The sequence below is a fragment of the Pseudorca crassidens genome, chromosome 6, assembly GCF_039906515.1.
Source record: "Pseudorca crassidens isolate mPseCra1 chromosome 6, mPseCra1.hap1, whole genome shotgun sequence".
NCBI lineage: Eukaryota > Metazoa > Chordata > Mammalia > Artiodactyla > Delphinidae > Pseudorca > Pseudorca crassidens.
The window spans coordinates 104873243-104945331 of record NC_090301.1 but is presented as its reverse complement, the minus strand read 5'-3'; positions in this window follow the sequence as shown (position 1 = coordinate 104945331).

Below are 72089 nucleotides of genomic sequence, written 5' to 3'. Positions count from 1 at the left end.
GAAATGAATTCCAAAACAGAAGAGGGTCTCAAATTTAGAAAACCAACTTATGCTTGCTTAAGGGGAAAGGTGAGTTGGGGTGCTGCATAAAACCAGAGATTGAAATGAGCACAGATAAAGTTCCTTAAGCCAAATATGGAATAGAAAAGAGCTACTCCTTGCTCAACGAAATGGACTCAACACCCCATATTAAACGCCTAAGAATGTACCTGACTAGTAAGTATCTTAAAACCTATGGATTGCTATGTCTCCAAAAGAGAATCAAGTGTGTGTACAGGGGCATAAACGCAGCAGTGATAGGATTGGAGCGGTTCGCTGAGCAAATGAAGACCCTTTGAAGTCATATTGCATGGTACCCATTCAACGGGTCTCAACTCTCCAGGTTTAAGGTATTCTTCCTTCAGCAAAAACATGCATGTGGAACCCAGAGTATGATCAACCGTGTGAACGGGAGACGTGTTCAAATATGTCTCAGTTTATCTCCCCTGGTACTCGGGTGCAACATTCCAGACGCTTTACTAACACTCTCCCCACTTGGAGAGTCAGCGCCTTTAACCTCCTGTTTGGCCCAGTTAGCAATTTCTGCGGAAGATGAACAGGAATTGCGAGAACCAATGAGAGACTAGCTGGAGGTGTCTGGACGGGCAAATTTAACTCTCATTTCCCACCAGGAAGAGGAAATAACCAAGGGCTCAGAGTGCCGTGCCGGAACCAGATTAGGGCCTGAAGCCATCCTGCGGTGTTGCGGCCAGCTCACAAGAAAGCGAGTTGAAGAAAGGAGCTCAGGGGCACTGTAATTCACAAACCTGCAGAGTTATAAATGACAGCTATCGTCCAAAAATATACTGAAGTAAGGCTGCCAAGAGGACTTGAATGCGGGGCAGAATTGCAGGAAACCGATTTCAGGAGGTAGACTGGAATTGCATTGAAAGCATAGGAAAAGAGACAGAACGTCCACAATGATGCACTTGGCCAAAAAGGGCGTATGCGTTTTTTCCTGAATATATTCAGGAAAAAACGCATACGCCCTTTTTGGCCAACCAAGCAAACTTGCAAAGGAAATCTGCACTACAATGAAGTCTCACTTCCCCACGGTCAAAAGGGCCATCTGAAAAAAGTGTAAAATCCAGAAAGGCAGGACAGGCCATGGAGAACTGGGAGCCTTGTTATGCTGATGGGCGGGATGTTAATTGCCAACAGACACTCGGGAGAAGTGTATGGTGTTTCCTGAAACATCTAAAAAACAAAGCAACAGAGCCTAGGGCACTTCCACTTATGGACCTATAGCTTAGGGAAATTAAAATCAAAAAGACACAGCCACCCCAAAGTTTGGGACGCCTCTGTTTACAAGAACCTCGTTTACCGTACAAGTTCAGTATCACAGAAAGTGAAAAATGGATAAAGAACTTGTGGTACTTATGTACAATGCAGTATCACTCAGCAATGAAATCTATGTCATCAGGCCCGTAGCAGCATAATGAGTGGATTCAGGTACGATGATTCTAACTGAAATAAGTCACACAGAAAAAGAAACATCATAAGATATCAGTAATACACGGAATGTAAACTTGGCTACACAGGAACTGAATTCCAAAACAGAAGAGGGTCTCAAATTTAGAAAACCAACTTATGCTTGCTTAAGGGGAAAGGTGAGTTGGGGTGCTGCATAAAACCAGAGATTGAAATGAGCACAGATAAAGTTCCTTAAGCCAAATATGGAATAGACAAGAGCTACTCCTTGCTCAACGAAATGGACTCAACACCGCATATTAAACGCCTAAGAATGTACCTGACTAGTAAGTATCTTAAAACCTATGGATTGCTATGTCTCTGAAAGAGAATCAAGCATGTGTACAGGGGCATAAACGCAGCAGTGATAGGATTGGAGAGGTTCGGTGAGCAAATGAAGACCCTTTGAAGTCATATTGCATGGTACCCATTCCACGGGTCTCAACTCTCCAGGTTTAAGGTATTCTTCCTTCAGCTAAAACATGCATGTGGAACCAAGAGCATGATCAACCATGTGAACGGGAGACGTGTTCAAATATGTCTCAGTTTTCCTCCCCTGGTACTCGGGTGCAACATTCCAGACGCTTTACTAACACTCTCCCCACTTGGAGAGTCAGCGCCTTTAACCTCCTGTTTGGCCCAGTTTGCAATTTCTGCGCAAGATGAACAGGAATAGGGAGAAACAATGAGAGACTAGCTGGAGGTGTCTGGACGGGCAAATTTAACTCTCATTTCCACCAGTAAGAGGAAATAACCAAAGGCTCAGCGTGCCGTGCCGGAATCAGATTAGGGCCTGAAGCCATCCTGCGGTGTTGCGGCCAGCTCACAAGAAAGCGAGTTGAAGAAAAGAGCTCAGGGGCACTGTAATTCACAAACCTGCAGAGTTATAAATGACAGCTATCGTCCAAAAATATACTGAAGTAAGGCTGCCAAGAGGACTTGAAAGCGGGGCAGAATTGCAGGAAACCGATTTCAGGAGGTAGACTGGAATTGCATTGAAAGCATAGGAAAAGAGACAGAACGTCCACAATGATGCACTTGGCCAAAAAGGGCGTATGCGTTTTTTCCTGAATATATTCAGGAAAAAACGCATACGCCCTTTTTGGCCAACCAAGCAAGCTTGCAAAGGAAATCTGCACTACAATGAAGTCTCACTTCCCCCCGGTCAAAAGGGCCATCTGAAAAATGTGTAAAATCCAGAAAGGCAGGACAGGCCATGGAGAACTGGGAGCCTTGTTATGCTGATGGGCGGGATGTAAATTGCCAACAGACACTCGGGAGAAGTGTATGGTGTTTCCTGAAACATCTAAAAAACAAAGCAACAGAGCCTAGGGCACTTCCACTTATGGTCCTATAGCTTAGGGAAATTAAAATCAAAAAGACACAGCGACCCCAAAATTTGGGACGCCTCTGTTTACAAGAACCTCGTTTACCGTACAAGTTCAGTATCACAGAAAGTGAAAAATGGATAAAGAACTTGTGGTACTTATGTACAATGCAGTATCACTCAGCAATGAAATCTATGTCATCAGGCCCGTAGCAGCATAATGAGTGGATTCAGGTACGATGATTCTAACTGAAATAAGTCACACAGAAAAAGAAACATCATAAGATATCAGTAATACACAGAATGTAAACTTGGCTACACAGGAACTGAATTCCAAAACAGAACAGGGTCTCAAATTTAGAAAACCAACTTATGCTTGCTTAAGGGGAAAGGTGAGTTGGGGTGCTGCATAAAAGCAGAGATTGAAATGAGCCAGATAAAGTTCCTTAAGCCAAATATGGAACAGACAAGAGCTACTCCTTGCTCAACGAAATGGACTCAACACCCCATATTAAACGCCTAAGAATGTACCTGACTAGTAAGTATCTTAAAACCTATGGATTGCTATGTCTCCAAAAGAGAATCAAGCGTGTGTACAGGGGCATAAACGCAGCAGTGATAGGATTGGAGAGGTTCGGTGAGCAAATGAAGATCCTTTGAAGTCATATTGCATGGTACCCATTCCACGGATCTCAACTACCCAGGTTTAAGGTATTCTTCCTTCAGCTAAAACATGCATGTGGAACCCAGAGTATGATCAACCGTGTGAACGGGAGACGTGTTCAAATATGTCTCAGTTTTCCTCCCCTGGTACTCGGGTGCAACATTCCAGACGCTTTACTAACACTCTCCCCACTTGGAGAGTCAGCGCCTTTAACCTCCTGTTTGGCCCAGTTTGCAATTTCTGCGGAAGATGAACAGGAATAGGGAGAACCAATGAGAGACTAGCTGGAAGTGTCTGGACGGGCAAATTTAACTCTCATTTCCCACCAGGAAGAGGAATTAACCAAAGGCTCAGCATGCCGTGCCGGAACCAGATTAGGGCCTGAAGCCATCCTGCGGTGTTGCGGCCAGCTCACAAGAAAGCGAGTTGAAGAAAGGAGCTCAGGGGCACTGTAATTCACAAACCTGCAGAGTTATAAATGACAGCTATCGACCAAAAATATACTGAAGTAAGGCTGCCAAGAGGACTTGAAAGTGGGGCAGAATTGCAGGAAACCGATTTCAGGAGGTAGACTGGAATTGCATTGAAAGCATAGGAAAAGAGGCAGAACGTCCACAATGATGCACTTGGCCAAAAAGGGCGTATGCGTTTTTTCCTGAATATATTCAGGAAAAAACGCATACGCCCTTTTTGGCCAACCAAGCAAACTTGCAAAGGAAATCTGCACTACAATGAAGTCTCACTTCCCCATGGTCAAAAGGACCATCTGAAAAAAGTGTAAAATCCAGAAAGGCAGGACAGGCCATGGAGAACTGGGAGCCTTGTTATGCTGATGGGCGGGATGTAAATTGCCAACAGACACTCGGGAGAAGTGTATGTTGTTTCCTGAAACATCTAAAAAAAAAAGCAACAGAGCCTAGGGCACTTCCACTTATGGTCCTATAGCTTAGGGAAATTAAAATCAAAAAGACACAGCCACCCCAAAGTTTGGGACGCCTCTGTTTACAAGAACCTCGTTTACGGTGCAAGTTCAATATCGCAGAAAGTGAAAAATGGATAAAGAAGTTGTGGTACGTACATACAATGCAATATCACTCAGCAATGAAATCTATGTCATCAGGCCCGTAGCAGCATAATGAGTGGATTCAGGTACGATGATTCTAACTGAAATAAGTCACACAGAAAAAGAAACATCATAAGATATCAGTAATACACAGAATGTAAACTTGGCTACACAGGAACTGAATTCCAAAACAGAAGAGGGTCTCAAATTTAGAAAACCAACTTATGCTTGCTTAAGGGGAAAGGTGAGTTGGGGTGCTGCATAAAACCAGAGATTGAAATGAGCACAGATAAAGTTCCTTAAGCCAAATATGGAATAGAAAAGAGCTACTCCTTGCTCAACGAAATGGACTCAACACCCCATATTAAACGCCTAAGAATGTACCTGACTAGTAAGTATCTTAAAACCTATGGATTGCTATGTCTCCAAAAGAGAATCAAGCGTGTGTACGGGGCATAAACGCAGCAGTGATAGGATTGGAGAGGTTCGGTGAGCAAATGAAGACCCTTTGAAGTCATATTGCATGGTACCCATTCCACGGGTCTCAACTCTCCAGGTTTAAGGTATTCTTCCTTCAGCAAAAACATGCATGTGGAACCCAGAGTATGATCAACCGTGTGAACGGGAGACGTGTTCAAATATGTCTCAGTTTTCCTCCCCTGGTACTCGGGTGCAACATTCCAGACGTTTTACTAACACTCTCCCCACTTGGAGAGTCAGCGCCTTTAACCTCCTGTTTGGCTCAGTTTGCAATTTCTGCGGAAGATGAACAGGAATAGGGAGAACCAATGAGAGACTAGCTGGAGGTGTCTGGACGGGCAAATTTAACTCTCATTTCCCACCAGGAAGAGGAATTAACCAAAGGCTCAGCGTGCCGTGCCGGAACCAGATTAGGGCCTGAAGCCATCCTGCGGTGTTGCGGCCAGCTCACAAGAAAGCGAGTTGAAGAAAGGAGCTCAGGGGCACTGTAATTCACAAACCTGCAGAGTTATAAATGACAGCTATCGTCCAAAAATATACTGAAGTAAGGCTGCCAAGAGGACTTGAAAGCGGGGCAGAATTGCAGGAAACCGATTTCAGGAGGTAGACTGGAATTGCATTGAAAGCATAGGAAAAGAGACAGAACGTCCACAATGATGCACTTGGCCAAAAAGGGCGTATGCGTTTTTTCCTGAATATATTCAGGAAAAAACGCATACGCCCTTTTTGGCCAACCAAGCAAGCTTGCAAAGGAAATCTGCACTACAATGAAGTCTCACTTCCCCCCGGTCAAAAGGGCCATCTGAAAAATGTGTAAAATCCAGAAAGGCAGGACAGGCCATGGAGAACTGGGAGCCTTGTTATGCTGATGGGCGGGATGTAAATTGCCAACAGACACTCGGGAGAAGTGTATGGTGTTTCCTGAAACATCTAAAAAACAAAGCAACAGAGCCTAGGGCACTTCCACTTATGGTCCTATAGCTTAGGGAAATTAAAATCAAAAAGACACAGCCACCCCAAAGTTTGGGACGCCACTGTTTACAAGAACCTCGTTTACCGTACAAGTTCAGTATCACAGAAAGTGAAAAATGGATAAAGAACTTGTGGTACTTATGTACAATGCAGTATCACTCAGCAATGAAATCTATGTCATCAGGCCCGTAGCAGCATAATGAGTGGATTCAGGTACGATGATTCTAACTGAAATAAGTCACACAGAAAAAGAAACATCATAAGATATCAGTAATACACAGAATGTAAACTTGGCTACACAGGAACTGAATTCCAAAACAGAAGAGGGTCTCAAATTTAGAAAACCAACTTATGCTTGCTTAAGGGGAAAGGTGAGTTGGGGTGCTGCATAAAACCAGAGATTGAAATGAGCACAGATAAAGTTCCTTAAGCCAAATATGGAATAGACAAGAGCTACTCCTTGCTCAACGAAATGGACTCAACACCCCATATTAAACGCCTAAGAATGTACCTGACTAGTAAGTATCTTAAAACCTATGGATTGCTATGTCTCCAAAAGAGAATCAAGCGTGTGTACAGGGGCATAAACGCAGCAGTGATAGGATTGGAGAGGTTCGGTGAGCAAATGAAGACCCTTTGAAGTCATATTGCATGGTACCCATTCCACGGGTCTCAACTCTGCAGGTTTAAGGTATTCTTCCTTCAGCTAAATCATGCATGTAGAACCCAGAGTATGATCAACTGTGTGAACGGGAGACGTGTTCAAATATGTCTCAGTTTTCCTCCCCTGGTACTCGGGTGCAACATTCCAGACGCTTTACTAACACTCTCCCCACTTGGAGAGTCAGCGCCTTTAACCTCCTGTTTGGCCCAGTTTGCAATTTCTGCGGAAGATGAACAGGAATAGGGAGAACCAATGAGAGACTAGCTGGAGGTGTCTGGACGGGCAAATTTAACTCTCATTTCCCACCAGGAAGACGAAATAACCAAAGGCTCAGCGAGCCGTGCCGGAACCAGATTAGGGCCTGAAGCCATCCTGTGGTGTTGCGGCCAGCTCACAAGAAAGCGAGTTGAAGAAAGGAGCTCAGGGGCACTGTAATTCACAAACCTGCAGAGTTATAAATGACAGCTATCGTCCAAAAATATACTGAAGTAAGGCTGCCAAGAGGACTTGAAAGCGGGGCAGAATTGCAGGAAACCGATTTCAGGAGGTAAACTGGAATTGCATTGAAAGCATAGGAAAAGAGACAGAACGTCCACAATGATGCACTTGGCCAAAAAGGGCGTATGCGTTTTTTCCTGAATATATTCAGGAAAAAACGTATACGCCCTTTTTGGCCAACCAAGCAAGCTTGCAAAGGAAATCTGCACTACAATGAAGTCTCACTTCCCCTCAGTCAAAAGGGCCATCTGAAAAAAGTGTAAAATCCAGAAAGGCAGGACAGGCCATGGAGAACTGGGAGCCTTGTTATGCTGATGGGCGGGATGTAAATTGCCAACAGACACTCGGGAGAAGTGTATGGTGTTTCCTGAAACATCTAAAAAACAAAGCAACAGAGCCTAGGGCACTTCCACTTATGGTCCTATAGCTTAGGGAAATTAAAATCAAAAAGACACAGCCACCCCAAAGTTTGGGACGCCTCTGTTTACAAGAACCTCGTTTACCGTACAAGTTCAGTATCACAGAAAGTGAAAAATGGATAAAGAACTTGTGGTACTTATGTACAATGCAGTATCACTCAGCAATGAAATCTATGTCATCAGGCCCGTAGCAGCATAATGAGTGGATTCAGGTACGATGATTCTAACTGAAATAAGTCACACAGAAAAAGAAACATCATAAGATATCAGTAATACACAGAATGTAAACTTGGCTACACAGGAACTGAATTCCAAAACAGAAGAGGGTCTCAAATTTAGAAAACCAACTTATGCTTGCTTAAGGGGAAAGGTGAGTTGGGGTGCTGCATAAAACCAGAGATTGAAATGAGCACAGATAAAGTTCCTTAAGCCAAATATGGAATAGACAAGAGCTACTCCTTGCTCAACGAAATGGACTCAACACCCCATATTAAACGCCTAAGAATGTACCTGACTAGTAAGTATCTTAAAACCTATGGATTGCTATGTCTCCAAAAGAGAATCAAGCGTGTGTACAGGGGCATAAACGCAGCAGTGATAGGATTGGAGAGGTTCGGTGAGCAAATGAAGATCCTTTGAAGTCATATTGCATGGTACCCATTCCACGGATCTCAACTACCCAGGTTTAAGGTATTCTTCCTTCAGCTAAAACATGCATGTGGAACCCAGAGTATGATTAACCGTGTGAACGGGAGACGTGTTCAAATATGTCTCAGTTTTCGTACCCTGGTACTCGGGTGCAACATTCCAGACGCTTTACTAACACTCTCCCCACTTGGAGAGTCAGCGCCTTTAACCTCCTGTTTGGCCCAGTTTGCAATTTCTGCGGAAGATGAACAGGAATAGGGAGAACCAATGAGAGACTAGCTGGAGGTGTCTGGACGGGCAAATTTAACTCTCATTTCCCACCAGGAAGAGGAATTAACCAAAGGCTCAGCATGCCATGCCGGAACCAGATTAGGGCCTGAAGCCATCCTGCGGTGTTGCGGCCAGCTCACAAGAAAGCGAGTTGAAGAAAGGAGCTCAGGGGCACTGTAATTCACAAACCTGCAGAGTTATAAATGACAGCTATCGTCAAAAGAAATATACTGAAGTAAGGCTGCCAAGAGGACTTGAAAGCGGGGCAGAATTGCAGGAAACCGATTTCAGGAGGTAGACTGGAATTGCATTGAAAGCATAGGAAAAGAGGCAGAACGTCCACAATGATGCACTTGGCCAAAAAGGGCGTATGCGTTTTTTCCTGAATATATTCAGGAAAAAACGCATACGCCCTTTTTGGCCAACCAAGCAAGCTTGCAAAGGAAATCTGCACTACAATGAAGTCTCACTTCCCCCCGGTCAAAAGGGCCATCTGAAAAAAGTGTAAAATCCAGAAAGGCAGGACAGGCCATGGAGAACTGGGAGCCTTGTTATGCTGATGGGCGGGATGTAAATTGCCAACAGACACTCGGGAGAAGTGTATGGTGTTTCCTGAAACATCTAAAAAACAAAGCAACAGAGCCTAGGGCACTTCCACTTATGGTCCTATAGCTTAGGGAAATTAAAATCAAAAAGACACAGCCACCCCAAAGTATGGAACGGCTCTGTTTACAAGAACCTCGTTTACAGTACAAGTTCAACATCACAGAAATTGAAAAATGGATAAAGAAGTTGTGGTATTTACTTACAAAGCAATATCACTCAGCAATGAAATCTATGTCATCAGCCCCTTAGCAGCACAATGAGTGGATTCAGGTATGATGATTCTAACTGAAATAAGTCACACAGAAAAAGAAACATCATAAGATATCAGTAATACACGGAATGTAAACTTGGCTACACAGGAACTGAATTACAGAACAGAACAGGGTCTCAAATTTAGAAAACCAACTTAAGCTTCCTTAAGGGGAAAGGTGAGTTGGGGTGCTGCATAAAACCAGAGATTGAAATGAGCACAGATAAAGTTCCTTAAGCCAAATATGGAATAGACAAGAGCTACTCCTTGCTCAACGAAATGGACTCAACACAGCATATTAAACGCCTAAGAATGTACCTGACTAGTAAGTATCTTAAAACCTATGGATTGCTATGTCTCTGAAAGAGAATCAAGCATGCGCACAGGGGCATAAACGCAGCAGTGATAGGATTGGAGAGGTTCGGTGAGCAAATGAAGACCCTTTGAAGTCATATTGCATGGTACCCATTCCACGGGTCTCAACTCTCCAGGTTTAAGGTATTCTTCCTTCAGCAAAAACATGCATGTGGAACCCAGAGTATGATCAACCGTGTGAACGGGAGACGTGTTCAAATATGTCTCAGTTTTCCTCCCCTGGTACTCGGGTGCAACATTCCAGACGCTTTACTAACACTCTCCCCACTTGGAGAGTCAGCGCCTTTAACCTCCTGTTTGGCCCAGTTTGCAATTTCTGCGGAAGATGAACAGGAATAGCGAGAACCAGTGAGAGACTAGCTGGAGGTGTCTGGACGGGCAAATTTAACTCTCATTTCCCACCAGGAAGAGGAAATAACCAAAGGCTCAGCGTGCCGTGCCGGAATCAGATTAGGGCCTGAAGCCATCCTGCGGTGTTGCGGCCAGCTCACAAGAAAGCGAGTTGAAGAAAGGAGCTCAGGGGCACTGTAATTCACAAACCTGCAGAGTTATAAATGACAGCTATCGTCCAAAAATATACTGAAGTAAGGCTGCCAAGAGGACTTGAAAGCGGGGCAGAATTGCAGGAAACCGATTTCAGGAGGTAGACTGGAATTGCATTGAAAGCATAGAAAAAGAGGCAGAACGTCCACAATGATGCACTTGGCCAAAAAGGGCGTATGCGTTTTTTCCTGAATATATTCAGGAAAAAACGCATACGCCCTTTTTGGCCAACCAAGCAAGCTTGCAAAGGAAATCTTCACTACAATGAAGTCTCACTTCCCCCCGGTCAAAAGGGCCATCTGAAAAAAGTGTAAAATCCAGAAAGGCAGGACAGGCCATGGAGAACTGGGAGCCTTGTTATGCTGATGGGCGGGATGTAAATTGCCAACAGACACTCGGGAGAAGTGTATGGTGTTTCCTGAAACATCTAAAAAACAAAGCAACAGAGCCTAGGGCACTTCCACTTATGGTCCTATAGCTTAGGGAAATTAAAATCAAAAAGACACAGCCACCCCAAAGTATGGAACGGCTCTGTTTACAACAACCTCGTTTACAGTACAAGTTCCACATTGCAGAAAGTGAAAAATGGATAAAGAAGTTGTGGTATTTACTTACAAAGCAATATCACTCAGCAATGAAATCTATGTCATCAGGCCCTTAGCAGCACAATGAGTGGATTCAGGTATGATGATTCTAACTGAAATAAGTCACACAGAAAAAGAAACATCATAAGATATCAGTAATACACGGAATGTAAACTTGGCTACACAGGAACTGAATTACAGAACAGAACAGGGTCTCAAATTTAGAAAACCAACTTATGCTTGCTTAAGGGGAAAGGTGAATTGGGGTGCTGCATAAAACCAGAGATTGAAATGAGCACAGATAAAGTTCCTTAAGCCAAATATGGAATAGACAAGAGCTACTCCTTGCTCAACGAAATGGACTCAACACCGCATATTAAACGCCTAAGAATGTACCTGACTAGTAAGTATCTTAAAACCTATGGATTGCTATGTCTCCGAAAGAGAATCAAGCATGTGCACAGGGGCATAAACGCAGCAGTGATAGGATTGGAGAGGTTCGGTGAGCAAATGAAGACCCTTTGAAGTCATATTGCATGGTACCCATTCCACGGGTCTCAACTCTCCAGGTTTAAGGTATTCTTCCTTCAGCTAAAACATGCATGTGGAACCAAGAGTATGATCAACCGTGTGAACGGGAGACGTGTTCAAATATGTCTCAGTTTTCCTCCCCTGGTACTCGGGTGCAACATTCCAGACGCTTTACTAACACTCTCCCCACTTGGAGAGTCAGCGCCTTTAACCTCCTGTTTGGCCCAGTTTGCAATTTCTGCGGAAGATGAACAGGAATAGGGAGAACCAATGAGAGACTAGCTGGAAGTGTCTGGACGGGCAAATTTAACTCTCATTTCCCACCAGGAAGAGGAAATAACCAAGGGCTCAGCGAGCCGTGCCGGAACCAGATTAGGGCCTGAAGCCATCCTGCGGTGTTGCGGCCAGCTCAAAAGAAAGCGAGTTGAAGAAAGGAGCTCAGGGGCACTGTAATTCACAAACCTGCAGAGTTATAAATGACAGCTATCGTCCAAAAATATACTGAAGTAAGGCTGCCAAGAGGACTTGAAAGCGGGGCAGAATTGCAGGAAACCGATTTCAGGAGGTAGACTGGAATTGCATTGAAAGCATAGGAAAAGAGGCAGAACGTCCACAATGATGCACTTGGCCAAGAAGGGCGTATGCGTTTTTTCCTGAATATATTCAGGAAAAAACGCATACGCCCTTTTTGGCCAACCAAGCAAGCTTGCAAAGGAAATCTGCACTACAATGAAGTCTCACTTCCCCCCGGTCAAAAGGGCCATCTGAAAAAAGTGTAAAATCCAGAAAGGCAGGACAGGCCATGGAGAACTGGGAGCCTTGTTATGCTGATGGGCGGGATGTAAATTGCCAACAGACACTCGGGAGAAGTGTATGGTGTTTCCTGAAACATCTAAAAAACAAAGCAACAGAGCCTAGGGCACTTCCACTTATGGTCCTATAGCTTAGGGAAATTAAAATCAAAAAGACACAGCCACCCCAAAGTTTGGGACGCCTCTGTTTACAAGAACCTCGTTTACCGTACAAGTTCAGTATCACAGAAAGTGAAAAATGGATAAAGAACTTGTGGTACTTATGTACAATGCAGTATCACTCAGCAATGAAATCTATGTCATCAGGCCCGTAGCAGCATAATGAGTGGATTCAGGTACGATGATTCTAACTGAAATAAGTCACACAGAAAAAGAAACATCATAAGATATCACTAATAAATGGAATGTAAACTTGGCTACACAGGAACTGAATTCCAAGACAGAACAGGGTCTCAAATTTAGAAAACCAACTTATGCTTGCTTAAGGGGAAAGGTGAGTTGGGGTGCTGCATAAAACCAGAGATTGAAATGAGCACAGATAAAGTTCCTTAAGCCAAATATGGAATAGACAAGAGCTACTCCTTGCTCAACGAAATGGACTCAACACCCCATATTAAACGCCTAAGAATGTACCTGACTAGTAAGTATCTTAAAACCTATGGATTGCTATGTCTCCAAAAGAGAATCAAGCATGTGTACAGGGGCATAAACGCAGCAGTGATAGGATTGGAGAGGTTCGGTGAGCAAATGAAGACCCTTTGAAGTCATATTGCATGGCACCCATTCCACGGGTCTCAACTCTCCAGGTTTAAGGTATTTTTCCTTCAGCAAAAACATGCATGTGGAACCCAGAGTATGATCAACCGTGTGAACGGGAGACGTGTTCAAATATGTCTCAGTTTTCCTCCCCTGGTACTCGGGTGCAACATTCCAGGCGCTTTACTAACACTCTCCCCACTTGGAGAGTCAGCGCCTTTAACCTCCTGTTTGGCCCAGTTTGCAATTTCTGCGGAAGATGAACAGGAATAGGGAGAACCAATGAGAGACTAGCTGGATGTGTCTGGACGGGCAAATTTAACTCTCATTTCCCACCAGGAAGAGGAAATAACCAAAGGCTCAGCGTGCCGTGCCGGAACCAGATTAGGGCCTGAAGCCATCCTGCGGTGTTGCGGCCAGCTCACAAGAAAGCGAGTTGAAGAAAGGAGCTCAGGGGCACTGTAATTCACAAACCTGCAGAGTTATAAATGACAGCTATCGTCCAAAAATATACTGAAGTAAGGCTGCCAAGAGGACTTGAAAGCGGGGCAGAATTGCAGGAAACCGATTTCAGGAGGTAGACTGGAATTGCATTGAAAGCATAGGAAAAGAGGCAGAACGTCCACAATGATGCACTTGGCCAAGAAGGGCGTATGCGTTTTTTCCTGAATATATTCAGGAAAAAACGCATACGCCCTTTTTGGCCAACCAAGCAAGCTTGCAAAGGAAATCTGCACTACAATGAAGTCTCACTTCCCCCCGGTCAAAAGGGCCATCTGAAAAAAGTGTAAAATCCAGAAAGGCAGGACAGGCCATGGAGAACTGGGAGCCTTGTTATGCTGATGGGCGGGATGTAAATTGCCAACAGACACTCGGGAGAAGTGTATGGTGTTTCCTGAAACATCTAAAAAACAAAGCAACAGAGCCTAGGGCACTTCCACTTATGGTCCTATAGCTTAGGGAAATTAAAATCAAAAAGACACAGCCACCCCAAAGTTTGGGACGCCTCTGTTTACAAGAACCTCGTTTACCGTACAAGTTCAGTATCACAGAAAGTGAAAAATGGATAAAGAACTTGTGGTACTTATGTACAATGCAGTATCACTCAGCAATGAAATCTATGTCATCAGGCCCGTAGCAGCATAATGAGTGGATTCAGGTACGATGATTCTAACTGAAATAAGTCACACAGAAAAAGAAACATCATAAGATATCACTAATACATGGAATGTAAACTTGGCTACACAGGAACTGAATTCCAAGACAGAACAGGGTCTCAAATTTAGAAAACCAACTTATGCTTGCTTAAGGGGAAAGGTGAGTTGGGGTGCTGCATAAAACCAGAGATTGAAATGAGCACAGATAAAGTTCCTTAAGCCAAATATGGAATAGACAAGAGCTACTCCTTGCTCAACGAAATGGACTCAACACCCCATATTAAACGCCTAAGAATGTACCTGACTAGTAAGTATCTTAAAACCTATGGATTGCTATGTCTCCAAAAGAGAATCAAGCATGTGTACAGGGGCATAAACGCAGCAGTGATAGGATTGGAGAGGTTCGGTGAGCAAATGAAGACCCTTTGAAGTCATATTGCATGGCACCCATTCCACGGGTCTCAACTCTCCAGGTTTAAGGTATTTTTCCTTCAGCAAAAACATGCATGTGGAACCCAGAGTATGATCAACCGTGTGAACGGGAGACGTGTTCAAATATGTCTCAGTTTTCCTCCCCTGGTACTCGGGTGCAACATTCCAGGCGCTTTACTAACACTCTCCCCACTTGGAGAGTCAGCGCCTTTAACCTCCTGTTTGGCCCAGTTTGCAATTTCTGCGGAAGATGAACAGGAATAGGGAGAACCAATGAGAGACTAGCTGGATGTGTCTGGACGGGCAAATTTAACTCTCATTTCCCACCAGGAAGAGGAAATAACCAAAGGCTCAGCGTGCCGTGCCGGAACCAGATTAGGGCCTGAAGCCATCCTGCGGTGTTGCGGCCAGCTCACAAGAAAGCGAGTTGAAGAAAGGAGCTCAGGGGCACTGTAATTCACAAACCTGCAGAGTTATAAATGACAGCTATCGTCCAAAAATATACTGAAGTAAGGCTGCCAAGAGGACTTGAAAGCGGGGCAGAATTGCAGGAAACCGATTTCAGGAGGTAGACTGGAATTGCATTGAAAGCATAGGAAAAGAGGCAGAACGTCCACAATGATGCACTTGGCCAAAAAGGGCGTATGCGTTTTTTCCTGAATATATTCAGGAAAAAACGCATACGCCCTTTTTGGCCAACCAAGCAAGCTTGCAAAGGAAATCTTCACTACAATGAAGTCTCACTTCCCCCCGGTCAAAAGGGCCATCTGAAAAAAGTGTAAAATCCAGAAAGGCAGGACAGGCCATGGAGAACTGGGAGCCTTGTTATGCTGATGGGCAGGATGTAAATTGCCAACAGACACTCGGGAGAAGTGTATGGTGTTTCCTGAAACATCTAAAAAACAAAGCAACAGAGCCTAGGGCACTTCCACTTATGGTCTTATAGCTTAGGGAAATTAAAATCAAAAAGACACAGCCACCCCAAAATTTGGAACGGCTCTGTTTACAAGAACCTCATTTACAGTACAAGTTCCACATTGCAGAAAGTGAAAAATGGATAAAGAAGTTGTGGTATTTACTTACAAAGAAATATCACTCAGCAGTGAAATCTATGTCATCAGGCCCTTAACAGCACAATGAGTGGATTCAGGTATGATGATTCTAACTGAAATAAGTCACACAGAAAAAGAAACATCATAAGATATCAGTAATACACGGAATGTAAACTTGGCTACACAGGAACTGAATTACAGAACAGAACAGTGTCTCAAATTTAGAAAACCAACTTATGCTTGCTTAAGGGGAAAGGTGATTTGGGGTGCTGCATGAATCCAGAGATTGAAATGAGCACAGATAAAGTTCCTTAAGCCAAATATGGAATAGACAAGAGCTACTCCTTGCTCAACGAAATGGACTCAACACCCCATATTAAACGCCTAAGAATGTACCTGACTAGTAAGTATCTTAAAACCTATGGATTGCTATGTCTCCGAAAGAGAATCAAGCATGTGTACAGGGGCATAAACGCAGCAGTGATAGGATTGGAGAGGTTCGGTGAGCAAATGAAGACCCTTTGAAGTCATATTGCATGGTACCCATTCCACGGGTTTCAACTACCCAGGTTTAAGGTATTCTTCCTTCAGCTAAAACATGCATGTGGAACCCAGAGTATGAACAACCGTGTGAACGGGAGAAGTGTTCAAATATGTCTCAGTTTTCCTCCCCTGGTACTCGGGTGCAACATTCCACACGCTTTACTAACACTCTCCCGACTTGGAGAGTCAGTCCCTTTAACCTCCTGTTTGGCCCAGTTTGCAATTTCTGCGGAAGATGAACAGGAATAGGGAGAAATAATGAGAGACTAGCTGGAGGTGTCTGGACGGGCAAATTTAACTCTCATTTCCACCAGGAAGAGGAATTAACCAAAGGCTCAGCGTGCCGTGCCGGAACCAGATTAGGGCCTGAAGCCATCCTGCGGTGTTGCGGCCAGCTCACAAGAAAGCGAGTTGAAGAAAGGAGCTCAGGGGCACTGTAATTCACAAACCTGCAGAGTTATAAATGACAGCTATCGTCCAAAAATATACTGAAGTAAGGCTGCCAAGAGGACTTGAATGCGGGGCAGAATTGCAGGAAACCGATTTCAGGAGGTAGACTGGAATTGCATTGAAAGCATAGGAAAAGAGGCAGAACGTCCACAATGATGCACTTGGCCAAAAAGGGCGTATGTGTTTTTTCCTGAATATATTCAGGAAAAAACGCATACGCCCTTTTTGGCCAACCAAGCAAACTTGCAAAGGAAATCTGCACTACAATGAAGTCTCACTTCCCCACGGTCAAAAGGGCCATCTGAAAAAAGTGTAAAATCCAGAAAGGCAGGACAGGCCATGGAGAACTGGGAGCCTTGTTATGCTGATGGGCGGGATGTAAATTGCCAACAGACACTCTGGAGAAGTGTATGGTGTTTCCTGAAACATCTAAAAAACAAAGCAACAGAGCCTAGGGCACTTCCACTTATGGTCCTATAGCTTAGGGAAATTAAAATCAAAAAGACACAGCCACCCCAAAGTTTGGGACGCCTCTGTTTACAAGAACCTCGTTTACCGTACAAGTTCAGTATCACAGAAAGTGAAAAATGGATAAAGAACTTGTGGTACTTATGTACAATGCAGTATCACTCAGCAATGAAATCTATGTCATCAGGCCCGTAGCAGCATAATGAGTGGATTCAGGTACGATGATTCTAACTGAAATAAGTCACACAGAAAAAGAAACATCATAAGATATCAGTAATACACGGAATGTAAACTTGGCTACACAGGAACTGAATTCCAAAACAGAAGAGGGTCTCAAATTTAGAAAACCAACTTATGCTTGCTTAAGGGGAAAGGTGAGTTGGGGTGCTGCATAAAACCAGAGATTGAAATGAGCACAGATAAAGTTCCTTAAGCCAAATATGGAATAGACAAGAGCTACTCCTTGCTCAACGAAATGGACTCAACACCGCTTATTAAACGCCTAAGAATGTACCTGACTAGTAAGTATCTTAAAACCTATGGATTGCTATGTCTCTGAAAGAGAATCAAGCATGTGTACAGGGGCATAAACGCAGCAGTGATAGGATTGGAGAGGTTCGGTGAGCAAATGAAGACCCTTTGAAGTCATATTGCATGGTACCCATTCCACGGGTCTCAACTCTCCAGGTTTAAGGTATTCTTCCTTCAGCTAAAACATGCATGTGGAACCAAGAGTATGATCAACCGTGTGAACGGGAGACGTGTTCAAATATGTCTCAGTTTTCCTCCCCTGGTACTCGGGTGCAACATTCCAGACGGTTTACTAACACTCTCCCCACTTGGAGAGTCAGCGCCTTTAACCTCCTGTTTGGCCCAGTTTGCAATTTCTGCGCAAGATGAACAGGAATAGGGAGAAACAATGAGAGACTAGCTGGAGGTGTCTGGACGGGCAAATTTAACTCTCATTTCCACCAATAAGAGGAAATAACCAAAGGCTCAGCGTGCCGTGCCGGAATCAGATTAGGGCCTGAAGCCATCCTGCGGTGTTGCGGCCAGCTCACAAGAAAGCGAGTTGAAGAAAAGAGCTCAGGGGCACTGTAATTCACAAACCTGCAGAGTTATAAATGACAGCTATCGTCCAAAAATATACTGAAGTAAGGCTGCCAAGAGGACTTGAAAGCGGGGCAGAATTGCAGGAAACCGATTTCAGGAGGTAGACTGGAATTGCATTGAAAGCATAGGAAAAGAGACAGAACGTCCACAATGATGCACTTGGCCAAAAAGGGCGTATGCGTTTTTTCCTGAATATATTCAGGAAAAAACGCATACGCCCTTTTTGGCCAACCAAGCAAGCTTGCAAAGGAAATCTGCACTACAATGAAGTCTCACTTCCCCCCGGTCAAAAGGGCCATCTGAAAAATGTGTAAAATCCAGAAAGGCAGGACAGGCCATGGAGAACTGGGAGCCTTGTTATGCTGATGGGCGGGATGTAAATTGCCAACAGACACTCGGGAGAAGTGTATGGTGTTTCCTGAAACATCTAAAAAACAAAGCAACAGAGCCTAGGGCACTTCCACTTATGGTCCTATAGCTTAGGGAAATTAAAATCAAAAAGACACAGCCACCCCAAAGTTTGGGACGCCTCTGTTTACAAGAACCTCGTTTACCGTACAAGTTCAGTATCACAGAAAGTGAAAAATGGATAAAGAACTTGTGGTACTTATGTACAATGCAGTATCACTCAGCAATGAAATCTATGTCATCAGGCCCGTAGCAGCATAATGAGTGGATTCAGGTACGATGATTCTAACTGAAATAAGTCACACAGAAAAAGAAACATCATAAGATATCAGTAATACACAGAATGTAAACTTGGTTACACAGGAACTGAATTCCAAAACAGAAGAGGGTCTCAAATTTAGAAAACCAACTTATGCTTGCTTAAGGGGAAAGGTGAGTTGGGGTGCTGCATAAAACCAGAGATTGAAATGAGCACAGATAAAGTTCCTTAAGCCAAATATGGAATAGACAAGAGCTACTCCTTGCTCAATGAAATGGACTCAACACCCCATATTAAACGCCTAAGAATGTACCTGACTAGTAAGTATCTTAAAACCTATGGATTGCTATGTCTCCAAAAGAGAATCAAGCGTGTGTACAGGGGCATAAACGCAGCAGTGATAGGATTGGAGAGGTTCGGTGAGCAAATGAAGATCCTTTGAAGTCATATTGCATGGTACCCATTCCACGGATCTCAACTACCCAGGTTTAAGGTATTCTTCCTTCAGCTAAAACATGCATGTGGAACCCAGAGTATGATTAACCGTGTGAACGGGAGACGTGTTCAAATATGTCTCAGTTTTCCTCCCCTGGTACTCGGGTGCAACATTCCAGACGCTTTACTAACACTCTCCCCACTTGGAGAGTCAGCGCCTTTAACCTCCTGTTTGGCCCAGTTTGCAATTTCTGCGGAAGATGAACAGGAATAGGGAGAACCAATGAGAGACTAGCTGGAAGTGTCTGGACGGGCAAATTTAACTCTCATTTCCCACCAGGAAGAGGAATTAACCAAAGGCTCAGCATGCCATGCCGGAACCAGATTAGGGCCTGAAGCCATCCTGCGGTGTTGCGGCCAGCTCACAAGAAAGCGAGTTGAAGAAAGGAGCTCAGGGGCACTGTAATTCACAAACCTGCAGAGTTATAAATGACAGCTATCGTCAAAAGAAATATACTGAAGTAAGGCTGCCAAGAGGACTTGAAAGCGGGGCAGAATTGCAGGAAACCGATTTCAGGAGGTAGACTGGAATTGCATTGAAAGCATAGGAAAAGAGGCAGAACGTCCACAATGATGCACTTGGCCAAAAAGGGCGTATGCGTTTTTTCCTGAATATATTCAGGAAAAAACGCATACGCCCTTTTTGGCCAACCAAGCAAGCTTGCAAAGGAAATCTGCACTACAATGAAGTCTCACTTCCCCCCGGTCAAAAGGGCCATCTGAAAAATGTGTAAAATCCAGAAAGGCAGGACAGGCCATGGAGAACTGGGAGCCTTGTTATGCTGATGGGCGGGATGTAAATTGCCAACAGACACTCGGGAGAAGTGTATGGTGTTTCCTGAAACATCTAAAAAACAAAGCAACAGAGCCTAGGGCACTTCCACTTATGGTCCTATAGCTTAGGGAAATTAAAATCAAAAAGACACAGCCACCCCAAAGTTTGGGACGCCTCTGTTTACAAGAACCTCGTTTACCGTACAAGTTCAGTATCACAGAAAGTGAAAAATGGATAAAGAACTTGTGGTACTTATGTACAATGCAGTATCACTCAGCAATGAAATCTATGTCATCAGGCCCGTAGCAGCATAATGAGTGGATTCAGGTACGATGATTCTAACTGAAATAAGTCACACAGAAAAAGAAACATCATAAGATATCAGTAATACACAGAATGTAAACTTGGCTACACAGGAACTGAATTCCAAAACAGAAGAGGGTCTCAAATTTAGAAAACCAACTTATGCTTGCTTAAGGGGAAAGGTGAGTTGGGGTGCTGCATAAAACCAGAGATTGAAATGAGCACAGATAAAGTTCCTTAAGCCAAATATGGAATAGACAAGAGCTACTCCTTGCTCAATGAAATGGACTCAACACCCCATATTAAACGCCTAAGAATGTACCTGACTAGTAAGTATCTTAAAACCTATGGATTGCTATGTCTCCAAAAGAGAATCAAGCGTGTGTACAGGGGCATAAACGCAGCAGTGATAGGATTGGAGAGGTTCGGTGAGCAAATGAAGATCCTTTGAAGTCATATTGCATGGTACCCATTCCACGGATCTCAACTACCCAGGTTTAAGGTATTCTTCCTTCAGCTAAAACATGCATGTGGAACCCAGAGTATGATTAACCGTGTGAACGGGAGACGTGTTCAAATATGTCTCAGTTTTCCTCCCCTGGTACTCGGGTGCAACATTCCAGACGCTTTACTAACACTCTCCCCACTTGGAGAGTCAGCGCCTTTAACCTCCTGTTTGGCCCAGTTTGCAATTTCTGCGGAAGATGAACAGGAATAGGGAGAACCAATGAGAGACTAGCTGGAGGTGTCTGGACGGGCAAATTTAACTCTCATTTCCCACCAGGAAGAGGAATTAACCAAAGGCTCAGCATGCCATGCCGGAACCAGATTAGGGCCTGAAGCCATCCTGCGGTGTTGCGGCCAGCTCACAAGAAAGCGAGTTGAAGAAAGGAGCTCAGGGGCACTGTAATTCACAAACCTGCAGAGTTATAAATGACAGCTATCGTCAAAAGAAATATACTGAAGTAAGGCTGCCAAGAGGACTTGAAAGCGGGGCAGAATTGCAGGAAACCGATTTCAGGAGGTAGACTGGAATTGCATTGAAAGCATAGGAAAAGAGGCAGAACGTCCACAATGATGCACTTGGCCAAAAAGGGCGTATGCGTTTTTTCCTGAATATATTCAGGAAAAAACGCATACGCCCTTTTTGGCCAACCAAGCAAGCTTGCAAAGGAAATCTGCACTACAATGAAGTCTCACTTCCCCCCGGTCAAAAGGGCCATCTGAAAAAAGTGTAAAATCCAGAAAGGCAGGACAGGCCATGGAGAACTGGGAGCCTTGTTATGCTGATGGGCGGGATGTAAATTGCCAACAGACACTCGGGAGAAGTGTATGGTGTTTCCTGAAACATCTAAAAAACAAAGCAACAGAGCCTAGGGCACTTCCACTTATGGTCCTATAGCTTAGGGAAATTAAAATCAAAAAGACACAGCCACCCCAAAGTTTGGGACGCCTCTGTTTACAAGAACCTCGTTTACCGTACAAGTTCAGTATCACAGAAAGTGAAAAATGGATAAAGAACTTGTGGTACTTATGTACAATGCAGTATCACTCAGCAATGAAATCTATGTCATCAGGCCCGTAGCAGCATAATGAGTTGATTCAGGTACGATGATTCTAAATGAAATAAGTCACACAGAAAAAGAAACATCATAAGATATCAGTAATACACGGAATGTAAACTTGGCTACACAGGAACTGAATTCCAAAACAGAACAGGGTCTCAAATTTAGAAAACCAACTTATGCTTGCTTAAGGGGAAAGGTGAGTTGGGGTGCTGCATAAAACCAGAGATTGAAATGAGCACAGATAAAGTTCCTTAAGCCAAATATGGAATAGAAAAGAGCTACTCCTTGCTCAACGAAATGGACTCAACACCCCATATTAAACGCCTAAGAATGTACCTGACTAGTAAGTATCTTAAAACCTATGGATTGCTATGTCTCCAAAAGAGAATCAAGCGTGTGTACAGGGGCATAAACGCAGCAGTGATAGGATTGGAGCGGTTCGATGAGCAAATGAAGACCCTTTGAAGTCATATTGCATGGTACCCATTCCACGGGTCTCAACTCTCCAGGTTTAAGGTATTCTTCCTTCAGCAAAAACATGCATGTGGAACCCAGAGTATGATCAACCGTGTGAATGGGAGACGTGTTCAAATATGTCTCAGTTTTCCTCCCCTGGTACTCGGGTGCAACATTCCAGACGCTTTACTAACACTCTCCCCACTTGGAGAGTCAGCGCCTTTAACCTCCTGTTTGGCCCAGTTTGCAATTTCTGCGCAAGATGAACAGGAATAGCGAGAACCAATGAGAGACTAGCTGGAGGTGTCTGGACGGGCAAATTTAACTCTCATTTCCCACCAGGAAGAGGAAATAACCAAAGGCTCAGCGTGCCGTGCCGGAACCAGATTAGGGCCTTAAGCCATCCTGCGGTGTTGCGGCCAGCTCACAAGAAAGCGAGTTGAAGAAAGGAGCTCAGGGGCACTGTAATGCACAAACCTGCAGAGTTATAAATGACAGCTATCGTCCAAAAATATACCGAAGTAAGGCTGCCAAGAGGACTTGAAAGCGGGACAGAATTGCAGGAAACCGATTTCAGGAGGTAGACTGGAATTGCATTGAAAGCATAGAAAAAGAGGCAGAACGTCCACAATGATGCACTTGGCCAAAAAGTGCGTATGCGTTTTTTCCTGAATATATTCAGGAAAAAACGCATACGCCCTTTTTGGCCAACCAAGCAAGCTTGCAAAGGAAATCTGCACTACAATGAAGTCTCACTTCCCCCCGGTCAAAAGGGCCATCTGAAAAAAGTGTAAAATCCAGAAAGGCAGGACAGGCCATGGAGAACTGGGAGCCTTGTTATGCTGATGGGCGGGATGTAAATTGCCAACAGACACTTGGGAGAAGTGTATGGTGTTTCCTGAAACATCTAAAAAACAAAGCAACAGAGCCTAGGGCACTTCCACTTATGGTCCTATAGCTTAGGGAAATTAAATTAAAAAAGACACAGCCACCCCAAAGTATGGAACGGCTCTGTTTACAAGAACCTCGTTTACAGTACAAGTTCAACATCACAGAAATTGAAAAATGGATAAAGAAGTTGTGGTATTTACTTACAAAGCAATATCACTCAGCAATGAAATCTATGTCATCAGGCCCTTAGCAGCACAATGAGTGGATTCAGGTATGATGATTCTAACTGAAATAAGTCACACAGAAAAAGAAACATCATAAGATATCAGTAATACACGGAATGTAAACTTGGCTACACAGGAACTGAATTACAGAACAGAACAGGGTCTCAAATTTAGAAAACCAACTTATGCTTCCTTAAGGGGAAAGGTGAGTTGGGGTGCTGCATAAAACCAGAGATTGAAATGAGCACAGATAAAGTTCCTTAAGCCAAATATGGAATAGACAAGAGCTACTCCTTGCTCAACGAAATGGACTCAACACAGCATATTAAACGCCTAAGAATGTACTTGACTAGTAAGTATCTTAAAACCTATGGATTGCTATGTCTCCGAAAGAGAATCAAGCATGTGTACAGGGGCATAAACGCAGCAGTGATAGGATTGGAGAGGTTCGGTGAGCAAATGAAGACCCTTTGAAGTCATATTGCATGGTACCCATTCCACGGGTCTCAACTCTCCAGGTTTAAGGTATTCTTCCTTCAGCTAAAACATGCATGTGGAACCAAGAGTATGATCAACCGTTTGAACGGGAGATGTGTTCAAATATGTCTCAGTTTTCCTCCCCTGGTACTCGGGTGCAACATTCCAGACGCTTTACTAACACTCTCCCGACTTGGAGAGTCAGTCCCTTTAACCTCCTGTTTGGCCCAGTTTGCAATTTCTGCGGAAGATGAACAGGAATAGGGAGAACCAATGAGAGACTAGCTGGAGGTGTCTGGACGGGCAAATTTAACTCTCATTTCCCACCAGGAAGAGGAAATAACCAAAGGCTCAGCGTGCCGTGCCGGAACCATATTAGGGCCTGAAGCCATCCTGCAGTGTAGCGGCCAGATCACAAGAAAGCGAGTTGAAGAAAGGAGCTCAGGGGCACTGTAATTCACAAAACTGCAGAGTTATAAATGACAGCTATCGTCCAAAAATATAGTGAAGTAAGGCTGCCAAGAGGACTTGAAAGCGGGGCAGAATTGCAGGAAACCGATTTCAGGAGGTAGACTGGAATTGCATTGAAAGCATAGGAAAGGAGGCAGAACGTCCACAAAGATGCACTTGGCCAAAAAGGGGGTATGCGTTTTTTCCTGAATATATTCAGGAAAAAACGCATACACACTTTTTGGCCAACCAAGCAAACTTGCAAAGGAAATCTGCACTACAATGAAGTCTCACTTCCCCCCGGTCAAAACGGCCATCTGAAAAAAGTGTAAAATCCAGAAAGGGAGAACAGGCCATGGAGAACTGGGAGCCTTGTTATGCTGATGGGCGGGATGTAAATTGCCAACAGACACTCGGGAGAAGTGTATGGTGTTTCCTGAAACATCTAAAAAACACAGCAACAGAGCCTAGGGCACTTCCACTTATGGTCCTATAGCTTAGGGAAATTAAAATCAAAAAGACACAGCCACCCCAAAGTTTGGGACGCCTTTGTTTACAAGAACCTCGTTTACCGTACAAGTTCAGTATCACAGAAAGTGAAAAATGGATAAAGAACTTGTGGTACTTACGTACAATGCAGTATCACTCAGCAATGAAATCTATGTCATCAGGCCCATAGCAGCATAATGAGTGGATTCAGGTACGATGATTCTAACTGAAATAAGTCACACAGAAAAAGAAACATCATAAGATATCACTAATACATGGAATGTAAACTTGGCTACACAGGAACTGAATTCCAAAACAGAACAGGGTCTCAAATTTAGAAAACCAACTTATGCTTGCTTAAGGGGAAAGGTGAGTTGGGGTGCTGCATAAAACCAGAGATTGAAATGAGCACAGATAAAGTTCCTTAAGCCAAATATGGAATAGACAAGAGCTACTCGTTGCTCAACGAAATGGACTCAACACCCCATATTAAACGCCTAAGAATGTACCTGACTAGTAAGTATCTTAAAACCTATGGATTGCTATGTCTCCAAAAGAGAATCAAGCGTGTGTACAGGGGCATAAACGCAGCAGTGATAGGATTGGAGCGGTTCGCTGAGCAAATGAAGACCCTTTGAAGTCATATTGCATGGTACCCATTCCACGGGTCTCAACTCTCCAGGTTTAAGGTATTCTTCCTTCAGCAAAAACATGCATGTGGAACCCAGAGTATGATCAACCGTGTGAACGGGAGACGTGTTCAAATATGTCTCAGTTTTCCTCCCCTGGTACTCGGGTGCAACATTCCAGACGCTTTACTAACACTCTCCCCACTTGGAGAGTCAGCGCCTTTAACCTCCTGTTTGGCCCAGTTTGCAATTTCTGCGGAAGATGAACAGGAATAGCGAGAACCAGTGAGAGACTAGCTGGAGGTGTCTGGACGGGCAAATTTAACTCTCATTTCCCACCAGGAAGAGGAAATAACCAAAGGCTCAGCGTGCCGTGCCGGAACCAGATTAGGGCCTGAAGCCATCCTGCGGTGTTGCGGCCAGCTCACAAGAAAGCGAGTTGAAGAAAGGAGCTCAGGGGCACTGTAATGCACAAACCTGCAGAGTTATAAATGACAGCTATCGTCCAAAAATATACTGAAGTAAGGCTGCCAAGAGGACTTGAAAGCGGGGCAGAATTGCAGGAAACCGATTTCAGGAGGTAGACTGGAATTGCATTGAAAGCATAGAAAAAGAGGCAGAACGTCCACAATGATGCACTTGGCCAAAAAGGGCGTATGCGTTTTTTCCTGAATATATTCAGGAAAAAACGCATACGCCCTTTTTGGCCAACCAAGCAAGCTTGCAAAGGAAATCTTCACTACAATGAAGTCTCACTTCCCCCCGGTCAAAAGGGCCATCTGAAAAAAGTGTAAAATCCAGAAAGGCAGGACAGGCCATGGAGAACTGGGAGCCTTGTTATGCTGATGGGCGGGATGTAAATTGCCAACAGACACTCGGGAGAAGTGTATGGTGTTTCCTGAAACATCTAAAAAACAAAGCAACAGAGCCTAGGGCACTTCCACTTATGGTCCTATAGCTTAGGGAAATTAAAATCAAAAAGACACAGCCACCCCAAAGTATGGAACGGCTCTGTTTACAACAACCTCGTTTACAGTACAAGTTCCACATTGCAGAAAGTGAAAAATGGATAAAGAAGTTGTGGTATTTACTTACAAAGCAATATCACTCAGCAATGAAATCTATGTCATCAGGCCCTTAGCAGCACAATGAGTGGATTCAGGTATGATGATTCTAACTGAAATAAGTCACACAGAAAAAGAAACATCATAAGATATCAGTAATACACGGAATGTAAACTTGGCTACACAGGAACTGAATTACAGAACAGAACAGGGTCTCAAATTTAGAAAACCAACTTATGCTTGCTTAAGGGGAAAGGTGAGTTGGGGTGCTGCATAAAACCAGAGATTGAAATGAGCACAGATAAAGTTCCTTAAGCCAAATATGGAATAGACAAGAGCTACTCCTTGCTCAACGAAATGGACTCAACACCCCATATTAAACGCCTAAGAATGTACCTGACTAGTAAGTATCTTAAAACCTATGGATTGGTATGTCTCCGAAAGAGAATCAAGCATGTGCACAGGGGCATAAACGCAGCAGTGATAGGATTGGAGAGGTTCGGTGAGCAAATGAAGACCCTTTGAAGTCATATTGCATGGTACCCATTCCACGGATCTCAACTACCCAGGTTTAAGGTATTCTTCCTTCAGCTAAAACATGCATGTGGAACCCAGAGTATGATTAACCGTGTGAACGGGAGACGTGTTCAAATATGTCTCAGTTTTCCTCCCCTGGTACTCGGGTGCAACATTCCAGACGCTTTACTAACACTCTCCCCACTTGGAGAGTCAGCGCCTTTAACCTCCTGTTTGGCCCAGTTTGCAATTTCTGCGGAAGATGAACAGGAATAGGGAGAACCAATGAGAGACTAGCTGGAGGTGTCTGGACGGGCAAATTTAACTCTCATTTCCCACCAGGAAGAGGAATTAACCAAAGGCTCAGCATGCCATGCCGGAACCAGATTAGGGCCTGAAGCCATCCTGCGGTGTTGCGGCCAGCTCACAAGAAAGCGAGTTGAAGAAAGGAGCTCAGGGGCACTGTAATTCACAAACCTGCAGAGTTATAAATGACAGCTATCGTCAAAAGAAATATACTGAAGTAAGGCTGCCAAGAGGACTTGAAAGCGGGGCAGAATTGCAGGAAACCGATTTCAGGAGGTAGACTGGAATTGCATTGAAAGCATAGGAAAAGAGGCAGAACGTCCACAATGATGCACTTGGCCAAAAAGGGCGTATGCGTTTTTTCCTGAATATATTCAGGAAAAAACGCATACGCCCTTTTTGGCCAACCAAGCAAGCTTGCAAAGGAAATCTGCACTACAATGAAGTCTCACTTCCCCCCGGTCAAAAGGGCCATCTGAAAAAAGTGTAAAATCCAGAAAGGCAGGACAGGCCATGGAGAACTGGGAGCCTTGTTATGCTGATGGGCGGGATGTAAATTGCCAACAGACACTCGGGAGAAGTGTATGGTGTTTCCTGAAACATCTAAAAAACAAAGCAACAGAGCCTAGGGCACTTCCACTTATGGTCCTATAGCTTAGGGAAATTAAAATCAAAAAGACACAGCCACCCCAAAGTTTGGGACGCCTCTGTTTACAAGAACCTCGTTTACCGTACAAGTTCAGTATCACAGAAAGTGAAAAATGGATAAAGAACTTGTGGTACTTATGTACAATGCAGTATCACTCAGCAATGAAATCTATGTCATCAGGCCCGTAGCAGCATAATGAGTTGATTCAGGTACGATGATTCTAAATGAAATAAGTCACACAGAAAAAGAAACATCATAAGATATCAGTAATACACGGAATGTAAACTTGGCTACACAGGAACTGAATTCCAAAACAGAACAGGGTCTCAAATTTAGAAAACCAACTTATGCTTGCTTAAGGGGAAAGGTGAGTTGGGGTGCTGCATAAAACCAGAGATTGAAATGAGCACAGATAAAGTTCCTTAAGCCAAATATGGAATAGAAAAGAGCTACTCCTTGCTCAACGAAATGGACTCAACACCCCATATTAAACGCCTAAGAATGTACCTGACTAGTAAGTATCTTAAAACCTATGGATTGCTATGTCTCCAAAAGAGAATCAAGCGTGTGTACAGGGGCATAAACGCAGCAGTGATAGGATTGGAGCGGTTCGATGAGCAAATGAAGACCCTTTGAAGTCATATTGCATGGTACCCATTCCACGGGTCTCAACTCTCCAGGTTTAAGGTATTCTTCCTTCAGCAAAAACATGCATGTGGAACCCAGAGTATGATCAACCGTGTGAATGGGAGACGTGTTCAAATATGTCTCAGTTTTCCTCCCCTGGTACTCGGGTGCAACATTCCAGACGCTTTACTAACACTCTCCCCACTTGGAGAGTCAGCGCCTTTAACCTCCTGTTTGGCCCAGTTTGCAATTTCTGCGCAAGATGAACAGGAATAGCGAGAACCAATGAGAGACTAGCTGGAGGTGTCTGGACGGGCAAATTTAACTCTCATTTCCCACCAGGAAGAGGAAATAACCAAAGGCTCAGCGTGCCGTGCCGGAACCAGATTAGGGCCTTAAGCCATCCTGCGGTGTTGCGGCCAGCTCACAAGAAAGCGAGTTGAAGAAAGGAGCTCAGGGGCACTGTAATGCACAAACCTGCAGAGTTATAAATGACAGCTATCGTCCAAAAATATACCGAAGTAAGGCTGCCAAGAGGACTTGAAAGCGGGACAGAATTGCAGGAAACCGATTTCAGGAGGTAGACTGGAATTGCATTGAAAGCATAGAAAAAGAGGCAGAACGTCCACAATGATGCACTTGGCCAAAAAGGGCGTATGCGTTTTTTCCTGAATATATTCAGGAAAAAACGCATACGCCCTTTTTGGCCAACCAAGCAAGCTTGCAAAGGAAATCTGCACTACAATGAAGTCTCACTTCCCCCCGGTCAAAAGGGCCATCTGAAAAAAGTGTAAAATCCAGAAAGGCAGGACAGGCCATGGAGAACTGGGAGCCTTGTTATGCTGATGGGCGGGATGTAAATTGCCAACAGACACTTGGGAGAAGTGTATGGTGTTTCCTGAAACATCTAAAAAACAAAGCAACAGAGCCTAGGGCACTTCCACTTATGGTCCTATAGCTTAGGGAAATTAAATTCAAAAAGACACAGCCACCCCAAAGTATGGAACGGCTCTGTTTACAAGAACCTCGTTTACAGTACAAGTTCAACATCACAGAAATTGAAAAATGGATAAAGAAGTTGTGGTATTTACTTACAAAGCAATATCACTCAGCAATGAAATCTATGTCATCAGGCCCTTAGCAGCACAATGAGTGGATTCAGGTATGATGATTCTAACTGAAATAAGTCACACAGAAAAAGAAACATCATAAGATATCAGTAATACACGGAATGTAAACTTGGCTACACAGGAACTGAATTACAGAACAGAACAGGGTCTCAAATTTAGAAAACCAACTTATGCTTCCTTAAGGGGAAAGGTGAGTTGGGGTGCTGCATAAAACCAGAGATTGAAATGAGCACAGATAAAGTTCCTTAAGCCAAATATGGAATAGACAAGAGCTACTCCTTGCTCAACGAAATGGACTCAACACAGCATATTAAACGCCTAAGAATGTACTTGACTAGTAAGTATCTTAAAACCTATGGATTGCTATGTCTCCGAAAGAGAATCAAGCATGTGTACAGGGGCATAAACGCAGCAGTGATAGGATTGGAGAGGTTCGGTGAGCAAATGAAGACCCTTTGAAGTCATATTGCATGGTACCCATTCCACGGGTCTCAACTCTCCAGGTTTAAGGTATTCTTCCTTCAGCTAAAACATGCATGTGGAACCAAGAGTATGATCAACCGTTTGAACGGGAGATGTGTTCAAATATGTCTCAGTTTTCCTCCCCTGGTACTCGGGTGCAACATTCCAGACGCTTTACTAACACTCTCCCGACTTGGAGAGTCAGTCCCTTTAACCTCCTGTTTGGCCCAGTTTGCAATTTCTGCGGAAGATGAACAGGAATAGGGAGAACCAATGAGAGACTAGCTGGAGGTGTCTGGACGGGCAAATTTAACTCTCATTTCCCACCAGGAAGAGGAAATAACCAAAGGCTCAGCGTGCCGTGCCGGAACCATATTAGGGCCTGAAGCCATCCTGCAGTGTAGCGGCCAGATCACAAGAAAGCGAGTTGAAGAAAGGAGCTCAGGGGCACTGTAATTCACAAAACTGCAGAGTTATAAATGACAGCTATCGTCCAAAAATATAGTGAAGTAAGGCTGCCAAGAGGACTTGAAAGCGGGGCAGAATTGCAGGAAACCGATTTCAGGAGGTAGACTGGAATTGCATTGAAAGCATAGGAAAGGAGGCAGAACGTCCACAAAGATGCACTTGGCCAAAAAGGGGGTATGCGTTTTTTCCTGAATATATTCAGGAAAAAACGCATACACACTTTTTGGCCAACCAAGCAAACTTGCAAAGGAAATCTGCACTACAATGAAGTCTCACTTCCCCCCGGTCAAAACGGCCATCTGAAAAAAGTGTAAAATCCAGAAAGGGAGAACAGGCCATGGAGAACTGGGAGCCTTGTTATGCTGATGGGCGGGATGTAAATTGCCAACAGACACTCGGGAGAAGTGTATGGTGTTTCCTGAAACATCTAAAAAACACAGCAACAGAGCCTAGGGCACTTCCACTTATGGTCCTATAGCTTAGGGAAATTAAAATCAAAAAGACACAGCCACCCCAAAGTTTGGGACGCCTTTGTTTACAAGAACCTCGTTTACCGTACAAGTTCAGTATCACAGAAAGTGAAAAATGGATAAAGAACTTGTGGTACTTACGTACAATGCAGTATCACTCAGCAATGAAATCTATGTCATCAGGCCCATAGCAGCATAATGAGTGGATTCAGGTACGATGATTCTAACTGAAATAAGTCACACAGAAAAAGAAACATCATAAGATATCACTAATACATGGAATGTAAACTTGGCTACACAGGAACTGAATTCCAAAACAGAACAGGGTCTCAAATTTAGAAAACCAACTTATGCTTGCTTAAGGGGAAAGGTGAGTTGGGGTGCTGCATAAAACCAGAGATTGAAATGAGCACAGATAAAGTTCCTTAAGCCAAATATGGAATAGACAAGAGCTACTCGTTGCTCAACGAAATGGACTCAACACCCCATATTAAACGCCTAAGAATGTACCTGACTAGTAAGTATCTTAAAACCTATGGATTGCTATGTCTCCAAAAGAGAATCAAGCGTGTGTACAGGGGCATAAACGCAGCAGTGATAGGATTGGAGCGGTTCGCTGAGCAAATGAAGACCCTTTGAAGTCATATTGCATGGTACCCATTCCACGGGTCTCAACTCTCCAGGTTTAAGGTATTCTTCCTTCAGCAAAAACATGCATGTGGAACCCAGAGTATGATCAACCGTGTGAACGGGAGACGTGTTCAAATATGTCTCAGTTTTCCTCCCCTGGTACTCGGGTGCAACATTCCAGACGCTTTACTAACACTCTCCCCACTTGGAGAGTCAGCGCCTTTAACCTCCTGTTTGGCCCAGTTTGCAATTTCTGCGGAAGATGAACAGGGATAGCGAGAACCAGTGAGAGACTAGCTGGAGGTGTCTGGACGGGCAAATTTAACTCTCATTTCCCACCAGGAAGAGGAAATAACCAAAGGCTCAGCGTGCCGTGCCGGAACCAGATTAGGGCCTGAAGCCATCCTGCGGTGTTGCGGCCAGCTCACAAGAAAGCGAGTTGAAGAAAGGAGCTCAGGGGCACTGTAATGCACAAACCTGCAGAGTTATAAATGACAGCTATCGTCCAAAAATATACTGAAGTAAGGCTGCCAAGAGGACTTGAAAGCGGGGCAGAATTGCAGGAAACCGATTTCAGGAGGTAGACTGGAATTGCATTGAAAGCATAGAAAAAGAGGCAGAACGTCCACAATGATGCACTTGGCCAAAAAGGGCGTATGCGTTTTTTCCTGAATATATTCAGGAAAAAACGCATACGCCCTTTTTGGCCAACCAAGCAAGCTTGCAAAGGAAATCTTCACTACAATGAAGTCTCACTTCCCCCCGGTCAAAAGGGCCATCTGAAAAAAGTGTAAAATCCAGAAAGGCAGGACAGGCCATGGAGAACTGGGAGCCTTGTTATGCTGATGGGCGGGATGTAAATTGCCAACAGACACTCGGGAGAAGTGTATGGTGTTTCCTGAAACATCTAAAAAACAAAGCAACAGAGCCTAGGGCACTTCCACTTATGGTCCTATAGCTTAGGGAAATTAAAATCAAAAAGACACAGCCACCCCAAAGTATGAAACGGCTCTGTTTACAACAACCTCGTTTACAGTACAAGTTCCACATTGCAGAAAGTGAAAAATGGATAAAGAAGTTGTGGTATTTACTTACAAAGCAATATCACTCAGCAATGAAATCTATGTCATCAGGCCCTTAGCAGCACAATGAGTGGATTCAGGTATGATGATTCTAACTGAAATAAGTCACACAGAAAAAGAAACATCATAAGATATCAGTAATACACGGAATGTAAACTTGGCTACACAGGAACTGAATTACAGAACAGAACAGGGTCTCAAATTTAGAAAACCAACTTATGCTTGCTTAAGGGGAAAGGTGAATTGGGGTGCTGCATAAAACCAGAGATTGAAATGAGCACAGATAAAGTTCCTTAAGCCAAATATGGAATAGACAAGAGCTACTCCTTGCTCAACGAAATGGACTCAACACCGCATATTAAACGCCTAAGAATGTACCTGACTAGTAAGTATCTTAAAACCTATGGATTGCTATGTCTCCGGAAGAGAATCAAGCATGTGTACAGGGGCATAAACGCAGCAGTGATAGGATTGGAGAGGTTCGGTGAGCAAATGAAGACCCTTTGAATTCATATTGCATGGTACCCATTCCACGGGTTTCAACTACCCAGGTTTAAGGTATTCTTCCTTCAGCTAAAACATGCATGTGGAACCCAGAATATGATCAACCGTGTGAACGGGAGACGTGTTCAAATATGTCTCAGTTTTCCTCCCCTGGTACTCGGGTGCAACATTCCAGACGCTTTACTAACACTCTCCCCACTTGGAGAGTCAGCGCCTTTAACCTCCTGTTTGGCCCAGTTTGCAATTTCTGCGGAAGATGAACAGGAATAGGGAGAACCAATGAGAGACTAGCTGGAGGTGTCTGGACGGGCAAATTTAACTCTCATTTCCCACCAGGAAGAGGAAATAACCAAGGGCTCAGCGAGCCGTGCCGGAACCAGATTAGGGCCTGAAGCCATCCTGCGGTGTTGCGGCCAGCTCACAAGAAAGCGAGTTGAAGAAAGGAGCTCAGGGGCACTGTAATTCACAAACCTGCAGAGTTATAAATGACAGCTATCGTCCAAAAATATACTGAAGTAAGGCTGCCAAGAGGACTTGAAAGCGGGGCAGAATTGCAGGAAACCGATTTCAGGAGGTAGACTGGAATTGCATTGAAAGCATAGGAAAAGAGGCAGAACGTCCACAATGATGCACTTGGCCAAAAAGGGCGTATGCGTTTTTTCCTGAATATATTCAGGAAAAAACGCATACGCCCTTTTTGGCCAACCAAGCAAGCTTGCAAAGGAAATCTGCACTACAATGAAGTCTCACTTCCCCCCGGTCAAAAGGGCCATCTGAAAAAAGTGTAAAATCCAGAAAGGCAGGACAGGCCATGGAGAACTGGGAGCCTTGTTATGCTGATGGGCGGGATGTAAATTGCCAACAGACACTCGGGAGAAGTGTATGGTGTTTCCTGAAACATCTAAAAAACAAAGCAACAGAGCCTAGGGCACTTCCACTTATGGTCCTATAGCTTAGGGAAATTAAAATCAAAAAGACACAGCCACCCCAAAGTTTGGGACGCCTCTGTTTACAAGAACCTCGTTTACCGTACAAGTTCAGTATCACAGAAAGTGAAAAATGGATAAAGAACTTGTGGTACTTATGTACAATGCAGTATCACTCAGCAATGAAATCTATGTCATCAGGCCCGTAGCAGCATAATGAGTGGATTCAGGTACGATGATTCTAACTGAAATAAGTCACACAGAAAAAGAAACATCATAAGATATCACTAATACATGGAATGTAAACTTGGCTACACAGGAACTGAATTCCAAAACAGAACAGGGTCTCAAATTTAGAAAACCAACTTATGCTTGCTTAAGGGGAAAGGTGAGTTGGGGTGCTGCATAAAACCAGAGATTGAAATGAGCACAGATAAAGTTCCTTAAGCCAAATATGGAATAGACAAGAGCTACTCCTTGCTCAACGAAATGGACTCAACACCCCATATTAAACGCCTAAGAATGTACCTGACTAGTAAGTATCTTAAAACCTATGGATTGCTATGTCTCCAAAAGAGAATCAAGCGTGTGTACAGGGGCATAAACGCAGCAGTGATAGGATTGGAGAGGTTCGGTGAGCAAATGAAGACCCTTTGAAGTCATATTTCATGGCACCCATTCCACGGGTCTCAACTCTCCAGGTTTAAGGTATTTTTCCTTCAGCAAAAACATGCATGTGGAACCCAGAGTATGATCAACCGTGTGAACGGGAGACGTGTTCAAATATGTCTCAGTTTTCCTCCCCTGGTACTCGGGTGCAACATTCCAGGCGCTTTACTAACACTCTCCCCACTTGGAGAGTCAGCGCCTTTAACCTCCTGTTTGGCCCAGTTTGCAATTTCTGCGGAAGATGAACAGGAATAGGGAGAACCAATGAGAGACTAGCTGGATGTGTCTGGACGGGCAAATTTAACTCTCATTTCCCACCAGGAAGAGGAAATAACCAAAGGCTCAGCGTGCCGTGCCGGAACCAGATTAGGGCCTGAAGCCATCCTGCGGTGTTGCGGCCAGCTCACAAGAAAGCGAGTTGAAGAAAGGAGCTCAGGGGCACTGTAATGCACAAACCTGCAGAGTTATAAATGACAGCTATCGTCCAAAAATATACTGAAGTAAGTCTGCCAAGAGGACTTGAAAGCGGGGCAGAATTGCAGGAAACCGATTTCAGGAGGTAGACTGGAATTGCATTGAAAGCATAGGAAAAGAGGCAGAACGTCCACAATGATGCACTTGGCCAAAAAGGGCGTATGCGTTTTTTCCTGAATATATTCAGGAAAAAACGCATACGCCCTTTTTGGCCAACCAAGCAAGCTTGCAAAGGAAATCTTCACTACAATGAAGTCTCACTTCCCCCCGGTCAAAAGGGCCATCTGAAAAAAGTGTAAAATCCAGAAAGGCAGGACAGGCCATGGAGAACTGGGAGCCTTGTTATGCTGATGGGCAGGATGTAAATTGCCAACAGACACTCGGGAGAAGTGTATGGTGTTTCCTGAAACATCTAAAAAACAAAGCAACAGAGCCTAGGGCACTTCCACTTATGGTCCTATAGCTTAGGGAAATTAAAATCAAAAAGACACAGCCACCCCAAAATTTGGAACGGCTCTGTTTACAAGAACCTCATTTACAGTACAAGTTCCACATTGCAGAAAGTGAAAAATGGATAAAGAAGTTGTGGTATTTACTTACAAAGAAATATCACTCAGCAATGAAATCTATGTCATCAGGCCCTTAGCAGCACAATGAGTGGATTCAGGTATGATGATTCTAACTGAAATAAGTCACACAGAAAAAGAAACATCATAAGATATCAGTAATACACGGAATGTAAACTTGGCTACACAGGAACTGAATTACAGAACAGAACAGTGTCTCAAATTTAGAAAACCAACTTATGCTTGCTTAAGGGGAAAGGTGATTTGGGGTGCTGCATGAATCCAGAGATTGAAATGAGCACAGATAAAGTTCCTTAAGCCAAATATGGAATAGACAAGAGCTACTCCTTGCTCAACGAAATGGACTCAACACCCCATATTAAACGCCTAAGAATGTACCTGACTAGTAAGTATCTTAAAACCTATGGATTGCTATGTCTCCGAAAGAGAATCAAGCATGTGTACAGGGGCATAAACGCAGCAGTGATAGGATTGGAGAGGTTCGGTGAGCAAATGAAGACCCTTTGAAGTCATATTGCATGGTACCCATTCCACGGGTTTCAACTACCCAGGTTTAAGGTATTCTTCCTTCAGCTAAAACATGCATGTGGAACCCAGAGTATGAACAACCGTGTGAACGGGAGACGTGTTCAAATATGTCTCAGTTTTCCTCCCCTGGTACTCGGGTGCAACATTCCACACGCTTTACTAACACTCTCCCGACTTGGAGAGTCAGTCCCTTTAACCTCCTGTTTGGCCCAGTTTGCAATTTCTGCGGAAGATGAACAGGAATAGGGAGAACCAATGAGAGACTAGCTGGAGGTGTCTGGACGGGCAAATTTAACTCTCATTTCCACCAGGAAGAGGAATTAACCAAAGGCTCAGCGTGCCGTGCCGGAACCAGATTAGGGCCTGAAGCCATCCTGCGGTGTTGCGGCCAGCTCACAAGAAAGCGAGTTGAAGAAAGGAGCTCAGGGGCACTGTAATGCACAAACCTGCAGAGTTATAAATGACAGCTATCGTCCAAAAATATACTGAAGTAAGGCTGCCAAGAGGACTTGAAAGTGGGGCAGAATTGCAGGAAACCGATTTCAGGAGGTAGACTGGAATTGCATTGAAAGCATAGGAAAAGAGGCAGAACGTCCACAATGATGCACTTGGCCAAAAAGGGCGTATGCGTTTTTTCCTGAATATATTCAGGAAAAAACGCATACGCCCTTTTTGGCCAACCAAGCAAACTTGCAAAGGAAATCTGCACTACAATGAAGTCTCACTTCCCCATGGTCAAAAGGACCATCTGAAAAAAGTGTAAAATCCAGAAAGGCAGGACAGGCCATGGAGAACTGGGAGCCTTGTTATGCTGATGGGCGGTATGTAAATTGCCAACAGACACTCGGGAGAAGTGTATGTTGTTTCCTGAAACATCTAAAAAACAAAGCAACAGAGCCTAGGGCACTTCCACTTATGGTCCTATAGCTTAGGGAAATTAAAATCAAAAAGACACAGCCACCCCAAAGTTTGGGACGCCTCTGTTTACAAGAACCTCGTTTACCGTACAAGTTCAGTATCACAGAAAGTGAAAAATGGATAAAGAACTTGTGGTACTTATGTAAAATGCAGTATCACTCAGCAATGAAATCTATGTCATCAGGCCCGTAGCCGCATAATGACTGGATTCAGGTACGATGATTCTAACTGAAATAATTCACACAGAAAAAGAAACATCATAAGATATCAGTAATACACGGATTGTAAACTTGGCTACACAGGAACTGAATTCCAAAACAGAACAGGGTCTCAAATTTAGAAAACCAACTTATGCTTGCTTAAGGGGAAAGGTGAGTTGGGGTGCTGCATAAAACCAGAGATTGAAATGAGCACAGATAAAGTTCCTTAAGCCAAATATGGAATAGACAAGAGCTACTCGTTGCTGAACGAAATGGACTCAACACCGCATATTAAACGCCTAAGAATGTACCTGACTAGTAAGTATCTTAAAACCTATGGATTGCTATGTCTCCAAAAGAGAATCAAGCATGTGTACAGGGGCATAAACGCAGCAGTGATAGGATTGGAGAGGTTCGGTGAGCAAATGAAGATCCTTTGAAGTCATATTGCTTGGTACCCATTCCACGGGTCTCAACTCTCCAGGTTTAAGGTATTCTTCCTTCAGCTAAAACATGCATGTGGAACCCAGAGTATGATCAACCGTGTGAACGGGAGACGTGTTCAAATATGTCTCAGTTTTCCTCCCCTGGTACTCGGGTGCAACATTCCACACGCTTTACTAACACTCTCCCCACTTGGAGAGTCAGCACCTTTAACCTCCTGTTTGGCCCAGTTTGCAATTTCTGCGCAAGATGAACAGGAATAGGGAGAACCAATGAGAGACTAGCTGGAGGTGTCTGGACGGGCAAATTTAACTCTCATTTCCCACCAGGAAGACGAAATAACCAAAGGCTCAGCGAGCCGTGCCGGAACCAGATTAGGGCCTGAAGCCATCCTGTGGTGTTGCGGCCAGCTCACAAGAAAGCGAGTTGAAGAAAGGAGCTCAGGGGCACTGTAATTCACAAACCTGCAGAGTTATAAATGACAGCTATCGTCCAAAAATATACTGAAGTAAGGCTGCCAAGAGGACTTGAAAGCGGGGCAGAATTGCAGGAAACCGATTTCAGGAGGTAGACTGGAATTGCATTGAAAGCATAGGAAAAGAGACAGAACGTCCACAATGATGCACTTGGCCAAAAAGGGCGTATGCGTTTTTTCCTGAACATATTCAGGAAAAAACGCATACGCCCTTTTTGGCCAACCAAGCAAGCTTGCAAAGGAAATCTGCACTACAATGAAGTCTCACTTCCCCTCAGTCAAAAGGGCCATCTGAAAAAAGTGTAAAATCCAGAAAGGCAGGACAGGCCATGGAGAACTGGGAGCCTTGTTATGCTGATGGGCGGGATGTAAATTGCCAACAGACACTCGGGAGAAGTGTATGGTGTTTCCTGAAACATCTAAAAAACAAAGCAACAGAGCCTAGGGCACTTCCACTTATGGTCCTATAGCTTAGGGAAATTAAAATCAAAAAGACACAGCCACCCCAAAGTTTGGGATGCCTCTGTTTACAAGAACCTCGTTTACCGTACAAGTTCAGTATCACAGAAAGTGAAAAATGGATAAAGAACTTGTGGTACTTATGTACAATGCAGTATCACTCAGCAATGAAATCTATGTCATCAGGCCCGTAGCAGCATAATGAGTGGATTCAGGTACGATGATTCTAACTGAAATAAGTCACACAGAAAAAGAAACATCATAAGATATCAGTAATACATGGAATGTAAACTTGGCTACACAGGAACTGAATTCCAAAACAGAACAGGGTCTCAAATTTAGAAAACCAACTTATGCTTGCTTAAGGGGAAAGGTGAGTTGGGGTGCTGCATAAAACCAGAGATTGAAATGAGCACAGATAAAGTTCCTTAAGCCAAATATGGAATAGAAAAGAGCTACTCCTTGCTCAACGAAATGGACTCAACACCCCATATTAAACGCCTAAGAATGTACCTGACTAGTAAGTATCTTAAAACCTATGGATTGCTATGTCTCCAAAAGAGAATCAAGCGTGTGTACAGGGGCATAAACGCAGCAGTGATAGGATTGGAGCGGTTCGCTGAGCAAATGAAGACCCTTTGAAGTCATATTGCATGGTACCCATTCCACGGGTCTCAACTCTCCAGGTTTAAGGTATTCTTCCTTCAGCAAAAACATGCATGTGGAACCCAGAGTATGATCAACCGTGTGAACGGGAGACGTGTTCAAATATGTCTCAGTTTTCCTCCCCTGGTACTCGGGTGCAACATTCCAGACGCTTTACTAACACTCTCCCCACTTGGAGAGTCAGCGCCTTTAACCTCCTGTTTGGCCCAGTTTGCAATTTCTGCGGAAGATGAACAGGAATAGGGAGAACCAATCAGAGACTAGCTGGAGGTGTCTGGACGGGCAAATTTAACTCTCATTTCCCACCAGGAAGAGGAAATAACCAAAGGCTCAGCGTGCCGTGCCGGAACCAGATTAGGGCCTGAAGCCATCCTGCGGTGTTGCGGCCAGCTCAAAAGAAAGCGAGTTGAAGAAAGGAGCTCAGGGGCACTGTAATTCACAAACCTGCAGAGTTATAAATGACAGCTATCGTCCAAAAATATACTGAAGTAAGGCTGCCAAGAGGACTTGAAAGCGGGGCAGAATTGCAGGAAACCGAGTTCAGGAGGTAGACTGGAATTGCATTGAAAGCATAGGAAAAGAGGCAGAACGTCCACAATGATGCACTTGGCCAAAAAGGGCGTATGCGTTTTTTCCTGAATATATTCAGGAAAAAACGCATACGCCCTTTTTGGCCAACCAAGCAAGCTTGCAAAGGAAATCTGCAGTACAATGAAGTCTCACTTCCTCCCGGTCAAAAGGGCCATCTGAAAAAAGTGTAAAATCCAGAAAGTCAGGACAGGCCATGGAGAACTGGGAGCCTTGTTATGCTGATGGGCGGGATGTAAATTGCCAACAGACACTCTGGAGAAGTGTATGTTGTTTCCTTAAACATCTAAAAAACAAAGCAACAGAGCCTAGGGCACTTCCACTTATGGTCCTATAGCTTAGGGAAATTAAAATCAAAAAGACACAGCCACCCCAAAGTTTGGGACGCCTCTGTTTACAAGAACCTCGTTTACAGTACAAGTTCAACATCGCAGAAAGTGAAAAATGGATAAAGAAGTTGTGGTATTTACTTACAAAGCAATATCACTCAGCAATGAAATCTATGTCATCAGGCCCTTAGCAGCATAATGAGTGGATTCAGGTATGATGATTCTAACTGAAATAAGTCACACAGAAAAAGAAACATCATAAGATATCAGTAATACACGGAATGTAAACTTGGCTACACAGGAACTGAATTCCAAAACAGAACAGGGTCTCAAATTTAGAAAACCAACTTATGCTTGCTTAAGGGGAAAGGTAAGTTGGGGTGCTGCATAAAACCAGAGATTGAAATGAGCACAGATAAAGTTCCTTAAGCCAAATATGGAATAGACAAGAGCTACTCCTTGCTCAACGAAATGGACTCAACACCGCATATTAAACGCCTAAGAATGTACCTGACTAGTAAGTAACTTAAAACCTATGGATTGCTATGTCTCCGGAAGAGAATCAAGCATGTGTACAGGGGCATAAACGCAGCAGTGATAGGATTGGAGAGGTTCGGTGAGCAAATGAAGACCCTTTCAAGTCATATTGCATGGTACCCATTACATGGGTCTCAACTCTCCAGGTTTAAGGTATTCATCCTTCAGCTAAAACATGCATGTGGAACCCAGAGTATGATCAACCGTGTGAACGGGAGACGTGTTCAAATATGTCTCAGTTTTCGTACCCTGGTACTCGGGTGCAACATTCCATACGCTTTACTAACACTCTCCCGAATTGGAGAGTCAGTCCCTTTAACCTCCTGTTTGGCCCAGTTTGCAATTTCTGCGGAAGATGAACAGGAATAGCGAGAACCAATGAGAGACTAGCTGGAGGTGTCTGGACGGGCAAATTTAACTCTCATTTCCCACCAGGAAGAGGAATTAACCAAAGGCTCAGCGTGCCGTGCCGGAACCAGATTAGGGCCTGAAGCCATCCTGCTGTGTTGCGGCCAGCTCAAAAGAAAGCGAGTTGAAGAAAGTAGCTCAGGGGCACTGTAATTCACAAACCTGCAGAGTTATAAATGACAGCTATCGTCCAAAAATATACTGAAGTAAGGCTGCCAAGAGGACTTGAAAGCGGGGCAGAATTGCAGGAAACCGATTTCAGGAGGTAGACTGGAATTGCATTGAAAGCATAGGAAAAGAGGCAGAACGTCCACAATGATGCACTTGGCCAAAAAGGGCGTATGCGTTTTTTCCTGAATATATTCAGGAAAAAACGCATACGCCCTTTTTGGCCAACCAAGCAAGCTTGCAAAGGAAATCTGCACTACAATGAAGTCTCACTTCCCCCCGGTCAAAAGGGCCATCTGAAAAAAGTGTAAAATCCAGAAAGGCAGGACAGGCCATGGAGAACTGGGAGCCTTGTTATGCTGATGGGCGGGATGTAAATTGCCAACAGACACTCGGGAGAAGTGTATGGTGTTTCCTGAAACATCTAAAAAACAAAGCAACAGAGCCTAGGGCACTTCCACTTATGGTCCTATAGCTTAGGGAAATCAAAATCAAAAAGACACAGCCACCCCAAAGTTTGGGATGGCTCTGTTTACAAGAACATCGTTTACAGTACAAGTTCAACATCGCAGAAAGTGAAAAATGGATAAAGAAGTTGTGGTATTTACTTACAAAGCAATATCACTCAGCAATGAAATATATGTCATCAGGCCCTTAGCAGCATAATGAGTGGATTCAGGTATGATGATTCTCACTGAAATAAGTCACACAGAAAAAGAAACATCATAAGATATCAGTAATACACGGAATGTAAACTTGGCTACACAGGAACTGAATTACAGAACAGAACAGTGTCTCAAATTTAGAAAACCAACTTATTCTTGCTTAAGAGTAAAGGTGAGTTGGGGTGCTGCATAAAACCAGAGATTGAAATGAGCACAGATAAAGTTCCTTAAGCCAAATATGGAATAGACAAGAGCTACTCCTTGCTCAACGAAATGGACTCAACACCGCATATTAAACGCCTAAGAATGTACCTGACTAGTAAGTATCTTAAAACCTATGGATTGCTATGTCTCCAAAAGAGAATCAAGCGTGTGTACAGGGGCATAAACGCAGCAGTGATAGGATTGGAGAGGTTCGGTGAGCAAATGAAGACCCTTTGAAGTCATATTGCATGGTACCCATTCCACGGGTTTCAACTACCCAGGTTTAAGGTATTCTTCCTTCAGCTAAAACATGCATGTGGAACCCAGAGTATGATCAACCATGTGAACGGGAGACGTGTTGAAATATGTCTCAGTTTTCCTCCCCTGGTACTCGGGTGCAACATTCCAGACGCTTTACTAACACTCTCCCCACTTGGAGAGTCAGCGCCTTTAACCTCCTGTTTGGCCCAGTTTGCAATTTCTGCGGAAGATGAACAGGAATAGGGAGAACCAATGAGAGACTAGCTGGAGGTGTCTGGACAGGCAAATTTAAATCTCATTTCCCACCAGGAAGAAGAAATAACCAAAGGCTCACTGTGCCGTGCCGGAACCAGATTAGGGCCTGAAGCCATCCTGCGGTGTTGCGGCCAGCTCAAAAGAAAGCGAGTTGAAGAAAGGAGCTCAGGGGCACTGTAATTCACAAACCTGCAGAGTTATAAATGACAGCTATCGTCCAAAAATATACTGAAGTAAGGCTGCCAAGAGGACTTGAAAGCGGGGCAGAATTGCAGGAAACCGAGTTCAGGAGGTAGACTGGAATTGCATTGAAAGCATAGGAAAAGAGGCAGAACGTCCACAATGATGCACTTGGCCAAAAAGTGCGTATGCATTTTTTCCTGAATATATTCAGGAAAAAACGCATACGCCCTTTTTGGCCAACCAAGCAAGCTTGCAAAGGAAATCTGCACTACAATGAAGTCTCACTTCCTCCCGGTCAAAAGGGCCATCTGAAAAAAGTGTAAAATCCAGAAAGTCAGGACAGGCCATGGAGAACTGGGAGCCTTGTTATGCTGTTGGGCGGGATGTAAATTGCCAACAGACACTCTGGAGAAGTGTATAGTGTTTCCTGAAACATCTAAAAAACAAAGCAACAGAGCCTAGGGCACTTCCACTTATGGTCCTATAGCTTAGGGAAATTAAAATCAAAAAGACACAGCCACCCCAAAGTTTGGGACACCTCTGTTTACAAGAACCTCGTTTACAGTACAAGTTCAACATCGCAGAAAGTGAAAAATGGATAAAGAAGTTGTGGTATTTACTTACAAAGCAATATCACTCAGCAATGAAATCTATGTCATCAGGCCCTTAGCAGCATAATGAGTGGATTCAGGTATGATGATTCTAACTGAAATAAGTCACACAGAAAAAGAAACATCATAAGATATCAGTAATACATGGAATGTAAACTTGGCTACACAGGAACTGAATTCCAAAACAGAACAGGGTCTCAAATTTAGAAAACCAACTTATGCTTGCTTAAGGGGAAAGGTGAGTTGGGGTGCTGCATAAAACCAGAGATTGAAATGAGCACAGATAAAGTTCCTTAAGCCAAATATGGAATAGACAAGAGCTACTCCTTGCTCAACGAAATGGACTCAACACCGCATATTAAACGCCTAAGAATGTACCTGACTAGTAAGTAACTTAAAACCTATGGATTGCTATGTCTCCGGAAGAGAATCAAGCATGTGTACAGGGGCATAAACGCAGCAGTGATAGGATTGGAGAGGTTCGGTGAGCAAATGAAGACCCTTTCAAGTCATATTGCATGGTACCCATTACATGGGTCTCAACTCTCCAGGTTTAAGGTATTCATCCTTCAGCTAAAACATGCATGTGGAACCCAGAGTATGATCAACCGTGTGAACGGGAGACGTGTTCAAATATGTCTCAGTTTTCGTACCCTGGTACTCGGGTGCAACATTCCAGACGCTTTACTAACACTCTCCCGAATTGGAGAGTCAGTCCCTTTAACCTCCTGTTTGGCCCAGTTTGCAATTTCTGCGGAAGATGAACAGGAATAGCGAGAACCAATGAGAGACTAGCTGGAGGTGTCTGGACGGGCAAATTTAACTCTCATTTCCCACCAGGAAGAGGAATTAACCAAAGTCTCAGCGTGCCGTGCCGGAACCAGATTAGGGCCTGAAGCCATCCTGCTGTGTTGCGGCCAGCTCAAAAGAAAGCGAGTTGAAGAAAGTAGCTCAGGGGCACTGTAATTCACAAACCTGCAGAGTTATAAATGACAGCTATCGTCCAAAAATATACTGAAGTAAGGCTGCCAAGAGGACTTGAAAGCGGGGCAGAATTGCAGGAAACCGATTTCAGGAGGTAGACTGGAATTGCATTGAAAGCATAGGAAAAGAGGCAGAACGTCCACAATGATGCACTTGGCCAAAAAGGGCGTATGCGTTTTTTCCTGAATATATTCAGGAAAAAACGCATACGCCCTTTTTGGCCAACCAAGCAAGCTTGCAAAGGAAATCTGCACTACAATGAAGTCTCACTTCCCCCCGGTCAAAAGGGCCATCTGAAAAAAGTGTAAAATCCAGAAAGGCAGGACAGGCCATGGAGAACTGGGAGCCTTGTTATGCTGATGGGCGGGATGTAAATTGCCAACAGACACTCGGGAGAAGTGTATGGTGTTTCCTGAAACATCTAAAAAACAAAGCAACAGAGCCTAGGGCACTTCCACTTATGGTCCTATAGCTTAGGGAAATCAAAATCAAAAAGACACAGCCACCCCAAAGTTTGGGATGGCTCTGTTTACAAGAACATCGTTTACAGTACAAGTTCAACATCGCAGAAAGTGAAAAATGGATAAAGAAGTTGTGGTATTTACTTACAAAGCAATATCACTCAGCAATGAAATATATGTCATCAGGCCCTTAGCAGCATAATGAGTGGATTCAGGTATGATGATTCTCACTGAAATAAGTCACACAGAAAAAGAAACATCATAAGATATCAGTAATACACGGAATGTAAACTTGGCTACACAGGAACTGAATTACAGAACAGAACAGTGTCTCAAATTTAGAAAACCAACTTATGCTTGCTTAAGGGTAAAGGTGAGTTGGGGTGCTGCATAAAACCAGAGATTGAAATGAGCACAGATAAAGTTCCTTAAGCCAAATATGGAATAGACAAGAGCTACTCCTTGCTCAACGAAATGGACTCAACACCGCATATTAAACGCCTAAGAATGTACCTGACTAGTAAGTATCTTAAAACCTATGGATTGCTATGTCTCCAAAAGAGAATCAAGCGTGTGTACAGGGGCATAAACGCAGCAGTGATAGGATTGGAGAGGTTCGGTGAGCAAATGAAGACCCTTTGAAGTCATATTGCATGGTACCCATTCCACGGGTTTCAACTACCCAGGTTTAAGGTATTCTTCCTTCAGCTAAAACATGCATGTGGAACCCAGAGTATGATCAACCGTGTGAACGGGAGACGTGTTCAAATATGTCTCAGTTTTCCTCCCCTGGTACTCGGGTGCAACATTCCAGACGCTTTACTAACACTCTCCCCACTTGGAGAGTCAGCGCCTTTAACCTCCTGTTTGGCCCAGTTTGCAATTTCTGCGGAAGATGAACAGGAATAGGGAGAACCAATGAGAGACTAGCTGGAGGTGTCTGGACAGGCAAATTTAAATCTCATTTCCCACCAGGAAGAAGAAATAACCAAAGGCTCACTGTGCCGTGCCGGAACCAGATTAGGGCCTGAAGCCATCCTGCGGTGTTGCGGCCAGCTCAAAAGAAAGCGAGTTGAAGAAAGGAGCTCAGGGGCACTGTAATTCACAAACCTGCAGAGTTATAAATGACAGTTATCGTCCAAAAATATACTGAAGTAAGGCTGCCAAGAGGACTTGAAAGCGGGGCAGAATTGCAGGAAACCGATTTCAGGAGGTAGACTGGAATTGCATTGAAAGCATAGGAAAAGAGGCAGAACGTCCACAATGATGCACTTGGCCAAAAAGGGCGTATGCGTTTTTTCCTAAATATATTCAGGAAAAAACGCATACGCCCTTTTTGGCCAACCAAGCAAGCTTGCAAAGGAAATCTGCACTACAATGAAGTCTCACTTCCCCCCGGTCAAAAGGGCCATCTGAAAAAAGTGTAAAATCCAGAAAGGCAGGATAGGCCATGGAGAACTGGGAGCCTTGTTATGCTGATGGGCGGGATGTAAATTGCCAACAGACACTCGGGAGAAGTGTATGGTGTTTCCTGAAACATCTAAAAAACAAAGCAACAGAGCCTAGGGCACTTCCACTTATGGTCCTATAGCTTAGGGAAATTAAAATCAAAAAGACACAGCCACCCCAAAGTTTGGAATGGCTCTGTTTACAAGAACCTCGTTTACAGTACAAGGTCAACATCGCAGAAAGTGAAAAATGGATAAAGAAGTTGTGGTATTTACTTACAAAGCAATATCACTCAGCAATGAAATCTATGTCATCAGGCCCTTAGTAGCAAAATGAGTGGATTCAGGTATGGTGATTCTAACTGAAATAAGTCACACAGAAAAAGAAACATCATAAGATATCACTAATACACGGAATGTAACCTTGGCTACACAGGAACTGAATTACAGAACAGAACAGGGTCTCAAATTTAGAAAACCAACTTATGCTTGCTTAAGGGTAAAGGTGAGTTGGGGTGCTGCATAAAACCAGAGATTGAAATGAGCACAGATAAAGTTCCTTAAGCCAAATATGGAATAGACAAGAGCTACTCCTTGCTCAACGAAATGGACTCAACACCCCATATTAAACGCCTAAGAATGTACCTGACTAGTAAGTATCTTAAAACCTATGGATTGCTATGTCTCTGAAAGAGAATCAAGCGTGTGTACTGGGGCATAAACGCAGCAGTGATAGGATTGGAGAGGTTCGGTGAGCAAATGAAGACCCTTTGAAGTCATATTGCATGGTACCCATTCCACGGGTTTCAAATACCCAGGTTTAAGGTATTCTTCCTGCAGCTAAAACATGCATGTGGAACCTAGAGTATGATCAACCATGTGATCGGGAGACGTGTTCAAATATGTCTCAGTTTTCGTACCCTGGTACTCGGGTGCAACATTCCAGACGCTTTACTAACACTCTCCCTACTTGGAGAGTCAGTCCCTTTAACCTCCTGTTTGGCCCAGTTTGCAATTTCTGCGGAAGATGAACAGGAATAGCGAGAACCAATGAGAGACTAGCTGGAGGAGTCTGGGCGGGCAAATTTAACTCTCATTTCCCACCAGGAAGAGGAATTAACCAAAGGCTCAGCGTGCCGTGCCGGAACCAGATTAGGGCCGGAAGCCATCCTGCGGTGTTGCGGCCAGCTCACAAGAAAGCGAGTTGAAGAAAGGAGCTCAGGGGCACTGTAATTCACAAACCTGCAGAGTTATAAATGACAGCTATCGTCCAAAAATATACCGAAGTAAGGCTGCCTAGAGGACTTGAAAGCGGGGCAGAATTGCAGGAAACCCATTTCAGGAGGTAGACTGGAATTGCGTTGAAAGAATAGGAAAAGAGGCAGAACGTCCTCAATGATGCACTTGGCCAAAAAGGGCGTATGCGTTTTTTCCTGAATATATTCAGGAAAAAACGCATACGCCCTTTTTGGCCAACCAAGCAAACTTGCAAAGGAAATCTGCACTACAATGAAGTCTCACTTCCCCCCAGTCAAAAGGGCCATCTGAAAAAAGTGTAAAATCCAGAAAGGCAGGACAGGCCATGGAGAACTGGGAGCCTTGTTATGCTGATGGGCGGGATGTAAATTGCCAACAGACACTTGGGAGAAGTGTATGGTGTTTCCTGAAACATCTAAAAAACAAAGCAACAGAGCCTAGGGCACTTCCACTTATGGTCCTATAGCTTAGGGAAATTAAAATCAAAAAGACACAGCCACCCCAAAGTTTGGGACGCCTCTGTTTACAAGAACCTCGTTTACCGTACAAGTTCAGTATCACAGAAAGTGAAAAATGGATAAAGAACTTGTGGTACTTACGTACAATGCAGTATCACTCAGCAATGAAATCTATGTCATCAGGCCCTTAGCTGCACAATGAGTGGATTCAGGTATGATGATTCTAACTGAAATAAGTCACACAGAAAAAGAAACATCATAAGATATCAGTAATACACGGAATGTAAACTTGGCTACACAGGAACTGAATTACAGAAAAGAACAGGGTCTCAAATTTAGAAAACCAACTTATGCTTGCTTAAGGGGAAAGGTGAGTTGGGGTGCTGCATAAAACCAGAGATTGAAATGAGCACAGATAAAGTTCCTTAAGCCAAATATGGAATAGACAATAGCTACTCCTTGCTCAGCGAAATGGACTCAACACCACATATTAAACGCCTAAGTATGTACCTGACTAGTAAGTATCTTAAAACCTATGGAATGCTATGTCTCCGAAAGAGAATCAAGCATGTGTACAGGGGCATTAACGCAGCAGTGATAGGATTGGAGAGGTTCGGTGAGCAAATGAAGACCCTTTCAAGTCATATTGCATGGTACCCATTCCACGGGTTTCAACTACCCAGGTTTAAGGTATTCTTCCTTCAGCTAAAACATGCATATGGAACCTAGAGTATGATAAACCATGTGATCGGGAGACGTGTTCAAATATGTCTCAGTTTTCGTACCCTGGTACTCGGGTGCAACATTCCAGACGCTTTACTAACACTCTCCCGACTTGGAGAGTCAGTCCCTTTAACCTCCTGTTTGGCCCAGTTTGCAATTTCTGCGGAAGATGAACAGGAATAGCGAGAACCAATGAGAGACTAGCTGGAGGTGTCTGGACCGGTAAATTTAACTCTCATTTCCCACCAGGAAGAGGAATTAACCAAAGGCTCAGCGTGCCGTGCCGGAACCAGATTAGGGCCTGAAGCCATCCTGCGGTGTTTCGGCCAGGTCACAAGAAAGCGAGTTGAACAAAGGAGCTCAGGGGCACTGTAATTCACAAACCTGCAGAGTTATAAATGACAGCTATCGTCCAAAAATATACTGAAGTAAGGCTGCCAAGAGGACTTGAAAGCGGGGCAGAATTGCAGGAAACCGATTTCAGGAGGTAGACTGGAATTGCATTGAAAGCATAGGAAAAGAGACAGAACGTCCACAATGATGCACTTGGCCAAAAAGGGCGTATGCGTTTTTTCCTGAATATATTCAGGAAAAAACGCATACGCACTTTTTGGCCAACCAAGCAAGCTTGCAAAGGAAATCTGCACTACAATGAAGTCTCACTTCCCCCCGGTCAAAAGGGCCATCTGAAAAAAGTGTAAAATCCAGAAAGGCAGGACAGGCCATGGAGAACTGGGAGCCTTGTTATGCTGATGGGCGGGATGTAAATTGCCAACAGACACTCGGGACAAGTGTATGGTGTTTCCTGAAACATCTAAAAAACAAAGCAACAGAGCCTAGGGCACTTCCACTTATGGTCCTATAGCTTAGGGAAATTAAAATCAAAAAGACACAGCCACCCCAAAGTTTGGGACGCCTCTGTTTACAAGAACCTCGTTTACCGTACAAGTTCAGTATCAGACAAAGTGAAAAATGGATAAAGAATTTGTGGTACTTATGTACAATGCAGTATCACTCAGCAATGAAATCTATGTCATCAGGCCCATAGCAGCATAATGAGTGGATTCAGGTACGATGATTCTAACTGAAATAAGTCACACAGAAAAAGAAACATCATAAGATATCACTAATACACGGAATGTAAACTTGGCTACACAGGAACTGAATTCCAAAACAGAACAGGGTCTCAAATTAGAAAGCCAACTTATGCTTGCTTAAGGGGAAAGGTGAGTTGGGGTGCTGCATAAAACCAGAGATTGAAATGAGCACAGATAAAGTTCCTTAAGCCAAATATGGAATAGAAAAGAGCTACTCCTTGCTCAACGAAATGGACTCAACACCCCATATTAAACGCCTAAGAATGTACCTGACTAGTAAGTATCTTAAAACCTATGGATTGCTATGTCTCCAAAAGAGAATCAAGCATGTGTACAGGGGCATAAACGCAGCAGTGATAGGATTGGAGAGGTTCGGTGAGCAAATGAAGACCCTTTGAAGTCTTATTGCATGGTACCCATTCCACGGGTCTCAACTCTCCAGGTTTAAGGTATTCTTCCTTCAGCTAAAACATGCATGTGGAACCCAGAGTATGATCAACCGTGTGAACGGGAGACGTGTTCAAATATGTCTCAGGTTTCCTCCCCTGGTACTCGGGTGCAACATTCCAGGCGCTTTACTAACACTCTCCCCACTTGGAGAGTCAGCGCCTTTAACCTCCTGTTTGGCCCAGTTTGCAATTTCTGCGGAAGATGAACAGGAATAGGGAGAACCAATGAGAGTCTAGCTGGAGGTGTCTGGACGGGCAAATTTAACTCTCATTTCCCACCAGGAAGAGGAAATAACCAAAGGCTCAGCGTGCCGTGCCGGAACCAGATTAGGGCCGGAAGCCATCCTGCGGTGTTGCGGCCAGCTCACAAGAAAACGAGTTGAAGAAAGGAGCTCAGGGGCACTGTAATTCACAAACCTGCAGAGTTATAAATGACAGCTATCGTCCAAAAATATACTGAAGTAAGGCTGCCAAGAGGACTTGAAAGCGGGGCAGAATTGCAGGAAACCGATTTCAGGAGGTAGAGTGGAATTGCATTGAAAGCATAGGAAAAGAGGCAGAACGTCCACAATGACGCACTTGGCCAAAAAGGGCGTATGCGTTTTTTCCTGAATATATTCAGGAAAAAACGCATACGCCCTTTTTGGCCAACCAAGCAAGCTTGCAAAGGAAATCTGCACTACAATGAAGTCTCACTTCCCCCTGGTCAAAAGGGCCATCTGAAATAAGTGTAAAATCCAGAAAGGCAGGACAGGCCATGGAGAACTGGGAGCCTTGTTATGCTGATGGGCGGGATATAAATTGCCAACAGACACTCGGGACAAGTGTATGGTGTTTCCTGAAACATCTAAAAAACAAAGCAACAGAGCGTAGGGCACTTCCACTTATGGTCCTATAGCTTAGGGAAATTAAAATCAAAAAGACACAGCCACCCCAAAATTTAGAACGGCTCTGTTTACAAGAACCTCGTTTACAGTACAAGTTCCACATTGCAGAAAGTGAAAAATGGATAAAGAAGTTGTGGTATTTACTTACAAAGAAATATCACTCAGCAATGAAATCTATGTCATCAGGCCCTTAGCAGCACAATGAGTGGATTCAGGTATGATGATTCTAACTGAAATAAGTCACACAGAAAAAGAAACATCATAAGATATCAGTAATACACGGAATGTAAACTTGGCTACACAGGAACTGAATTACAGAACAGAACAGGGTCTCAAATTTAGAAAACCAACTTATGCTTGTTTAAGGGGAAAGGTTATTTGGGGTGCTGCATGAATCCAGAGATTGAAATGAGCACAGATAAAGTTCCTTAAGCCAAATATAGAATAGACAAGAGCTACTCCTTGCTCAACGAAATGGACTCAACACCGCATATTAAACGCCTAAGAATGTACCTGACTAGTAAGTATCTTAAAACCTATGGATTGCTATGTCTCCGGAAGAGAATCAAGCATGTGTACAGGGGCATAAACGCAGCAGTGATAGGATTGGAGAGGTTCGGTGAGCAAATGAAGACCCTTTGAAGTCATATTGCATGGTACCCATTCCACGGGTTTCAACTACCCAGGTTTAAGGTATTCTTCCTTCAGCTAAAACATGCATGTGGAACCTAGAGTATGATCAACCGTGTGATCGGGAGACGTGTTCAAATATGTCTCAGTTTTCGTACCCTGGTACTCGGGTGCAACATTCCAGACGCTTTACTAACACTCTCCCGACTTGGAGAGTCAGTCCCTTTAACCTCCTGTTTGGCCCAGTTTGCAATTTCTGCGGAAGATGAACAGGAATAGCGAGAACCAATGAGAGACTAGCTGGAGGTGTCTGGACGGGCAAATTTAACTCTCATTTCCCACCAGGAAGAGGAATTAACCAAAGGCTCAGCATGCCGTGCCGGAACCACATTAGGGCCTGAAGCCATCCTGCGGTGTTGCGGCCAGCTCACAAGAAAGCGAGTTGAAGAAAGGAGCTCAGGGGCACTGTAATTCACAAACCTGCAGAGTTATAAATGACAGCTATCGTCAAAAGAAATATACTGAAGTAAGGCTGCCAAGAGGACTTGAAAGCGGGGCAGAATTGCAGGAAACCGATTTCAGGAGGTAGACTGGAATAGCATTGAAAGCATAGGAAAAGAGGCAGAACGTCCACAATGATGCACTTGGCCAAAAAGGGCGTATGCGTTTTTTCCTGAATATATTCAGGAAAAAACGCATACGCCCTTTTTGGCCAACCAAGCAAACTTGCAAAGGAAATCTGCACTACAATGAAGTCTCACTTCCCCCCGGTCAAAAGGGCCATCTGAAAAAAGTGTAAAATCCAGAAAGGCAGGACAGGCCATGGAGAACTGGGAGCCTTGTTATGCTGATGGGCGGGATGTAAATTGCCAACAGACACTCGGGAGAAGTGTATGGTGTTTCCTGAAACATCTAAAAAACAAAGCAACAGAGCCTAGGGCACTTCCACTTATGGTCCTATAGCTTAGGGAAATTAAAATCAAAAAGAAACAGCCACCCCAAAGTATGGAACGGCTCTGTTTACAACAACCTAGTTTACAGTACAAGTTCAACATCGCAGAAAGTGAAAAATGGATAAAGAAGTTGTGGTATTTACTTACAAAGCAATATCACTCAGCAATGAAATCTATGTCATCAGGCCCATAGCAGCATAATGAGTGGATTCAGGTACGATGATTCTAACTGAAATAAGTCACACAGAAAAAGAAACATCATAAGATATCACTAATGCATGGAATGTAAACTTGGCTACACAGGAACTGAATTCCAAAACAGAACAGGGTCTCAAATTTAGAAAACCAACTTATGCTTGCTTAAGGGGAAAGGTGAGTTGGGGTGCTGCATAAAACCAGAGATTGAAATGAGCACAGATAAAGTTCCTTAAGCCAAATATGGAATAGAAAAGAGCTACTCCTTGCTCAACGAAATGGACTCAACACCCCATATTAAACGCCTAAGAATGTACCTGACTAGTAAGTATCTTAAAACCTATGGATTGCTATGTCTCCAAAAGAGAATCAAGCGTGTGTACAGGGGCATAAACGCAGCAGTGATACGATTGGAGCGGTTCGCTGAGCAAATGAAGACCCTTTGAAGTCATATTGCATGGTACCCATTCCACGGGTCTCAACTCTCCAGGTTTAAGGTATTCTTCCTTCAGCAAAAACATGCATGTGGAACCAAGAGTATGATCAACCGTGTGAACGGGAGACGTGTTCAAATATGTCTCAGTTTTCCTCCCCTGGTACTCGGGTGCAACATTCCAGACGCTTTACTAACACTCTCCCCACTTGGAGAGTCAGCGCCTTTAACCTCCTGTTTGGCCCAGTTAGCAATTTCTGCGCAAGATGAACAGGAATAGCGAGAACCAATGAGAGACTAGCTGGAGGTGTCTGGACGGGCAAATTTAACTCTCATTTCCCACCAGGAAGAGGAAATAACCAAAGGCTCAGCGTGCCGTGCCGGAACCAGATTAGGGCCTGAAGCCATCCTGTGGTGTTGCGGCCAGCTCACAAGAAAGCGAGTTGAAGAAAGGAGCTCAGGGGCACTGTAATTCACAAACCTGCAGAGTTATAAATGACAGCTATCGTCCAAAAATATACTGAAGTAAGGCTGCCAAGAGGACTTGAAAACGGGGCAGAATTGCAGGAAACCGATTTCAGGAGGTAGACTGGAATTGCATTGAAAGCATAGAAAAAGAGGCAGAACGTGCACAATGATGCACTTGGCCAAAAAGGGCGTATGCGTTTTATCCTGAATATATTCAGGAAAAAACGCATACGCCCTTTTTGGCCAACCAAGCAAGCTTGCAAAGGAAATCTGCACTACAATGAAGTCTCACTTCCCCCCGGTCAAAAGGGCCATCTGAAAAAAGTGTAAAATCCAGAAAGGCAGGACAGGCCATGGAGAACTGGGAGCCTTGTTATGCTGATGGGCGGGATGTAAATTGCCAACAGACACTCGGGAGAAGTGTATGGTGTTTCCTGAAACATCTAAAAAACACAGCAACAGAGCGTAGGGCACTTCCACTTATGGTCCTATAGATTAGGGAAATTAAAATCAAAAAGACACAGCCACCCCAAAGTTTGGGACGCCTTTGTTTACAAGAACCTCGTTTACCGTACAAGTTCAGTATCACAGAAAGTGAAAAATGGATAAAGAAGTTGTGGTATTTACTTACAAAGCAATATCACTCAGCAATGAAATCTATGTCATCAGGCCCGTAGCAGCACAATGAGTGGATTCAGGTATGATGATTCTAACTGAAATAAGTCACACAGAAAAAGAAACATCATAAGATATCAGTAATACACGGAATGTAAACTGGGCTACACAGGAACTGAATTACAGAACAGAACAGGGTCTCAAATTTAGAAAACCAACTTATGCTTGCTTAAGGGGAAAGGTGAGTTGGGGTGCTGCATAAAACCAGAGATTGAAATGAGCACAGATAAAGTTCCTTAAGCCAAATATGGAATAGACAAGAGCTACTCCTTGCTCAACGAAATGGACTCAACACCGCATATTAAACGCCTAAGAATGTACCTGACTAGTAAGTATCTTAAAACCTAGGGATTGCTATGTCTCCAAAAGAGAATCAAGCGTGTGTACAGGGGCATAAACGCAGCAGTGATAGGATTGGAGAGGTTCGGTGAGCAAATGAAGATCCTTTGAAGTGATATTGCATGGTACCCATTCCACGGGTTTCAACTACCCAGGTTTAAGGTATTCTTCCTTCAGCTAAAACATGCATGTGGAACCTAGAGTATGATCAACCATGTGATCGGGTGACGTGTTCAAATATGTCTCAGTTTTCGTACCCTGGTACTCGGGTGCAACATTCCAGACGCTTTACTAACACTCTCCCCACTTGGAGAGTCAGTCCCTTTAACCTCCTGTTTGGCCCAGTTTGCAATTTCTGCAGAAGATGAACAGGAATAGCGAGAACCAATGAGAGACTAGCTGGAGGTGTCTGGACGGGCAAATTTAACTCTCATTTCCCACCAGGAAGAGGAAATAACCAAAGGCTCAGCGTGCCGTGGCGGAACCAGATTAGGGCCTGAAGCCATCCTGCGGTGTTGCGGGCAGCTCACAAGAAAGCGAGTTGAAGAAAGGAGCTCAGGGGCACTGTAATTCACAAAACTGCAGAGTTATAAATGACAGCTATCGTCAAAAGAAATATACTGAAGTAAGGCTGCCAAGAGGACTTGAAAGCGGGGCAGAATTGCAGGAAACCGATTTCAGGAGGTAGACTGGAATTGCATTGAAAGCATAGGAAAAGAGGCAGAACGTCCACAATGATGCACTTGGCCAAAAAGGGCGTATGCGTTTTTTCCTGAATATATTCAGGAAAAAACGCATATGCCCTTTTTGGGCAACCAAGCAAACTTGCAAATGAAATCTGCACTACAATGAACTCTCACTTCCCCCTGGTCAAAAGGGCCATCTGAAAAAAGTGTAAAATCCAGAAAGACAGGACAGGCCATGGAGAACTGGGAGCCTTGTTATGCTGATGGGCGGGATGTAAATTGCCAACAGACACTCGGGAGAAGTGTATGGTGTTTCCTGAAACATCTAAAAAGCAAAGCAACAGAGCCTATGGCACTTCCACTTATGGTCCTATAGCTTAGGGAAATTAAAATCAAAAAGACACAGCCACCCCAAAGTTTGGGACGCCTCTGTTTACAAGAACCACGTTTACCGTACAAGTTCAGTATCACAGAAAGTGAAAAATGGATAAAGAACTTGTGGTACTTACGTACAATGCAGTATCACTCAGCAATGAAATCTATGTCATCAGGCCCGTAGCAGCATAATGAGTGGATTCAGGTACGATGATTCTAACTGAAATAAGTCACACAGAAAAAGAAACATCATAAGATATCACTAATACACGGAATGTAAACTTGGCTACACAGGAACTGAATTCCAAAACAGAACAGGGTCTCAAATTTAGAAAACCAACTTATGCTTGCTTAAGAGGAAAGGTGAGTTGGGGTGCTGCATAAAACCAGAGATTGAAATGAGCACAGATAAATTTCCTTAAGCCAAATATGGAATAGACAAGAGCTACTCCTTGCTCAACGAAATGGACTCAACACCCCATATTAAACACCTAAGAATGTACCTGACTAGTAAGTATCTTAAAACCTATGGATTGCTATGTCTCCAAAAGAGAATCAATCATATGTACAGGGGCATAAACGCAGCAGTGTTAGGATTGGAGAGGTTCGGTGAGCAAATGAAGACCCTTTGAAGTCATATTGCATGGTACCCATTCCACGGGTCTCAACTCTGCAGGTTTAAGGTATTCTTCCTTCAGCTAAATCATGCATGTAGAACCCAGAGTATGATCAACTGTGTGAACGGGAGACATGTTCAAATATGTCTCAGTTTTCCTCCCCTGGTACTCGGGTGCAACATTCCAGACGCTTTACTAACACTCTCCCCACTTGGAGAGTCAGCGCCTTTAACCTCCTGTTTGGCCCAGTTTGCAATTTCTGCGCAAGATGAACAGGAATAGCGAGAACCAATGAGAGACTAGCTGGAGGTGTCTGGACGGGCAAATTTAACTCTCATTTCCCACCAGGAAGAGGAAATAACCAAAGGCTCAGCGTGCCGTGCCGGAACCAGATTAGGGCCGGAAGCCATCCTGCGGTGTTGCGGCCAGCTCACAAGAAAGCGAGTTGAAGAAAGGAGCTCAGGGGCACTGTAATTCACAAACCTGCAGAGTTATAAATGACAGCGATCGTCCAAAAATATACTGAAGTAAGGCTGCCAAGAGGACTTGAAACCGGGGCAGAATTGCAGGAAACCGATTTCAGGAGGTAGACTGGAATTGCATTGAAAGCATTGGAGAAGAGACAGAACGTCTACAATGATGCACTTGGCCAAAAAGGGCGTATGCGTTTTTTCCTGAATATATTCAGGAAAAAACGCATACGCCCTTTTTGGCCAACCAAGCAAGCTTGCAAAGGAAATCTGCACTACAATGAAGTCTCACTTCCCCCCGGTCAAAAGGGCCATCTGAAAAAAGTGTAAAATCCAGAAAGGCAGGACAGGCCATGGAGAACTGGGAGCCTTGTTATGCTGATGGGCGGGATGTAAATTGCCAACAGACACTCGGGAGAAGTGTATGGTGTTTCCTGAAACATCTAAAAAACAAAGCAACAGAGCCTAGGGCACTTCCACTTATGGTCCTATAGCTTAGGGAAATTAAAATCAAAAAGACACAGCCACCCCAAAGTTTGGGATGACTCTGTTTACAAGAACCTCGTTTACAGTACAATTTCAACATCGCAGAAAGTGAAAAATGGATAAAGAAGTTGTGGTATTTACTTACAAAGCAATATCACTCAGCAATGAAATCTATGTCATCAGGCCCTTAGCAGCACAATGAGTGGATTCAGGTATGATGATTCTAACTGAAATAAGTCACACAGAAAAAGAAACATTATAAGATATCAGTAATACACGGAATGTAAACTTGGCTACACAGGAACTGAATTACAGAACAGAACAGGGTCTCAAATTTAGAAAACCAACTTATGCTTGCTTAAGGGGAAAGGTGAGTTGGGGTGCTGCATAAAACCAGAGATTGAAATGAGCACAGATAAAGTTCCTTAAGCCAAATATGGAATAGACAAGAGCTACTCCTTGCTCAACGAAATGGACTCAACACCCAATATTAAACGCCTAAGAATGTACCTGACTAGTAAGTATCTTAAAACCTATGGATTGCTATGTCTCCGAAAGAGAATCAAGCATATGTACAGGGGCATAAACGCAGCAGTGATAGGATTGGAGAGGTTCGGTGAGCAAATGAAGACCCTTTGAAGTCATATTGCATGGTACGCATTCCACGGGTTTCAACTACCCAGGTTTAAGGTATTCTTCCTTCAGCTAAAACATGCATGTGGAACCCAGAGTATGATCAACCGTGTGAACGGGAGACGTGTTCAAATATGTCTCAGTTTTCCTCCCCTGGTACTCGGGTGCAACATTCCACACGCTTTACTAACACTCTCCCCACTTGGAGAGTCAGCGCCTTTAACCTCCTGTTTGGCCCAGTTTGCAATTTCTGCGGAAGATGAACAGGAATAGCGAGAACCAATGAGAGACTAGCTGGAGGTGTCTGGACGGGCAAATTTAACTCTCATTTCCCACCAGGAAGAGGAATTAACCAAAGGCTCAGCGTGCCGTGCCGGAACCAGGTTAGGCCCTGAAGCCATCCTGCAGTGTTGCAGACACTCACAAGAAATCGAGTTGAAGAAAGGAGCTCAGGGGCACTGTAATTCACAAACCTGCAGAGTTATAAATGACAGATATCGTCCAAAAATATACTGAAGTAAGGCTGCCAAGAGGACTTGAAAGCGGGGCAGAATTGCAGGAAACCGATTTCAGGAGGTAGACTGAAATTGCATTGAAAGCATAGGAAAAGAGGCAGAACGTCCACAATGATGCACTTGGCCAAAAAGGGCGTATGCGTTTTTTCCTGAATATATTCAGGAAAAAACGCATACGCCCTTTTTGGCCAACCAAGCAAGCTTGCAAAGGAAATCTGCACTACAATGAAGTCTCACTTCCCCCCGGTCAAAAGGGCCATCTGAAAAAAGTGTAAAATCCAGAAAGGCAGGACAGGCCATGGAGAACTGGGAGCCTTGTTATGCTGATGGGCGGGATGTAAATTGCCAACAGACACTCGGGAGAAGTGTATGGTGTTTCCTGAAACATCTAAAAAACAAAGCAACAGAGCCTAGGGCACTTCCACTTATGGTCCTATAGCTTAGGGAAATTAAAATCAAAAAGACACAGCAACCCCAATGTTTGGGATGACTCTGTTTACAAGAACCTCGTTTACAGTACAATTTCAACATCGCAGAAAGTGAAAAATGGATAAAGAAGTTGTGGTATTTACTTACAAAGCAATATCACTCAGCAATGAAATCTATGTCATCAGGCCCTTAGCAGCACAATGAGTGGATTCAGGTATGATGATTCTAACTGAAATAAGTCACACAGAAAAAGAAACATTATAAGATATCAGTAATACACGGAATGTAAACTTGGCTACACAGGAACTGAATTACAAAACAGAACAGGGTCTCAAATTTAGAAAACCAACTTATGCTTGCTTAAGGGGAAAGGTGAGTTGGGGTGCTGCATAAAACCAGAGATTGAAATGAGCACAGATAAAGTTCCTTAAGCCAAATATGGAATAGACAAGAGCTACTCCTTGCTCAACGAAATGGACTCAACACCGCATATTAAACGCCTAAGAATGTACCTGACTAGTAAGTATCTTAAAACCTATGGATTGCTATGTCTCCGAAAGAGAATCAAGCATGTGTACAGGGGCATAAACGCAGCAGTGATAGGATTGGAGAGGTTCGGTGAGCAAATGAAGACCCTTTGAAGTCATATTGCATGGTACCCATTACACGGGTCTCAACTCTCCAGGTTTAAGTTATTCTTCCTTCAGCTAAAACATGCATGTGGAACCCAGAGTATGATCAACCGTGTGAACGGGAGACGTGTTCAAGTATGTCTCAGTTTTCCTCCCCTGGTACTCGGGTGCAACATTCCAGACGCTTTACTAACACTCTCCCCACTTGGAGAGTCAGCGCCTTTAACCTCCTGTTTGGCCCAGTTTGCAATTTCTGCGGAAGATGAACAGGAATAGGGAGAACCAATGAGAGACTAGCTGGAGGTGTCTGGACGGGCAAATTTAACTCTCATTTCCCACCAGGAAGAGGAATTAACCAAAGGCTCAGCGTGCCGTGCCGGAATCAGATTAGGGCCTGAAGCCATCCTGCGGTATTGCGGCCAGCTCAAAAGAAAGCGAGTTGAAGAAAGGAGCTCAGGGGCACTGTAATTCACAAACCTGCAGAGTTATAAATGACAGCTATCGTCCAAAAATATACTGAAGTAAGGCTGCCAAGAGGACTTGAAAGCGGGGCAGAATTGCAGGAAACCGATTTCAGGAGGTAGACTGGAATTGCATTGAAAGCATAGGAAAAGAGGCAGAACGTCCACAATGATGCACTTGGCCAAAAAGGGCGTATGCGTTTTTTCCTGAATATATTCAGGAAAAAACGCATACGCCCTTTTTGGCCAACCAAGCAAGCTTGCAAAGGAAATCTGCACTACAATGAAGTCTCACTTCCCCCCGGTCAAAAGGGCCATCTGAAAAAAGTGTAAAATCCAGAAAGGCAGGACAGGCCATGGAGAACTGGGAGCCTTGTTATGCTGATGGGCGGGATGTAAATTGCCAACAGACACTCGGGAGAAGTGTATGGTGTTTCCTGAAACATCTAAAAAACAAAGCAACAGAGCCTAGGGCACTTCCACTTATGGTCCTATAGCTTAGGGAAATTAAAATCAAAAAGACACAGCCACCCCAAAGTTTGGGACGCCTCTGTTTACAAGAACCTCGTTTACCGTACAAGTTCAGTATCACAGAAAGTGAAAAATGGATAAAGAACTTGTGGTACTTATGTACAATGCAGTATCACTCAGCAATGAAATCTATGTCATCAGGCCCGTAGCAGCATAATGAGTGGATTCAGGTATGATGATTCTAACTGAAATAAGTCACACAGAAAAAGAAACATCATAAGATATCAGTAAAACACGGAAAGAAAACTTGGCTACACAGGAACTGAATTACAGAACAGAACAGGGTCTCAAATTTAGAAAACCAACTTATGCTTGCTTAAGGGGAAAGGTGAGTTGGGGTGCTGCATAAAACCAGAGATTGAAATGAGCACAGATAAAGTTCCTTAAGCCAAATATGGAATAGAAAAGAGCTACTCCTTGCTCAACGAAATGGACTCAACACCCCATATTAAACGCCTAAGAATGTACCTGACTAGTAAGTATCTTAAAACCTATGTATTGCTATGTCTCCAAAAGAGAATCAAGCGTGTGTACAGGGGCATAAACGCAGCAGTGATAGGATTGGAGCGGTTCGGTGAGCAAATAAAGACCCTTTGAAGTCATATTGCATGGTACCCATTCCACGGGTCTCAACTCTGCAGGTTTAAGGTATTCTTCCTTCAGCTAAAACATGCATGTGGAACCCAGAGTATGATCAACCGTGTGAACGGGAGACGTTGTCAAATATGTCTCAGTTTTAATCCCCTGGTACTCGGGTGCAACATTCCAGACGCTTTACTAACACTCTCCCGACTTGGAGAGTCAGTCCCTTTAACCTCCTGTTTGGCCCAGTTTGCAATTTCTGCGGAAGATGAACAGGAATAGCGAGAACCAATGAGAGACTAGCTGGAGGTGTCTGGACGGGCAAATTTAACTCTCATTTCCCACCAGGAAGAGGAAATAACCAAAGGCTCAGCGTGCCGTGCCGGAACCAAATTAGGGCCTGAAGCCATCCTGCGGTGTTGCGGCCAGCTCACAAGAAAGCGAGTTGAAGAAAGGAGCTCAGGGGCACTGTAATTCACAAACCTGCAGAGTTATAAATGACAGCTATCGTCCAAAAATATACTGAAGTAAGGCTGCCAAGAGGACTTGAAAGCGGGGCAGAATTGCAGGAAACCGATTTCAGGAGGTAAACTGGAATTGCATTGAAAGCATAGGAAAAGAGGCAGAACGTCCACAATGATGCACTTGGCCAAAAAGGGCGTATGCGTTTTTTCCTGAATATATTCAGGAAAAAACGCATACGCCCTTTTTGGCCAACCAAGCAAGCTTGCAAAGGAAATCTGCACTACAATGAAGTCTCACTTCCCCCCGGTCAAAAGGGCCATCTGAAAAAAGTGTAAAATCCAGAAAGGCAGGACAGGCCATGGAGAACTGGGAGCCTTGTTATGCTGATGGGCGGGATGTAAATTGCCAACAGACACTCGGGAGAAGTGTATGGTGTTTCCTGAAACATCTAAAAAACAAAGCAACAGAGCCTAGGGCACTTCCACTTATGGTCCTATAGCTTAGGGAAATTAAAATCAAAAAGACACAGCCACCCCAAAGTTTGGGACGCCTCTGTTTACAAGAACCTCATTTACTGTACAAGTTCAGTATCACAGAAAGTGAAAAATGGATAAAGAACTTGTGGTACTTATGTACAATGCAGTATCACTCAGCAATGAAATCTATGTCATCAGGCCCGTAGCAGCATAATGAGTGGATTCAGGTATGATGATTCTAACTGAAATAAGTCACACAGAAAAAGAAACCTCATAAGATATCACTAATACACGGAATGTAAACTTGGCTACACAGGAACTGAATTCCAAAACAGAACAGGGTCTCAAATTTAGAAAACCAACTTATGCTTGCTTAAGGGGAAAGGTGAGTTGGGGTGCTGCATAAAACCAGAGATTGAAATGAGCACAGATAAAGTTCCTTAAGCCAAATATGGAATAGAAAAGAGCTACTCCTTGCTCAACGAAATGGACTCAACACCCCATATTAAACGCCTAAGAATGTACCTGACTAGTAAGTATCTTAAAACCTATGGATTGCTATGTCTCCAAAAGAGAATCAAGCGTGTGTACAGGGGCATAAACGCAGCAGTGATAGGATTGGAGAGGTTCGGTGAGCAAATGAAGACCCTTTGAAGTCATATTGCATGGTACCCATTCCACGGGTCTCAACTCTCCAGGTTTAAGGTATTCTTCCTTCAGCTAAAACATGCATGTGGAACCCAGAGTATGATCAACCGTGTGAACGGGAGACGTGTTCAAATATGTCTCAGTTTTAATCCACTGGTACTCGGGTGCAACATTCCAGACGCTTTAATAACACTCTCCCCACTTGGAGAGTCAGCGCCTTTAACCTCCTGTTTGGCCCAGTTTGCAATTTCTGCGGAAGATGAACAGGAATAGGGAGAACCAATGAGAGACTAGCTAGAGGTGTCTGGACGGGCAAATTTAACTCTCATTTCCCACCAGGAAGAGGAAATAACCAAAGGCTCAGCGTGCCGTGCCGGAACCAGATTAGGGCCTGAAGCCATCCTGCGGTGTTGCGGCCAGCTCACAAGAAAGCGAGTTGAAGAAAGGAGCTCAGGGGCACTGTAATTCACAAACCTGCAGAGTTATAAATGACAGCTATCATCCAAAAATATACTGAAGTAAGGCTGCCAAGAGGACTTGAAAGCAGGGCAGAATTGCAGGAAACCGATTTCAGGAGGTAGACTGGAATTGCATTGAAAGCATAGGAAAAGAGGCAGAACGTCCACAATGATGCACTTGGCCAAAAAGGGCGTATGCGTTTTTTCCTGAATATATTCAGGAAAAAACGCATACGCCCTTTTTGGCCAACCAAGCAAGCTTGCAAAGGAAATCTGCACTACAATGAAGTCTCACTTCCCCATGGTCAAAAGGGCCATCTGAAAAAAGTGTAAAATCCAGAAAGTCAGGACAGGCCATGGAGAACTGGGAGCCTTGTTATGCTGATGGGCGGGATGTAAATTGCCAACAGACACTCGGGAGAAGTGTATGGTGTTTCCTGAAACATCTAAAAAACAAAGCAACAGAGCCTAGGGCACTTCCACTTATGGTCCTATAGCTTACGGAAATTAAAATCAAAAAGACACAGCCACCCCAAAGTTTGGGACGCCTCTGTTTACAAGAACCTCCTTTACCGTACAAGTTCAACATCACAGAAAGTGAAAAATGGATAAAGAACTTGTGGTACTTACGTACAATGCAGTATCACTCAGCAATGAAATCTATGTCATCAGGCTCGTAGCAGCATAATGAGTGGATTCAGGTACGATGATTCTAACTGAAATAAGTCACACAGAAAAAGAAACATCATAAGATATCAGTAATACACAGAATGTAAACTTGGCTACACAGGAACTGAATTCCAAAACAGAACAGGGTCTCAAATTTAGAAAACCAACTTATGCTTGCTTAAGGGGAAAGGTGAGTTGGGGTGCTGCATAAAACCAGAGATTGAAATGAGCACAGATAAAGTTCCTTAAGCCAAATATGGAATAGACAAGAGCTACTCCTTGCTCAACGAAATGGACTCAACACCCCATATTAAACGCCTAAGAAGGTACCTGACTAGTAAGTATCTCAAAACCTATGGATTGCTATGTCTCTGAAAGAGAATCAAGCATGTGTACAGGGGCATAGACGCAGCAGTGATAGGACTGGAGAGGTTCGGTGAGCAAATGAAGACCCTTTGAAGTCATATTGCATGATACCCATTCCACGGGTCTCAACTCTCCAGGTTTAAGGTATTCTTCCTTCAGCTAAACATGGATGTGGAACCCAGAGTATGAACAACCGTGTGAACGGGAGAAGTGTTCAAATATGTCTCAGTTTTCGTACCCTGGTACTCGGGTGCAACATTCCACACGCTTTACTAACACTCTCCCGACTTGGAGAGTCAGTCCCTTTAACCTCCTGTTTGGCCCAGTTTGCAATTTCTGCGGAAGATGAACAGGAATAGGGAGAACCAATGAGAGACTAGCTGGAGGTGTCTGGACGGGCAAATTTAACTCTCATTTCCCACCAGGAAGAGGAATTAACCAAAGGCTCAGCGTGCCGTGCCAGAACGAGATTAGGACCTGAAGCCATCCTGCGGTGTTGCGGCCAGCTCACAAGAAAGCGAGTTGAAGAAAGGAGCTCAGGGGCACTGTAATTCACAAACCTGCAGAGTTATAAATGACAGCTATCGTCCAAAAATATACTGAAGTAAGGCTGCCAAGAGGACTTGAAAGCGGGGCAGAATTGCAGGAAACCGATTTCAGGAGGTAGACTGGAATTGCATTGAAAGCATAGGAAAAGAGGCACAACGTCCACAATGATGCACTTGGCCAAAAAGGGCGTATGCGTTTTTTCCTGAATATATTCAGGAAAAAACCCATACGCCCTTTTTGGCCAACCAAGCAAGCTTGCAAAGGAAATCTGCACTACAATGAAGTCTCACTTTCCCCCGGTCAAAAGGACCATCTGAAAAAAGTGTAAAATCCAGAAAGGCAGGACAGGCCATGGAGAACTGGGAGCATTGTTATGCTGATGGGCGGGATGTAAATTACCAACAGACACTCCGGAGAAGTGTATGGTGTTTCCTGAAACATCTAAAAAACAAAGCAACAGAGCCTAGGGCACTTCCACTTATGGTCCTATAGCTTAGGGAAATTAAAATCAAAAAGACACAGACACCCCAAAATTTGGGACGCCTCTGTTTACAAGAACCTCGTTTACCATACAAGTTCAGTATCACAGAAAGTGAAAAATGGATAAAGAACTTGTGGTACTTACATACAATGCAGTATCACTCAGCAATGAAATCTATGTCATCAGGCCCTTAGCAGCACAATGAGTGGATTCAGGTATGATGATTCTAACTGAAATAAGTCACACAGAAAAAGAAACATCATAAGATATCAGTAATACACGGAATGTAAACTTGGCTACACAGGAACTGAATTACAGAACAGAACAGGGTCTCAAATGTAGAAAACCAACTTATTCTTGCTTAAGGGGAAAGGTGAGTTGGGGTGCTGCATAAAACCAGAGATTGAAATGAGCACAGATAAAGTTCCTTAAGCCAAATATGGAATAGACAAGAGCTACTCCTTGCTCAATGAAATGGACTCAACACACCATATTAAATGCCTAAGAATGTACCTGACTAGTAAGTATCTTAAAACCGATGGATTGCTATGTCTCCAAAAGAGAATCAAGCGTGTGTACAGGGGCATAAACGCAGCAGTGATAGGATTGGAGAGGTTCGGTGACCAAATGAAGACCCTTTGAAGTCATATTGCATGATACCCATTCCACGGGTCTCAACTCTCCAGGTTTAAGGTATTCTTCCTTCAGCAAAAACATGCATGTGGAACCCAGAGTATGATCAACCGTGTGAACGGGAGACGTGTTCAAATATGTCTCAGTTTTTCTCCCCTGGTACTCGGGTGCAACATTCCAGACGCTTTACTAACACTCTCCCCACTTGGAGAGTCAGCGCCTTTAACCTCCTGTTTGGCCCAGTTTGCAATTTCTGCGCAAGATGAACAGGAATAGGGAGAACCAATCACAGACTAGCTGGAGGTGTCTGGACGGGCAAATTTAACTCTCATTTCCCACCAGGAAGAGGAAATAACCAAAGGCTCAGCGTGCCGTGCCGGAACCAGATTAGGGCCTGAAGCCATCCTGCGGTGTTGCGGCCAGGTCAAAAGAAAGCGAGTTGAAGAAAGGAGCTCAGGGGCACTGTAATTCACAAACCTGCAGAGTTATAAATGACAGCTATCGTCCAAAAATATACTGAAGTAAGGCTGCCAAGAGGACTTGAAAGCGGGGCAGAATTGCAGGAAACCGATTTCAGGAGGTAGACTGGAATTGCATTGAAAGCATAGGAAAAGAGGCAGAACGTCCACAATGATGCACTTGGCCTAAAAGGGCGTATGCGTTTTCTCCTGAATATATTCAGGAAAAAACGCATACGCCCTTTTTGGCCAACCAAGCAAGCTTGCAAAGGAAATCTGCACTACAATGAAGTCTCACATCCCCCCGGTCAAAAGGGCCATCTGAAAAAAGTGTAAAATCCAGAAAGGCAGGACAGGCCATGGAGAACTGGGAGCCTTGTTATGCTGATGGGCGGGATGTAAATTGCCAACAGACACTCGGGAGAAGTGTATGGTGTTTCCTGAAACATCTAAAAAACAAAGCAACAGAGCCTAGGGCACTTCCACTTATGGTCCTATAGCTTAGGGAAATTAAAATCAAAAAGACACAGCCACCCCAAAGTTTGGGACGCCTCTGTTTACAAGAACCTCGTTTACAGTACAAGTTCAACATCGCAGAAAGTGAAAAATGGATAAAGAAGTTGTGGTATTTACTTACAAAGCAATATCACTCAGCAATGAAATCTATGTCATCAGGCCCTTAGTAGCACAATGAGTGGATTCAGGTATGATGATTCTAACTGAAATAAGTCACACAGAAAAAGAAACATCATAAGATATCAGTAATACACGGAATGTAAACTTGGCTACACAGGAACTGAATTACAGAACAGAACAGGGTCTCAAATTTAGAAAACCAACTTATGCTTGCTTAAGGGGAAAGGTGAGTTGGGGTGCTGCATAAAACCAGAGATTGAAATGAGCACAGATAAAGTTCCTTAAGCCAAATATGGAATAGACAAGAGCTACTCCTTGCTCAACGAAATGGACTCAACACCCCATATTAAACGCCTAAGAATGTACCTGACTAGTAAGTATCTTAAAACCTATGGATTGCTATGTCTCCAAAAGAGAATCAAGCGTGTGTACAGGGGCATAAACGCAGCAGTGATAGGATTGGAGAGGTTCGGTGAGCAAATGAAGACCCTTTGAAGTCATATTGCATGGTACCCATTCCACGGGTCTCAACTCTCCAGGTTTAAGGTATTCTTCCTTCAGCAAAAACATGCATGTGGAACCCAGAGTATGATCAACCGTGTGAACGGGAGACGTGTTCAAATATGTCTCAGTTTTCCTCCCCTGGTACTCGGGTGCAACAGTCCAGGCGCTTTACTAACACTCTCCCCACTTGGAGAGTCAGCGCCTTTAACCTCCTGTTTGGCCCAGTTTGCAATTTCTGCGGAAGATGAACAGGAATAGGGAGAACCAATGAGAGACTAGCTGCATGTGTCTGGACGGGCAAATTTAACTCTCATTTCCCACCAGGAAGAGGAAATAACCAAAGGCTCAGCGTGCCGTGCCGGAACCAGATTAGGGCCTGAAGCCATCCTGCGGTGTTGCGGCCAGCTCACAAGAAAGCGAGTTGAAGAAAGGAGCTCAGGGGCACTGTAATTCACAAACCTGCAGAGTTATAAATGACAGCTATCGTCCAAAAATATACTGAAGTAAGGCTGCCAAGAGGACTTGAAAGCGGGGCAGAATTGCAGGAAACCGATTTCAGGAGGTAGACTGGAATTGCATTGAAAGCATAGGAAAAGAGGCAGAACGTCCACAATGATGCACTTGGCCAAAAAGGGCGTATGCGTTTTTTCCTGAATATATTCAGGAAAAAACGCATACGCCCTTTTTGGCCAACCAAGCAAGCTTGCAAAGGAAATCTGCACTACAATGAAGTCTCACTTCCCCCTGGTCAAAAGGGCCATCTGAAAAAAGTGTAAAATCCAGAAAGGCAGGACAGGCCATGGAGAACTGGGAGCCTTGTTATGCTGATGGGCGGGATGTAAATTGCCAACAGACACTCGGGAGAAGTGTATGGTGTTTCCTGAAACATCTAAAAAACAAAGCAACAGAGCCTAGGGCACTTCCACTTATGGTCCTATAGCTTAGGGAAATTAAAATCAAAAAGACACAGCCACCCCAAAGTTTGGGACGCCTCTGTTTACAAGAACCTCGTTTACAGTACAAGTTCCACATTGCAGAAAGTGAAAAATGGATAAAGAAGTTGTGGTATTTACTTACAAAGCAATATCACTCAGCAATGAAATCTATGTAATCAGGCACTTAGCAGCACAATGAGTGGATTCAGGTATGATGATTCTAACTGAAATAAGTCACACAGAAAAAGAAACATCATAAGATATCAGTAATACACGGAATGTAAACTTGGCTACACAGGAACTGAATTACAGAACAGAACAGGGTCTCAAATTTAGAAAACCAACTTATGCTTGCTTAAGGGGAAGGGTGATTTGGGGTGCTGCATGAATCCAGAGATTGAAATGAGCACAGATAAAGTTCCTTAAGCCAAATATGGAATAGACAAGAGCTACTCCTTGCTCAACGAAATGGACTCAACACCCCATATTAAACGCCTAAGAATGTACCTGACTAGTAAGTATCTTAAAACCTATGGATTGCTATGTCTCCGAAAGAGAATCAAGAATATGTACAGGGGCATAAACGCAGCAGTGATAGGATTGGAGAGGTTCGGTGAGCAAATGAAGATCCTTTGAAGTCATATTGCTTGGTACCCATTCCACGGGTCTCAACTCTCCAGGTTTAAGGTATTCTTCCTTCAGCTAAAACATGCATGTGGAACCCAGAGTATGATCAACCATGTGAACGGGAGACGTGTTCAAATATGTCTCAGTTTTCCTCCCCTGGTACTCGGGTGCAACATTCCAGACGCTTTACTAACACTCTCCCCACTTGGAGAGTCAGCGCCTTTAACCTCCTGTTTGGCCCAGTTTGCAATTTCTGCGGAAGATGAACAGGAATAGGGAGAACCAATGAGAGACTAGCTGGAGGTGTGTGGACGGGCAAATTTAACTCTCATTTCCCACCAGGAAGACGAAATAACCAAAGGCTCAGCGAGCCGTGCCGGAACCAGATTAGGGCCTGAAGCCATCCTGTGGTGTTGCGGCCAGCTCACAAGAAAGCGAGTTGAAGAAAGGAGCTCAGGGGCACTGTAATTCACAAACCTGCAGAGTTATAAATGACAGCTATCGTCCAAAAATATACTGAAGTAAGGCTGCCAAGAGGACTTGAAAGCGGGGCAGAATTGCAGGAAACCGATTTCAGGAGGTAGACTGGAATTGCATTGAAAGCATAGGAAAAGAGACAGAACGTCCACAATGATGCACTTGGCCAAAAAGGGCGTATGCGTTTTTTCCTGAATATATTCAGGAAAAAACGCATACGCCCTTTTTGGCCAACCAAGCAAGCTTGCAAAGGAAATCTGCACTACAATGAAGTCTCACTTCCCCTCAGTCAAAAGGGCCATCTGAAAAAAGTGTAAAATCCAGAAAGGCAGGACAGGCCATGGAGAACTGGGAGCCTTGTTATGCTGATGGGCGGGATGTAAATTGCCAACAGACACTCGGGAGAACTGTATGTTGTTTCCTGAAACATCTAAAAAACAAAGCAACAGAGCCTAGGGCACTTCCACTTATGGTCCTATAGCTTAGGGAAATTAAAATCAAAAAGACACAGCCACCCCAAAGTTTGGGACGCCTCTGTTTACAAGAACCTCGTTTACCGTACAAGTTCAGTATCACAGAAAGTGAAAAATGGATAAAGAACTTGTGGAACTTATGTACAATGCAGTATCACTCAGCAATGAAATCTATGTCATCAGGCCCGTAGCAGCATAATGAGTGGATTCAGGTACGATGATTCTAACTGAAATAAGTCACACAGAAAAAGAAACATCATAAGATATCAGTAATACACAGAATGTAAACTTGGCTACACAGGAACTGAATTCCAAAACAGAAGAGTGTCTCAAATTTAGAAAACCAACTTATGCTTGCTTAAGGGGAAAGGTGAGTTGGGGTGCTGCATAAAACCAGAGATTGAAATGAGCACAGATAAAGTTCCTTAAGCCAAATATGGAATAGACAAGAGCTACTCCTTGCTCAACGAAATGGACTCAACACCGCATATTAAACGCCTAAGAATGTACCTGACTAGTAAGTATCTTAAAACCTATGGATTGCTATGTCTCCGAAAGAGAATCAAGCATGTGTACAGGGGCATAAACGCAGCAGTGATAGGATTGGAGAGGTTCGGTGAGCAAATGAAGACCCTTTGAAGTCATATTGCATGGTACCCATTCCACGGGTCTCAACTCTCCAGGTTTAAGGTATTCTTCCTTCAGCTAAAACATGCATGTGGAACCAAGAGTATGATCAACCGTGTGAACGGGAGACGTGTTCAAATATGTCTCAGTTTTCCTCCCCTGGTACTCGGGTGCAACATTCCAGACGCTTTACTAACACTCTCCCCACTTGGAGAGTCAGCGCCTTTAACCTCCTGTTTGGCCCAGTTTGCAATTTCTGCGGAAGATGAACAGGAATAGGGAGAACCAATGAGAGACTAGCTGGAGGTGTCTGGACGGGCAAATTTAACTCTCATTTCCACCAGGAAGAGGAAATAACCAAAGGCTCAGCGTGCCGTGCCGGAACCAGATTAGGGCCTGAAGCCATCCTGCGGTGTTGCGGCCAGCTCACAAGAAAGCGAGTTGAAGAAAAGAGCTCAGGGGCACTGTAATTCACAAACCTGCAGAGTTATAAGTGACAGCTATCGACCAAAAATATACTGAAGTAAGGCTGCCAAGAGGACTTGAAAGTGGGGCAGAATTGCAGGAAACCGATTTCAGGAGGTAGACTGGAATTGCATTGAAAGCATAGGAAAAGAGACAGAACGTCCACAATGATGCACTTGGCCAAAAAGGGCGTAT